Source organism: Triticum aestivum, chromosome 7A (assembly GCF_018294505.1).
Source record: "Triticum aestivum cultivar Chinese Spring chromosome 7A, IWGSC CS RefSeq v2.1, whole genome shotgun sequence".
Lineage (NCBI taxonomy): Eukaryota > Viridiplantae > Streptophyta > Magnoliopsida > Poales > Poaceae > Triticum > Triticum aestivum.
This window is the reverse complement of record NC_057812.1, coordinates 337700152-337772240: the sequence shown is the minus strand read 5'-3', so window position 1 is coordinate 337772240 and position 72089 is coordinate 337700152.

Sequence of the window (72089 nt, the reverse complement as noted above, 5' to 3'; positions counted from 1 at the left end):
GGAAGGGATGATGCAGCAAAGTAGCATAAGTATTTCCCTCAGTTTTTGAGAACCAAGTTATCAATCCTATAGGAGGCTACGCGCGAGTCCCTCACACCTGCACAAAACAAATAAATCCTCGCAACCAACGCGATAAGGGGTTGTCAATCCCTACACGGCCACTTACGAGAGTGAGGTCTGATAGATATGATAAGATAATATTTTTGGTATTTTTATGATAAAGATGCAAAGTAAAATAAAAGCAAAGGAAAAAAGCAAAGGAAATAACTAAGTATTGGAAGATTAATATGATGAAGATAGACCCAGGGGCCATAGGTTTCACTAGTGGCTTCTCTCAAGAGCATAGGTATTTTACGGTGGGTGAACAAATTATTGTTGAGGAATTGACAGAATTGAGCATAGTTATGAGAATATCTAGGTATGATCATGTATATAGGCATCACGTCTGAGACAAGTAGACCGACTCCTGCCTGCATCTACTACTATTACTCCACTCATCGACCGCTATCCAGCATGCATCTAGAGTATAAGTTCATGAAAACAGAGTAACGCCTTAAGCAAGATGACATGATGTAGAGGGATAAACTCATGCAATATGATGAAAACCCCATCTTGTTATCCTCGATGACAACAATACAATACGTGCCTTGCTGCCCCTACTGTCACTGGGAAAGGACACCGCAAGATTGAACCCAAAGCTAAGCACTTCTCCCATTGCAAGAAATATCAATCTAGTAGGCCAAACCAAACTGATAATTCGAAGAGACTTGCAAAGATAACCAATCATACATAAAATAATTCAGAGAAGATTCAAATATTGTTCATAGATAGACTTGATCATAAACCCACAATTCATCGATCTCAACAAACACACCGCAAAAAGAAGATTACATCAAACAAATCTCCACAAGTGAGGGGGAGAACATTGTATTTAGCTCCAAAAAGAGAGAAGAAGCCATCTAGCTAATAACTATGGACCCGTAGGTCTGAGGTAAACTACTCACACTTCATCGGAGGGGCTATGGTGATGATGTATACCCCATGATGGATACCCCCTCCGGCGGAGCTCTAGAACATGCCCCAAGATGGGATCTCATGGATACAGAAAGTTATGGCGGTGGAATTAGGGTTTTGGCTCCGTATCTGATCGTTTGGGGGTACGTAGGTATATAGGAGGAAGGAGTGCGGCGGTGGAGCAATAGGGGGCCCACGAGGGTGGAGGGCGCGCCTGGGGGGTAGGCGCGCCCCCTACCTCGTGGCCTCCTTCTTTGTTTCTTGACGCAGGGTCCAAGTCTCCTGGATCATGTTCGGTGAGAAAATTAAGTTCCCGAAGGTTTCATTTCGTTTGGACTCCGTTTGATATTCCTTTTCTTCGAAACCCTAAAATAGGCAAAAACATCAATTCTGGGCTGGGCCTCCGGTTAATAGGTTAGTCCCAAAAATAATATAAAAGTGGATAATAAAGCTCAATAATGTCCAAAACAGTAGATAATATAGCATGGAGCAATCAAAAATTATAGATACGTTGGAGACATATCAATGATAGAGATGAAACGATATTTGTTGTTGGCCAGTAGACGGCAAAGAGCCTAGACGGCACAAGTACCAGGTTAGGTCTGTTAAGGGGTTAACTGCGTGCTTAGCCGTCCGCTGGCTGACGGCAAAGAAAATTGCACATTTGTCGTCTGCCAGTGGACGGCATAGTAGCGAAATAGGCCAGCCCCCAGGTGCTCCCACGTGTCAAGCTATGCCGTCAGCTGGCAGGCGACAAAGGTTCAACGCTCTTTGCCATCTGCCAGCAGACGACAAAGTAACCAAATAGGCTAGCTAGTGCCCCAGGTTGCACAAGTAGCTACCACGTGGCAGCTTTGCCGGCTGCTAGCTGATGGCAACACACTTTGTCGTCTGCCGGCGGACGGCAAAGTGCCTGTATAGCCCCTATTTTTTCTATTTTTTGTTATATCTTTGCATTTTCAAAAGACATAAATTATATATATAGTTTTAACCTCAAACATAGCCCATGTATCCGTCATCTAGCAGTCCATCAACGCAACATAACACATAGGGTATTAAAACTCCAATACATACATAGTTTCACGGAGTTCATCAACATACATACATAGTTTCACGGAGTTATTCAACATACATTATTTATCAACACAAAATCAAAACAGAAACTAAAACTAGCATTCCATCAATCCAGCTTCCATGAAGTGAATCAAATCTGCAAAAATGGGAGTAAGCAAGTTAGAAGAAGAAGAAGAAGAGTAGAAGAAGAAGAAGAAGAAGAAGAAGAACAAGAAGAAGAAGAAGAAGAAGAAGAAGAAGAAGAAGAAGAAGAAGAAGAAGAAGAAGAAGAAGAAGAAGAAGAAGAAGAAGAAGAAGAAGAAGAAGAAGAAGAAGAAGAAGACAAAGACGAAGAAGAAGACGAAGAAGAAGAAGAAGAAGAAGAAGAAGAAGAAGAAGAAGAAGAAGTTTAGAAGAAGAAGAAGAAGAAGAATAAGAGAAGAAGAAGAAGGTTTTTACCCTTTTCCTTCTCATTCTTCTTCTTTTATTCTTTTATTCTTCTCTTTCTTCTTCTATTCTTTCTTTTTGTCCTCTTCCTTGTTTTTCTTCTTCTCATTCCTTATTTGTGTCATTTTAGATCTTACATAGGTAATTATGCAATTTTTTAGCTAACTAAGCTTATTATGTCAATTTGGAGGAAATTAAGGTAAGTATAGGTCATTTTTGTGCTAACATAAGTAATTATGCCATTTTTTAGCCAACATAAGTAAAATGGATCATTTTGGAGCTAACCTAGCTAAAATGGATCATATTGGAGCTAACATAGGTAAAATGGATCATATAGGAGGTAACCTAGGTAAACTTGCTCATTTTGGAGCTAACCTAGGTAAAATGGATCATATTTGAGCAAACCTAGGTAAAATCGGTCATTTTGGAGCTAACTTAACTAATTATGCCATTTTTGAGTTAACTATGCATATTATGCCATTTTTGACATAAGTAAGCTAAGTATAGGTATTTATTTAGCTAACCTAGGTAACTAAGCATATTAGAGCTAATTTAGGTAAGTATAGATCATTTTGGAGCTAAGTAAGCTAATTATGTCATTTTGTAGGAAGATTGGCTAAGTCTAGGTCATTATGGTAACCATTTTGGTGGAAATAAAGCTAAGTCTAGGTCTTTATGCATTTGGTAGGAAAAACACTAGAGAAATGTTACCGTCATCACGGAGGTGAAGGGCCGGTTGGGTTTATGCCAGTGTCAGACGGAGGTGAAGGGCCGGTGGTGGTCGGGGTTGCGGCACCATGAGACGGAGAAGGATCGGTCAATGCTTGTCGGGAGGTATGCTGCACCAATGATCATTTGCAATGTCTCTTTAGCATGATGCAACTGAGATGTGAATGCTAGTAACTAATGACCATTCAAATGAACCCACCGTGTCCGCTATAGCAATATGAGGCATCATCGGAGGGGTCTGACCATTTTTCTCGCACACGGTCTGCACATTTTGATTTCACGAGTCAGTGATATTAGTTAGAAATGAGACGAACATTACATGCATGATTTGGCTAATAAGAAGGAGAAACTTACCATGAGGAGCTCGTTTAGGGCCCGGTGAGACGCGTCGTTCCGGTTCCTCTCCTCCTCCAGCACCCTAGCCATCTTCTGCTCCAGCTTGGTCTCCCTCTCCTTGGCCTGCCTGTTTGCCTCCGCCAGAAGCTCCTAGGACCTAGCCTCGATGGTGAGGTCCACTGGCCGTGGTCGAGGCAGCATGTTAGGAAGAGACCTCGCGTGGCACTTCTTGATCTCTGGGAGACTACTAGGACAACGTATCAGTCCATCCCTAATGGCTACCGAGACATGCCTCCTCCCATCACCAGATATTATCACGAGCTCTATGTCAAAAGGACTCTGGCTCGGCTTGAAGTCACCCCCTTTCGTCACCTTCCCCCAGTCTCTGTACCTCACGAACTTGTTGTGGGAGGATATGTTGGTGAAGCTCTCTGGATGATTGAGATCATCCACAGAGAATGCATTGGCCTTCTTGAACGGGGCCATATGTCCCATGGCATAGAGGTCGTACAGCGGTGGCACTTCCTTCTTGTTGTGTCTCGATTGAAAGAGAGGAACAACATATTAGTTCAGGGCTGAAGCTAGCATGAAGAATGAAATTGCATGAATCGTTAAGGGCTGAAACCACATACCCAGTGATCCCCGTACTCAAACAGGTTGGAGCTCCATTGATGGTGTGGCACACCTAGCATTTTGGAACGCTTATCCCTGGCCTTGTTGTGTTTGGCTAGCCATTGGCGAGAGCACCACTCATCTCGGGAGCACATAAGTTTGACAAAGAGAAATTTCACCGCTACGCCTACGAATGAAATCAAGGAAACTAAGTACAAGGCCTTAAGAATAGTTAATTACCTTCATGTACTTCTCCTTACTCAGATACTTGAGGCGGCACTTCTTCTTGGGCTTCCTAATGTTATTCGAGGCGTAGTAGTCTCGAACAGCCTGCACCCAAGCCTCGTGCCGTAAGTTCTGAAGTAGGCACTTGCACTCGGCTTCGAGAACCCTAGCCGCCTCCACCTCGTGTTCCTCAGCAACCCTGTAGAAGGTATGCAATCGAACAAGACAACACTGATTAGTACAATCACTAGGCAATGTTGATTTTTAATTCTGTAAAGTAGAAATTACCCAAAACCGCCGCCTCACAATGTCGGCCACCGTCTCGCACACGACACCATCAACCCTCTCCTCTGGCGGGGTCGGGGCAGCCACGTATAGCTCCCAGCTCATTGCTAGCTATGGAGCCTGACCCTCACCGGGTAATATGACCCACCCCAGGAAGTGGTGCCGGACTAGAGTACCAAGGACTTGGTTGGGCCTGTGGACACCATCGGGTGTATCCAACCCCTGCAGTATGACAAGGCCAACACATTAGATATTAATTTGAAGAAACATGAAGAACAAAGGTTAAAACAGAGTAAATGCACTTACTTCTCCCTATTAGGCTGAATCAACCACCTCTGATCGCGGGTCGCCGGCACGGCCGGGAGCTTTGTACCACCATGCTGGTACACCATCTTGCCCTGCTCAACCAGCTCGCCAATGCTAAACCTATCGTCAGACCAGGTCTCCTCGCCATCAGCATGGCCACTAGTCTCCGGAGTCACCTGGGACGAAGACTCTGGGACCGGAGTCTCATGGGACCAAGACTCTGGGGCCCGAGTCTCCTGCGACAAAGGCTTGGCGACACGAGGCTCGTCAGCCCGAGGCTCGTGGACTGGAGTCCGAGATGGGTCCAAGTCTGACGGCTCCACCTGAGACGGAGCACCCCGGTGGTCCGTTGAATCAGCTTCGGGTGGAGGCGAGGAAGGCACAACAGCCTTCCTACCTCTCCCACCGCCACGTCCACCTCTAGATCCCCTCTTTGTCTTCCCCGACCTCTCTCGGCCGAAGAAGAAGGGCCCGCCGGTGTTGCCATACTATATACGAGCTCTCTACGAAGCTGCTGGGGTGGAATATAGCCACCCCTCCCAGCACGCGTTGAGGAAGAAGGAGGCTCGGAGCGCTCTCCACCCACGCCCGCCATCTGTCAACACCTGCAATGACAAAGAGTAAATGAAATTAGTACAACATAAACATAATAAAAAATTTGGTGGGTGAAAACAACACCTAAAAAATCCATCAAAAACCCTTTTCTGATATTGCAAGCTTTTGGAATATTTACAAGTATGCCATATTTGGTTATCTTGCCAAGTATCATCTCTTAGAGAACAAGATGACATCACCATCACACTAATTAACCTAACTAACCTAGAAACTAACCTAGAAGCTAACCTAACTAACCTAGTCTAAAGATAACTAACCTAGAAAATCTAACTAACCTAGAAAATCAAACTAACCTAACTAACCTAGAAAATCTAACTAACCTAGAAAATCAATGTCGGTATCAAAACCGGCGGATCTCGGGTAGGGGGTCCCGAACTGTGCGTCTAGGCCAGATGGTAACAGGAGGCAAGGGACACGAAGTTTTACCCAGGTTCGGGCCCTCTCGATGGAGGTAAAACCCTACATCCTGCTTGATTAATATTGATGATATGGGTAGTACAAGAGTAGATCTACCACGAGATCGGAGAGGCTAAACCCTAGAAGCTAGCCTATGGTATGATCGTTGTTGTGTATGTTGTCCTACGGACTAAAACCCTCCGGTTTATATAGACACCGGAGAGGGTTAGGGTTACACAAAGTCGGTTACAATGGTAGGAGATCTGCATATCCGTATCGCCAAGCTTTCCTTCCACGCCAAGGAAAGTCCCTTCCGGACACGGGACGAAGTCTTCAATCTTGTATCTTCATAGTCCAGGAGTCCGGCTGAAGGTATAGTCCGGCCATCCGGACACCCCCTAATCCAGGACTCCCTCAGTAGCCCCTGAACCAGGCTTCAATGCCGACGAGTCTGGCGCGCAGATTGTCTTCGGCATTGCAAGGCGGGTTCCTCCTCCAAGTACTTCATAGAAGATTTTGAACACAAAGATAGTGTCCGGCTCTGCAAAATAAGTTTCCACACATTGCCATAGAGAGAATAATATTTACACAAATCTAATCTGCTGACGTATTCCGTAGTGTGACACACCACGGCCAAGCCTTTATCCGGGTCGTTTCATTATCCCACCTCAGCGCGTCATGCGAGGCGGTTTCCTTGGCACGTCTTGTTAAAGCAGATATCATGTCCCCTTATTCCGGGATTCTCATCAATACGGGCGTGGGTAACCCATCCGCTTCTAGGACTCCTAGATTATAGGCAAGTCCAAACGGACATGGAGAGGGCGCTTGATATTCACCCTCTTTATAAAGGGACAAGGCTTTTATTTTTCCCTCCCGTGCTCAATCGAATCCTTCCCCCGCCCAAAGTTCAGGTCAGGTGCTCCGAACCTTCAGTCATGTCCGGATCTAGCCTTCAAGGCCGATGGGTGCCTTCCTCCATCATGGAAGAAGACATCAAAAAGTTGAGGGAGGCCAGATATCTGACCGCCGAGATTTTGCATCGGCTGCCTCGTCGAGGGCAGGCCGTCCCCACCCCCGAACCCAACAAGAATGTCGTGTTCATCTCCCACTTCCTCCGAGGTCTAGGCCTTGCTCTGGATCCTTTCGTTAGGGGTTTGATGTTTTATTATGGGCTAGACTTCCATGATCTAGCTCCGGACTCCTTTCTTCATATCACGACATTTATTTTCGTGTGTGAGGCCTTCCTCCGGGTTACCCCTCACTTTGGCCTATGGCTCAAGACCTTTGAAGTAAAGCCGAAGATGATCGAGGGGCAACATGCAGCGTGTGGAGGTGCCTCAATACACAAAATGACGAGAGCTCCGTGGCCTAAAGGTTCCATCCCAGAGGTGTCTGAATTGTGGCAACAGGAGTGGTTCTATATCACGGCTCCTAGAAGTGCTAAGTGGGCGGCCGCCCCTGTTTTCCGCTCGGGCCCTCCACCACAACTGATGTCATGGATCAGCAGAGGTTTGAGCTGGGGTCCAGCCAAGGACGTGCCTATACTGCAAAGCCGCATTCGAGATCTCTTCAATGGAGATTTCAGTTTGGTTGCGGTAATACAAGTTATGTTGGTTCGTCAAGTCCAGCCTTGCAAACGCCGGCCTCTTCGCCTATGGGAGTTCAATCCCGAGGGACCGTGTGTCATTCAAAATTTTCTCGGCCTGATGCACGAGGAGATGTACGAGTCATTCTTCGGACCTTAGGTGGAGTGTCCGGAAATCACCGAGGACGTGGGCCTGAGTAGTAACCGCGCCGCCGAACAGGTAAGGCATCTTCCGGCCGAACATACTATCTCTCCTTTGTTACGAAGTTATTTCTGAGAGTTTGCTTTTTGACCAGGACTGGCTAACAAAGGCGAAGTTGATTCGGTGTTCGGCCCCCCTCCCTGAGGGTTTGGAAAATCCGGTATTGGAAAAGATGCTCCAGACCGCACCTTGCCCGGAGCCCTTGAAGGAAGATACTATGGAGGATAATGTGGGCGGACGCGGGCCCCCAACGCTGCCCATTCTAACCGAGGGAGCGAGCGTCTCCATGAAGGAAGACGACCAGAAGAGGAAAAGGACTGCGCCCGGGGATTCGGAAGCCGAAGCTTCCAAACGGGAGAAGAAGTCTCCCACAGAGGGTCCTACCTTGGGGGGTGTTGTTGTCGCACAAAGTCCGCGGGGGGATCAATTCTCCCGCGAGTCGTAAGTGACCCGAAATACTTTAATAGTATAGATATGCCATATTTTTCTTCTGAGAAAATAACCACCGCATATATTTTTGCAGTTCGAGCCTTAGCCCTTCTCAAATGAGCTCGTCTTCGAGGGATCTTCTTCCAGACATGATGGAGAGTGAAACGCCTCCTCCGGACTCCTCTGCTCCAGAAGCGGGCGACCCTGAAGTGTCGTCGCGGAGGGCCTCTCCGAGTCCGGTGAGGCCAGAACATAATCCCATTGACCCCCGAAGCTCCCAGTGTCTGGCTCCCGAAGAGAGTAGACAAAAGAGTCTGGCACCGTTGAGTTTGCGATCGGATGTTCTGAGGGAGTTGTTGGGGCGAGCGGTCATCTCAGATGAACACCGTGTGCTGATGAATACGGTGATGGAGAGAATATCGTCCGCCGAAAGCGGATTGCATGAAGCTTTTATGAGTCTACTGACAGGCTTTGAGGTACGTAAAAGAATGTATGATAGTCCTGCACATGCTAGGTGTGCCCTGTGTAGATAGTAGCCCCTGAGACTCTGGTTGTCGTCGGAAATGACGACGAACAGAGGATCATATTCCTAGGTAATAACCATACTGCCTCTATGTGCAGGTGATGGAAGCTCCGGTGGCTAGCCGGACTAGCGAGTTTGCCCATTTAGAACGGCAGTTGGATGCGGCAGACGCCGACATCGAGCTTGTTAACAAAAGGCTTGACGAGGCACAGGGTAAGTGTCATTATCTGGTAAACGCCACATAGGAAGAGCAGCATGATGCCAGTATCTTTAATATGTTGTGACTGCAGATGGAGCTGCCATTGTTGAAGCCTTGCGGGCAGAACTTGCCCGAGCCAAGGAACAAGCGAGGTTGGCTAATGCGGCTGCTTTGAAGGCGGCCGAAGAGTTGCAAGCCGAGAAGGCCGTGCATGGCGAGAGCCAAGACAAGATGGCCAAGATGGCCATAGAATTAAAAGCCGCCGCCGACCGTTGCCGGGTTCTTGAAAAGGAAAACCAAGCGAAGGCATCGGACCTTGAGAAGGATGCTGCGACGAGAAAGGACCTCTGCTCTGCTATGAGGGCAAAGAAGGAGGAGCTGCGGGAAGCCGGGGATATTGTAGCTGGGAAATCCTTTATGTTGCGGAGGAAGTTCGGAGATCCACGGTATGCCCCTCTGGATTGGCTGTGGAGTTCAGAGGATGTATATATGGATTTGGCGGCGAGCACTGTCGATGCAGCCAAGTATTTCCAGGGTCAGACAGCCCATGAAGTAGACCAGCTGTTTTGGAGAAAATTCCATTCTCCCGAGCGTCCGCTTTCATTGACTGACCAATTAGCCGAATGGGCCAAACTAAATAGGTTGTCCGGACTCTCCATGACGCCTATTGTGGATCAGCTATGGCCGGAAAGGTCAAAACTGAACAGCTATTTCAGCTTGGTGCAGCAGTTCCTTGACGTGGTGCCACGCATTAATGCGATGAAGAGGTCGGCATGCATAGAGGGCGCACGGATGGCCTTTGCCCGTGTTAAAGCATACTGGGCGGTGATGGATGCTACCACTGTTGCAGCGTGGGATTCGGCCATAGGTCGAAGGGCTGCTGAGCACTACTTTGAAGAAGTTCTTGAGGGTGCTCATTTGATTGAGACCCAGTGCTCAAAAAATATTATGTTTGAGTGATATGTAATCTCATTGTAAGCGAAATGCTTTTATAAATTTTTATAAGGCTATTTTTATACTTTTGCCTGAAAGTAATATGATGCCTCCTGGGCGGCCGTTTATGTATACATGTGTATAACCTGAAAGATTGCAGCCGTCGGCTTCAACCCTCACGCTTATAATGCGGAGGTGCTCGCAAAAACACGCGTTCACACTTAACCCAACGTCTTGGTCCTATTAAGGAGGTGATAGCGGAGCGAGCGAGGCAACCGGACTATAATGCTTTAGCACTTTCACTTAGCCATAGGAGTTTGACAGTGGGGCTACTAAATAGCCCCTAGTTGCTCCGCACTTTCCCAATCCCGGGGTGCGTACATGCCTAGCCGGAAAATGGCCCTTCGCTATGGCGGAGGAATTCCAAATTCCAACAGGTCATCGAGTGGTTGACCAGTCTCACGCTATATCATGACAGTCAGTTTTCTGCTTTCTCTACTGAGGTGCTCGTCCGGATGAACCAGGGCACAATCACAGTAGTTCTCCTGGTGCTACCTTAGCCGGTAAAGCGGAACGTAAGGCACCAAAACACAGGAGCCGGGCAAACCCAACATTTGACCAAAGACAATGATTCAGACCTGATGCATATAAGGCCAAACTCGTGACGCCGAACACTCCCTAAGGTATTCGGTCTTAGTGGTATAAATCGGGCCTAAATAATGGCCTTTGTAAGAAGCCCCTTGTGTCCAGGTACATGCATTGTTCTGGCGTGGCCACATGCCAAGACATCAGCATCCTTCTCAACGGTGGATATGTATCAACAAGAGACAGTAAAAAAGGTTTACGCAGGGTCTTAATCTAAAAAGAATCCTTGGAGCAGGTCCCTGCTGCACGTCTGCGCCTGTGTCTCCGTTGTGCCGTATCCTGGACGGGTGTAGCACGATGATCGTCTGTAAAAAAAAGGAATTGCCACTTGTCTGCACGCGTTAAGCCCCTTGTCTTGACAAATAGGGGTGTGACCATTTATTCGGTATAAGTAGTGGCGCCGGACTCGATTAGTTGTGTCTGAGGTCTTGACGACCTATTGGATGCTTTCACTGGTCCGGGCGCCTTTAGTGTGCGGCTGCCAAGGCAGCCTCACTCTCTTCGGCACGCAGAGATCGCTTGATATTTCCGTGCACTGAAATGATGCCACTGGACCGGGCGTCTTGAGTGTGAGGGAGGCGTAGTGTGGTATTGCATTAAAGCGAGCGAAAGCTTCACGTCCGAGCAGTGCTTGATAGCCACTTTGAAACAGAGCAATGTGGAAGGTTAAATGCTCGCGACGGAAGTTATCGGGGGAGCCGAATATAACCTGTAGTAGGAGGGAGCCCGTACAACGAGCCCCTAGGCCTGGCGTTACTCCTTTAAAGGTAGTATTGCTATGGCGAATTTGTGTTGGGTCTAACCCCATCCCGCGGATTGTATCCTGATATATTAGGTTTAGGCTGCTGCCGCCGTCCATCAAGACTCGTGTGAAGTGATATCCGCCAATTACTGGGTCTAATACCAGGGCAGCCCATCCTGCGTGTCGGATACTTGCTGAGTAATCGCAATGGTCGAAAGTGGTCGGTTGAGATGACCAGTGGCAGGACTTCGCGGTGACAGGCACTTGGGTATATTTTCCTGGGAGTGTCGTGTTGTTTTTTCCCTTAATCACGTGTAACACGTTTACTGTTTTGACTTCTGGTGGAAATTTCTTTTGTTCCCCCGTGTCTTGCTTGGGAGTCTCGTCCTCGTCTTCACTTGGTGTATCCTCCCCCTTGTGTATGGCGTTGAGCTTGCCGGACTGCTTGAAGACCCAACATTCTCTGTGGGTATGATTACAGGTTTACCAGGGGTACTATGGATCTGACATACTTGGTCCAGAATTTTGTTGAGGCTGGACAGTTCATCCCTGGTGCCTTTAGGGGGCGGCTTTTGACCTGGCCGAGAGCTTTTGAATACGGCATTTACTGATGTGCCCTTCGTGCTGTCTTCTTTATTCCGGCATTTGTTATTGCTGTTGAGCCTTGATTTCCCATTTCCATCTCTAACTTCAGATGTACTGGGGTCGCTGGTGCTGCATCTGGCTAGCCAACTGTCCTCACCCGTGCAAAAGCGGGTCATGAGGTTTGTTAATACGTCCATCATTCTCGGCTTATTTTGGCCGAGGTGTCTGGCGAGCCATTCGTCGCGGAGGCTATGCTTGAAAGCTGCCAAGGCTTCGGCGTCCGGACAATCGACAATCTGGTTCTTTTTAGTAAGAAACCTGTTCCAAAGCTTTCAGGCTGACTCTCCGGGCTGTTGAGTTATATGACTCAAATCGTCCGCATCCGGAGGTCGGACATAAGTCCCTTGAAAATTTGCCCGAAAGGCGTCTTCGAGCTCTTCCCAACTTCCGATGGAGCTTTCGGGGAGGCCTTTGAGCCAGTGATGAGCTGGCCCTTTGAGCTTGAGGGGTAAGTACTTGATGGCGTGGAGATCATCTCCTCGAGCCATATGGATATGAAGGATGTAGTCCTCAATCCAGACCCCGGGGTCTGTGGTTCCGTCATATGCCTCTATGTTTACAGGCTTGAATCCCTCTAGAAATTCATGGTCCAGCACCTCATCGGTGAAACATAGGGGGTGTGCGGCACCCCTGTAGCTAGGTGTGCCGCATTGTTCAGATGTTTGTTGTGTTGCATTGTATGCTGGGGCGTGCTTGCGTGGTCCGTAGATGGATCTTGTTGCACTGTCCTTTGGGTGCGAGCCCTCGCATGGGTCACGTGTTGTGAGCGGTGTTGTATGCCGCTCTGTGTTGGTAGAGGGGTCGTCTATCCGACCAGGTGGCTGCTTTGATATTTGGTCGTGGGGGGTCTGAGGCCTCCTTGTCGAATTCGGGTAGCAGCTTCCGCTTTGGGTAGCTCTTGGAGGGGCGATTGTCGCCGTACCTTGCTGCTGTGTTGAGTATTTTACTCCATCTGATTTGGAGTGTGTCTTGCGTGGCCTTGAGCCTTTGCTTCTGCTTTTTAAGACTCCTCGCGGTGGCAACAAGCCTTTTACGGGCATTCTGCTGCTCCGGGTGCCTGTCTGGCGTTATGTCGTCCGGACCATTATCCTTGGTAGAATTTGTTTGTTTGGTTTGATTATCCAGATTGTCGTTGTCCGGCAGCGGTTCGCCCTGCTCTAGCGCTGGGTCTGTGTGATCGCTATTTCTGTCGAGGCAGGATTTGGGGCGGCGCTTGCGTCGCCGCTTTGACTACTTTTCGAGGGAACAAGCCTTCGGTGTGTCCTTCCGCTCCTCGTCGTCATCTTTTGGTGCGTCCACCATGTATACGTCATATGACGAGGTGGCGTTCCAGGGCCCAATAGGCGCTGGTTCTTCATCGTCTCCTTCATCAGCGTCCATACCGTCGATGTCTTCGGAGTCGAAGTCGAGCATGTCGGTTAAATCGTCGACAATGGCTACAAAGTGGATGGTGGGTGGGCTTTGAATTTCTTCATCGTCTGAATCCCAACCTTGCTGACCATAGTCCGGCCAAGGCTCTCCTGATAAAGAGAGAGACTTTAGTGTCTTCAGAATATCGCCGAAAGGCGAGTGCTGAAAGATGTCCGCGGCAGTAAACTCCATGATCGACGCCCAATCAGATTCGAGCGGCAGGGGCGCGGAGGGTTCGGAATCCGGAGAGGAGTCCGGCTCCTTGGAGTCACGAGTCTCGCAGAGTGTGGGGCTAGTGTTTGGCTCGATTGCCGTTGGGATCGCAGCCCCCGAGGCGGCGTCCAACCACCCATCCTAGATCGACGCAGTTGGCTCCGAATTAAGGGTCGAAGCTGATGCGGGTGCGGCCTCTAGGGCACTGTTCGGTGGCAGAGCTAGATCATGCTCGTCGTGACAGTGCGGTGCACTCGGCAGTGGCTCGAATCCGTCGAAGATCAAGTCTTCGCGGATGTCAGCCGTGTAGTTTAAACTTCCAAATCTGACCTGACGGCCAGGGGCGTAGCTTTCGATCTGCTCTAGATGGCCAAGTGAATTGGCCCGCAGTGCGAAGCCGCCAAAGACGAAGATCTGTCTGGGGAGGAAGGTCTCACCCTGGACTGCATCGCTATTGATGATCGTAGGAGCCATCGAGCCTGACGGCGACGACACAGAGGAACTCTCAATGAAAGCACCGATGTCGGTGTCAAAACCGGCGGATCTCGGGTAGGGGGTCCCGAATTGTGCGTCTAGGCTAGATGGTAAAAGGAGGCAAGGGACACGAAGTTTTACCCAGGTTCGGGACCTCTCGATGGAGGTAAAACCCTACGTCCTGCTTGATTAATATTGATGATATGGGTAGTACAAGAGTAGATCTACCATGAGATCGGAGAGGCTAAACCCTAGAAGCTAGCCTATGGTATGATCGTTGTTGTGTATGTTGTCCTACGGACTAAAACCCTCCGGTTTATATAGATACCGGAGAGGGTTAGGGTTACACAAAGTCGGTAACAATGGTAGGAGATCTGCATATCCGTATCGCCAAGCTTGCCTTCCATGCCAAGGAAAGTCCCTTCCGGACACGGGACGAAGTCTTCAATCTTGTATCTTCATAGTCCAGGAGTCCGGCTGAAGGTATAGTCCGGCCATCCGGACACCCCCTAATCCAGGACTCCCTCAATCAAACTAACCTAACTAACCTAGAAACTAACCTAGAAGCTAACCTAACTAACCTAGTCTAAAGATAACTAACCTAACTAACCTGGAAAATGTAACTAACCTAGAAAATCAAACTAACCTAACTAAGCTAGTCATCTTCTCCTCTTTCTCTTATTCTCCTCCTCCTCCTCCTCCTCCTCCTCCTCTTCTTCTTCTTCTTATTATTTTTCTTCTTCTTCTTCTTCTTCTTCTTCTTCTTCTTCTTCTTCTTCTTCTTCTTCTTCTTCTTCTTCTTCTTCTTCTTCTTCTTCTTCTTCTTCTTGTTCTTCCTCTTCCTCTTTTTCATCTTCTTCTTCCCCCTTTCTACTTATTATACTTTTCTTCTTCTTTTTCATCTTTTTTTCACTTCCTTTAATTATGACTATTTAACTAGAACCTAACACTAATGTAATATAATATAATTTAATCTAGCTAACTATATATCTAATATATCTATTATCTAAAATAGAAAAGAAAAAACAGAACTGCTCCTCCTCTTTTTCTTCTCCTCCTCCTCCTCCTCCTCCTCTTCTTCTTCTTCTTCTTCTCCTTCTTCTTCCCCCTTTCTACTTATTCTACTTTTCTTCTTCTTTTTTCATCTTTTTTCACTTCCTTTAATTATGACTATTTAACTCAAACGTAACACTAATCTAATATAAATATACCTAAACTAATTAAACATAAACCTAAACTAAAAAACCTAAACTTAAACTAATTAAACCTAAACTAACTAAACTAATAACCTAAACTAATTAAACTAAATAACCTAAACTAACTAAACTGAAAAAACTTAAACTAAATAACCTAAACTAAACAAAAAAAACAGGGGCAGGGGCTCACCGTGGGGGCGGCAACAGGTTGTGGAGGGGCAGCTACGGGGCAGCGGCGAGGCGGGGTGGCGGTGACGTAGGGTGGCGACAGGGCGGGGAGGGGCGGGGAGCGGTGGCGCTCCTCGGGGGGCGGTCGACCCGCGGCTGCGGCGGGAAGGCGGCGGCGGGGAGGGGGTGGGGAGGCAGAGAGGGGCGGTCACGGGGCGGGGAGGGGGCAGCGACCACACGGGGAGGCTGCGGCGGCGATGGCGCGGGGAGGGTGCGGTAGCGGCGGCACGGGGTGGCACGGGGGGAAGAAAGAGGAGAGAGACAGAGAGAGAGGGCGACAGTGGGGCGCGGCCGTTAAGCCATTTTTCAAGATTTGTCGTCCGCAAGCTCTTTGCCATCAGCAAGCGGACGACATACAAAACTTTGTCGTCCGCTAGCGGATGGCAAAGAGGGGCCCCATTAGGGGTTGACAGCCGGTGGGCCACCCTCCCGCTTTGCCATCCGCTAGCAGACGGCAAAGCTTCTATGCCGTCTGCTAGCAGACGGCAAAGATCTAGCTGATGACAAATAAGCTCTTTGTCGTTCGCTTGTTCTTTGTCGTCGGCTTTCTATAAGCTGACGGCAAAGACCTTCTTTGTCGTCGGCTTTCTATAAACTGATGGCAAAGACCTTCTTTGCCATCAGCTAGCAGACGGCAAAGGACAGGCTGACGGCAAAGTTCATGATTCCAGTAGTGATAGTCCATGTCACCAGTGTTGGGGAAGGGTAGTTGTATCAATCCTTTCCGATAACCATCATTTATTGCAGACTGTAACAGATTGACTGCGAGCACAAAGATCGGCGGGAATAGGGGATCCCCTTGTCGAACACCTCGACAACAATGAAATTGTCGGCCCAGAACCCCATTTAAGAGTATTGATGATCAGTTGATCACCCTGAGGAGAAAATGCAGTTGATCCAAGAAAGCCATTTGTCACTAAACCCCATGTGTTTCATAATGTTGATCATTGGTTCATGCTCGATGGTATCAAAGCTTTGGCAAAATCTACCTTTAGGAGGACAATTTTCCTTTTAGAAGCTTGACATTGGTGGATGTATTGGAACTACCAAGCTAGGCAGTCTTGGATCGATTTGCCCTTGATGAACCCATATTGGTTTCGGTCAATGATCTTTAGGATTACTTTTAACAGCCTGTTGGCAAGGAGTTTGGTGATGAGCTTGAGGCAACAGTTAAGTAGATTGATTGGTCTATAATCATTAACCGTTGTCGGAGATCTATTCTTTGGTATGAGGGTAATGAGACCATCATTAATGCTTTGTAAGTTAAGTTTGCCTTCATAGAATTGATCGCACAACATGTAGAAATCCGTTTTGATGATGGGCTACCAGGCTTTTAGGAAGGCTGCACTACATCCATCGGGGCCTAGAGCTCGGTCCGCGGGCATTTCTTGTATGACTTGTCAATTTCCTCAGTGGTGAAGGGCGTGGTAAGGTGATCAAGGTTCACATTGGGGAGAATCAAGTTTGGTAGGTCAAATTTCATGGTAGTAGGAGTAGAGGTGCCCAATCTCTCTGTGTATGCCTGAAATAGGAGGGCCTCTTTGCCCGTATGATCATCCACAAAAAGTCAATTTGTGGTTTGAAGGTTGGTGATATTATTTTTTTGATATCTCTAAGTGGCAACAGCCTTAAAAAAGTTTGTGTTCTCCTCCCCGAACTTGATCCAACATATGGTACAACGTTTGTTCCAATATTGCTTTTGTTAGTCTAGCAATCTCAAAAGATGTTTCTTCAAGATCTTTCGGAAGTTGCTCTCTGGGGTCGTCAATGGCCTGAGGTTTTCTAGTTCATCAATGTGTTCCAAAGCTTGGTTAGAGTTCTCAATTGTGATGGTTAGTTTTGAGATGGTTTTACTCCAAGCTTTTAGCACCTGCCACAAGGCCTTGAATTTTTTGCATAGAATTGTGGCAGCGTTGGTGGCTCGGACAGGCTTATTCCAAATGTTCCTTACTAGATACATGAATTCTGGGTGGAGTAGCCAATAGGACTCAAATCGAAAGAGTTTTGCCCGAGGTATTTTTGTTTCAATGCTAACCACACAAGGGGTATGATTAGAGACCGGTTTGCATAAAGGTTTAACGAGGGTATTGGGGTATGTATGTGTCCAGTTGAGTGAAGTGAGAAACCAGTCGAGCTATTCGAGGAGGGGGTCTTGTTGCATGTTACTCCAAGTGTAGGCCCTGTCCTTTATTGGCAATTCAATAAGATTGTGTTTTCTGATGATGTCATTGAAAGTGGCCATGTCATTGAGGTCACCCCCTGGCTTGTTATGGTTTTCTGGGCCGTGAATGTAATTGAAATCACTGAGTAGGAGGCAATCCTCAAGAGGTTGTATGTCAAGATCATAAAGCCAGTTGGTGTAGTTGTCACGTTCAGGGCTAGTACAAGGACCATATATGTTAAAAAGAGTCCAATATTGGGCCGAGAGGGTGCTGGTAAAACAGATAACTAGCACAAATTCTTCGCACAAGATTACGTCACTAGAGAAAATGGAGCTGTTCCAAATAGTGAGAATGCCACCTGAGGCCCCCCTCGAGGGGACAAAAGCAAACTTATCAAATCTTTTAGGACAACAGTTCTTAATAAAAGCAAGGTCGATAAATGATTTTTTTTGTTTCCTGAAGGCAAACTATAGATCAACCACTAGTAGAAATAGCATTTGACGGAGCTAAGAGTTTTTTATCTGAATTGAGCCCACGAACGTTCCAGCACAAGACGTTCCAATTACGCAAAAGAGGCATGAAGCTGAAGTAAATCAAGCCGAGGAAGATGGTCCCTCGTCCACTGGAACCACATACGCAGGTGCATCTTCAAGCTGGGTTGCCTCATGGCCATCAGAGAGCAAAGCACCTTCAGGCAATTCTTGTGGAGTGATAGCACAATGATTAACACCAATGTCCTGCAAGGTGAGAATTGGAGTTGGAGGCGGTATCTCTGTTCCACTAGAAGAGGAGCTACGCGCCGTGGAGGGGATCAGCCTTGGTTTGAGCTTGGATGCAGTGGGCCCCGTATCTGAAAGTGATGGAACTCTGAAACCATCATATCTGGTTGATCTTGTACTACGATGAACTTCGTGGTCAGAAGAGGAGTGTGGGCCTTGGAATGGCGGCCACGAGTAGCAAGAGGCCCATTATTTGCAGAGGGCACCTCGGCCAAGACAAGTTCAGAAGCAGGCTCATTTGGGCGAGCCAGGGTATAGCTGAGCCCATCATTTGAATTGTTCAAAGGTGCTAGAGATAGGCTATCAGCAGCAGGTATCTCCATCGAAGGAGTAAGTCCATGGTCGTGCTCCATGATATGAAAATCCTTCGAGACCTCACCTGCCTAGTTTTGGGTAGCAGATAGCACCACTAGGGAAACAATACCATGGTCCTCCACCATGATGTTATTATCTGGCAGGATCTCACCTTCCTCCGGCTCTTTATCAGGCAATTCAGTGATGGTGACTGAAGTAGCAGCAGGAGTACGAGCAATGATGCAAGAGGAAAAATGGATCGTGACAGCCTCGGTTTCACTAGCTATCTCCAGGCATATAGCCTGGGTAGCCATTTGAACAGAGATAGGAGGTAGCCAATAGCCCTCACTCTAGGGACCAAAAGATGCAACAACATTGAGGATAGCCCTTGAGAGATGAGTAGTGACGATGTTTCTGGGGATAGCGCCATTGACAAGAACATTAGCAAGGTCAGTGCCTTCAACAGAGACGCTTACTTGCATTGTTGACGCTGAAACAACAACATGAACTGAGATGTTGGAACGCCTGATTGGTGGGACTAGTAGAACATTGCTTAACTGAGTATAGTGACCCTAGATCGAAGAGCCAAGAGTGCTAGATATGGAGCTTGAATCGTTCTAGGGCGAGTTCAGACTGTCAATGCAGTTATGTTCAGGTAAAATGCCATCCTGCACCCGTAGACCCTAATACGTCTCCGTCGTATCTACTTTTCCAAACACTTTTGCCCTTGTTTTGGACTCTAACTTGTATGATTTGAATGGAACTAACCCGGACTGACGCTGTTTTCAGCAGAATTGCCATGATGTTGTTTTATGTGCAGAAAACAAAAGTTCTCGGAATGACCTGAAACTCCACGGAATATCTTACAATAAATAATAAAAAATCATCGCCAAACATGAAGACTAGGGGCCCACACCCTTGCCATGAGGGTGGGGGGCGCCCTCCCCCCCCCCCCAGGGTGCGCCCCCCTACCTCATGGGCCCCCTGGAGACCTCCCGACTCCAACTCCAACTCTATATAACTGCCTTCGGGGAGAAAAAAATAGGAGAGAAGAAATCATCGCGTTTTACGATATGGAGCCGCACGCCAAGCCCTAAAACCTCTCGAGAGGGATGATCTGGAGTCCGTTCGGGGCTCCGGAGAGGGGGATTCGTCACTGTCGTCATCATCAACCATCCTCCATCACCAATTTCATGATGCTCACCGCCATGCGTGAGTAATTCCATCGTAGGCTTGCTGGTCGGTGATGGGTTGGATGAGATTTATCATGTAATCGAGTTAGTTTATTTAGGGTTTGATCCCTAGTTTCCACTATGTTCTGAGATTGATGTTGCTGTGACTTTGCTATGCTTAATGCTTGTCACTAGGGCCCGAGTGCCATGATTTCAGATCTGAACCTATTATGTTTCATCAATATATGAGTGTTCTTGATCCTGCCTTGCAAGTCTATAGTCACCTATTATGTGTTATGATCCGTTAACCCCGGAGTGACAATAATCGGGATACTTACCGGTGATGACCGTAGTTTGAGGGGTTCATGTATTCACTATGTGCTAATGCTTTGTTCCGGTTCTCTATTAAAAGGAGGCCTTAATATCCCTTAGTTTCCATTAGGACCCCACTGCCACGGGAAGGTAGCACAAAAGATGTCATGCAAGTTCTTTTCCATAAGCATGTATGACTATATTCGGAATACATGCCTACATTACATTGACGAATTGAAGCTAGTTCTGTGTCAGCCTATGTTATGACTGTTACATGATGAACCGCATCCAGCATAATTATCCATCACTGATCCAATGCCTACGAGCTTTCCATATACTGGTTTACGCTTATTTACTTTCCCGTTGCTATTGTTACAATCACTACAAAATACCAAAAACATTACTTTGCTTTCGTTACTCGTTTGTTACCGTTACCATCACTATCATAGTACTTTGCTACTAAAAACTTTGCTGCAGATACTAAGTTTCCAGGTGTGGTTGAATTGACAACTCAGCTGCTAATACTTGAGAATATTCTTTGGCTCCCCTTGTGTCGAATCAATAAATTTGGGTTGAATACTCTACCCTCGAAAGTTGTTCCGATCCCCTATACTTGTAGGTTATCAAGACTAATTTCTGGCGCCGTTGCTGGGGAGCATAGCTATATTCTTTGAGTCACTTGGGATTTATATCTGCTGGACACTATGAAGAACTTGAAAGACGCTAAGACAACAATTTATCCCTCAACTACGAGGGGAGGTAAGGAACTGTCATCTAGCTCTACACTTGATTCACCTTCTGTTATGAGTAAGCTTGCGACACCTAAACCTGCTTCTGCTATTCGCTCTGATATGTCGCATGTTATTGATGATGCTACTTCTGCTATACATGATACCTATGATGAAACTACTTCTATGCTTGATATTACTGTGCCACTTGGTGATTTTCTTGAGGAACGACTTGCTAGGGCTAGAGAGATTGAAAATATTGAATCTGATTATGAAGATGAAAGTGATGATGAAGAATCACTTGTTATTCCTGAGGGTTATTTATTTTATCAAGAAGCTTCTTTAGCTATTTTAGCTTGCAAAGATAGATATGAACTCAAAAGGTTATTAGCCAAATGGATTAAGCAATCTCTAAATGCTAGGATGAGACCTGACCCTGCTTTTGCTACTTCACCTATCTGTGTTGCTAATAAGGATTATGAATTCTCTGTTGATCCTGATATAATTACTTTGGTTGAATCTGATCCTTTTCATGTCTATGAATCTGAAACTATTGTGGCACATCTTACTAAATTAAATGATATAGCTACCCTGTTCACTAATGATGAGAGATCTCGCTACTTTTATATCCTTAAAATATTTCCGTTCTCATTAAAGGGTGATGCTAAGATATGGTTTAATTCTCTTGATCCTGGTTGTGTGCCTAGTCCCCAGGATATGATTTACTACTTCTCTGCTAAATATTTCCCTGCTCATAAGAAACAAGTTGCTTTAAAGGAAATATACAACTTTGTGCAAATTAAAGAAGAGAGTCTCCCACAAGCTTGGGGAGGCTTCTCAAGTTACTTAATGCTTTGCCTGATCATCCTCTTAAGAAAAATGAAATACATGATATCTTTTATAATGGACTAACCGATACTTCCAGAGATTACCTGGATAGTTGTGTTGGTTCTCTTTTCAAGGAAAGAACACTGGATGAAGCTGAAATCTTATTGAATAATATGTTGACAAATAAAAATAATTGGGCACCTCCTGAGCCAGCTCCTGCTCCAATTAATGATCCTATTCCTAAACCAACTATGAAGAAGAGAGGTGTCCTATTTCTCAGTCCCGAAGATATGCAAGAGGCAAAGAAATCTATGAAAGAAAAAGGTATTAAAGCTGAAGATGTTAAGAATTTACCTCCTATTGAAGAAATACATGGTCCTAATTTACCGCCTATTGAAGAAGCATATGATCTTAATCCTTTATTTATTGAAGAACCTCCAGACCCCGATAACTCGACACAGGTAGTAAAGGTAAATTCTCTCTATAGATATGATAAAGCTAAAATCCCTCCTGCTAAAATTGCTAGTCAATGCTTGGATGAGTTTGATAATTTTATGTTTAAGCAAGAAGACTTCAATGCTTATTTTGGTAGACAATTAAAACAAGATGCTGATATGATTAAATACTTGGGTGATTATATGGCTAATATTAGAGGTGAACTTAAAATTGTTAGCAAACATGCTTCTATGGTTACCACTCAAGTAGAACAAGTACTTAAGGCTCAAAAGGAATTGCTCAATGAGATGAATAGTAAGAAAAATGATTATGCTGTTAAAGTGGATACTAGAACTGGCAGAATGACTCAGGAACCTCTGTATCCTGAAGGCCACCCTAAGAGAATTGAGCAAGATTCTCAGAGAAATAAAATTGATGCACCTAGTTCTTCTAAAAGGAAGAAAAAGAAAAATGATAGAACTGTGCAAACTTCTAGTGAACCTATTGTTGAACCACCTGATAATCCAAATGGTATATCTATGTATGATGTTGAAACACAATCTAGTAATGAACATGAACCTAATGAAAATGTTAATGATGATGTTCATAATGATACTCAACCTAGTAATGATAATGATGTAGAAATTGAACCTGTTGTTGATCTTGATAACCCACAATCAAAGAATCAACGTTATGATAAAAAATACTTTGTTGCTAGGAAACATGGTAAAGAAAGAGAACCATGGGTTCAGAAACCCATGCATTTTCCTCCCAAACCATCCAAGAAAAAGGATGATGAGGATTTTGAGCGCTTTGCTGAAATGATTAGACCTATCTTTTTGCGTATGCGATTGACTGATATGCTCAAAATAAATCCTTATGCTAAGTACATGAAAGATATTATTACAAATAAAAGAAAGATATCGGAAGCTGAACTTTCCACCATGCTTGCTAATTATACTTTTAACGGTGGAATACCAAAGAAACTTGGAGATCCAGGAGTACCTACTATACCATGGTCCATTAAAAAAAACTACGTTAAAACTGCTTTATGTGATCTTGGAGCCGGTGTTAATGTTATGCCTCTCTCTTTATATCGTAGACTTGACTTGAATAAGTTGACACCTACTGAAATATCTTTGCAAATGGCTGATAAATCAACTGCTATACCTGTCGGTATTTGTGAGGACGTGCCTGTTGTGGTTGCAAACGTTACTATTTTAACAGACTTTGTTATTCTTGATATTCCCGAGGACGATAGTATGTCTATTATTCTTGGAAGACCTTTTCTTAATACTGCAGGGGTTGTTATTGATTGCAACAAAGGCAATGTCACTTTTCATGTTAATGGTAATGAGCATACGGTACATTTTCCGTGGAAACAACCTCAAGTTCATAGTATCAATTCTATCGGAAAAATTCCATCGATTATATTTGGAGGTTTTGAATTTCCTCTTCCTACTGTCAAGAAGAAATATAATATACTTAGAATTGGGGATGTGCATATCCCCGTTGAGGTAACCTAGTGTTATTCGAAATTTCTCCGGTTTCATGTTAATCGCAATGAGTTTGTTAGCAAGACTTGATCAACCTTGTTTGTGGATTCCTTTTGATGAGCATGAGATGGATGAAACTAGAAGCACAACCTTCTGTACCCTCTCTATACTTTCTGTTATTTAGTTGAAATAAAGTAAAAATAAATAATTTTCTGTTTGTTATCTGATTATCCGTGCAATATAAAAATACCTCGAAAATAAAAGTTCTCCAAATGCCCTGAAAATTCAATATGATTTTTTATAGAATATTTGAGGATTTATGGTACAAAGAACACACCAGGGGGGGCAACCACCTTGCCACGAGGGTGGAGGGCGCGCCCCCTGCCTCGTGGGCCCATGGTGGTCCTCCTCCACTTATTCCTGCACCCATCTTCTTCTTCTTCCTCCCACAAACATGAAAACCAACTCAAGCACGAGTTCCAGCCCTCTTTGCTACCATTTTCGATATCCTTGCTCAAAGCACTTCTCACAAAACTGCTTGGGGAGATTGTTCCTTGGTATGTGACTCCTCCATTGGTCCAATTAGTTTTTGTTCTAGTGCTTTATTCATTGCAAATTTTTGCTGCTTAGGTGACCCTGTTCTTGAGCTTGCATGTCAAATTTATATGGTCAAAAGTAGTATTGATGCATGATATAGGCTCTAGGCACTTGTAGGAGTGGTTGCTATCAATATTATTGAGTTTGGTTTACTTTTATTTTGAAGTTACTAAAAAAATTCAGAATTTTTCAGAGGAAGAAATATGCTTAGGAAATGTTCCAAGGTGGTTCTTCAAGGAAGCAAGGGCCCAGGCTTGCAATGCGTGATGCTGATGAAGAACCACCAAGAGACGCTCCAGTGCGTCCTTGTGAGTTGCCTTCTGAAAATTTTATGGATCGAGCGGAAATTAAAGAAGAATTTAACGCATATTTGCGTAATGCCAGTCTTGAGGACTTTGAGGCAGACAAATGCCCCCAGTATCATGATCTCACAAGCTCTTTTGTGAGGAGGTTTGAGTATTCATCTTCGCGTAATTCTCCTTCAGTCGTGTTTGATCTTTATGACAAATCTTATACCATGGGCTTAGAGGATTTCACTTTTGCTTGCAAACTTCCACAATGGGGCAGTGTTAGGGATCCCCCTAAATCTGAATTTAGAAACTTTCTTGCTAGTATAACTGTAGGGGAATCTAGAGATATAACGCAAGCTACCATAGGGAGCATTCACTTTCCTGCTATACATTATTTTGCTCTCTTCATAGGTAGGTGCATAAATGTTAAGGATGAAGCATGTCGCATGTGTGTCCCTGACCTTAGCATTCTCAGGAGTGCTGTGTCAGGAGACCAATCTTATCATATGGGAGCCATTGTAGCTCGTAGGTTGCATCATAATAGATATAATGGAGATTTCTTTGGAGGAATTTATGCAGCCCGCTTAGCAAAATTTCTTCAGATAGACGTTCGTGAAGGAGACATGGAGTTGCCTCCTGCTTATTTAGATTTTGATTCTATGGTTTCTCACCATTTTGTCGAGAGGAACGAATCGCCTCTCCAGTACCGACTAATCTTTGACAGACGCCGTGTTGTCCGTATTACTCTCTCTACTCCTGCTTTCTTTGATTATCAGGCAAGAGGAGGATATACTATTACCAGAGAGGAGGGAGATGAGTAAGAGAGGAGAGTGGAGGCCGCTCGTCGCCACACTGCAGCTCAGGAGGCGATAGCCGCTGCATCGCAGTATGCCCCCAACTATTATTATGGATATCAGCCAGGCCAGCCATAGACCAACTTAGGCCAAAAGCCTAAGCTTGGGGGAGTACGTATTTCTAACCGACATTACATTTATGTTCACGCACAGTCATTGCTAGATGTCGGTGTTCATACTTTTTCATTGTATCATCCATGCTAGTTTATTTCCTTTTATGCTTTCTTCTTGTGTGTTTGATAAACCTTAAGAAAAAACCAAAAAAAATACTTGTAGCTTTTAATTAATTTACTTTCCATGCTTGTAGTAGTAATTAAAAAGAAAACCCAAAAATATTTCCTGCTCTTCTTTTTCTTGTTGAGAGCTTTCCCGTGTAAATAGTTTTATTTCTTTTCTTTCTTTGGGGGTCGATAGGAGAAGACCATGATTAAATTGTTGAAGTGGCTCATATATGCTTTATTGTTGATTTAACCAAGAGCCCATATTGCTTTGTCTTCTCCTGTTTATTGAATGCTCACAGATTCCAGCTTAGTCCAATGCATGTGCACTCTTATTATTGTTCACATCGTTCGGTCGTGCAAGTGAAAGGCAATTATGATGATATATGATGGACTGACTGAGATGAGAAAAGCTGGTACGAACTCGACCTCTTTTGTTTTTGTAAATATGATGAGTTCATCGTTCTTGATTCAGCTTGTTATGAATAAACATGTTCGCAATGACAATTAGAGATCATAGTTGATTGTTCCATGCTTGATTAGCTATGAGTTATAATGGTTTACCTTGCGTGCCAACATGCTATTAAAATGGTTATGATGTGGTATGATAGGGTGGTATCCTCCTCTAAATGATTTAAGTGACTTGACTTGGCACATGTTCACGCATGTAGTTGAAACAAATCAACATAGCCTTCACGATATTTATGTTCATGGTGGATTATATCCTACTCATGCTTGCATCCAATGTTTATTAATTTTAATGCATGTACATGGTTGTTGTCTCTCTCTAGTTGGTCGCTTCCCAGTCTTTTGCTAGCCTTCACCAGTACTAAGCGGGAATACTGCTTGTGCATCCAAACTCCTTAAACCCCAAAGTTATTCCAGATGAGTCCACTATACCTTCATATGCGGTATCTACCTGCCGTTCCAAGTAAATTTGTATGTGCCAAACTCTAAACCTTCAAATAATCATCCTGTTTTGTATGCTCGAATAGCTCATGTATCAACTAGGGCTGCCTGTATCTTCCATGTTAGGCGGGTTATTCTCAAGAGGAGTGGACTCCGCTCCTCACTCACGAGAAAATGGCTGGTCACCGGGATGCCCAGTCCCATGCTTTATGCAAACTAAATCAAAATAATTGCAAAACAAAACTCCCCCTGGGACCTGATGTATGTTGGAGGCACTCATTGTTTCGAGCAAGCCATGGATTGATGTTTGTTGGTGGAGGGGAGTATAAACTTTACCATTCTGTTTGGGAACAGCCTATAATGTGTGTAGCATGGAATATATCGCCATCTCTTGGTTGTTATGTTGACAATGAAAGTATACCGCTCAAAATATTATTCACCTCTATTTCAAAACCAAGCTCTGGCACCTCTACAAATCCCTGCTTCCCTCTGCGAAGGGCCTATCTATTTACTTTTATGCTGAGTCATCATCCTCTTATTAAAAAGCACCAGTTGGAGAGCACCTCTGTCATTTGCATTCATTATTGTTAGTTTACATTGGGTGTGATTATGATTGGATCTCTGTTACCATGAATTACAATGTCTAGTCAGTCCTTGGTCTTTAAAGGTGCTCTGCATTTATGTTTTGCGTTCTCAGAAAGGGCTAGCGAGATACCATCTTATTATATCATATTAGGACTATTTTGAGAAAGTGTTGTCATTCGAGATTTATTATTATGGCTTGCTAGTTGATTATGCTATTGATATGGGTAATAATGAGACTTGAGAATTATTGCAAATATGGTTAGTTATAATCTTTTCTGAAAACTTGAATGCTAGCTTGACATATTTTCTGAATACTTTCCCGTTGCTATTGTTACAATCACTACAAAATACCAAAAACATTACTTTTCTTTCGTTACTCTTTTGTTACCGTTACCATCACTATCACAGTACTTTGCTACTAAACACTTTGCTGGAGATACTAAGTTTCCAGGTGTGGTTGAATTGACAACTCAGCTGCTAATACTTGAGAATATTCTTTGGCTCCCCTTGTGTTGAATCAATAAATTTGGGTTGAATACTCTACCCTTGAAAGCTATTGCGATCCCCTATACTTGTGGGTTATCAGACCCTAAGCCGCCAGCCAGGCCTGGAAGTTAACTAGCCCAGCCGACATCTGAGGGAAAGGGGGTTCAGGCCATGCATACCACTGAGTGTGATGATCTTCATCATGCTGCTCTGCATTTTGTGGCGCCTGATCATTCCCAACTCCATTCTAGATGAGTCGGTTCTGAAGTTTTTGCTGGTAAAGTTGCTCCACAGTCATTCCTTCTCCAAACATAGGGTGGGGGATCCTACTGGCCGGAGGCGACTCCTCATCCGTAGTCGGCACCTCAAGATCATGTGTGTTCCAGTCAGCACCTCTCAAGATATACACATCAATAGTCCAGCAATCACGGTCTCTGCCAAGCTGATGGACAACAATGCTCTTTGGAATCAAGCGCATATGAATAACCTGGACTTTAATCAAAACCACCCTACGATCTAAATAAGGATTGTTCCAAGAGACAAGCCTACCATAATCATCAACCGATCTCTGCAGATAAAACTCAGTCTGATAATCATCGGGAAATCCAATGTACATGAGCCATACTTGATGTCCATAAGTGTTCTTCCTCATGTTCAAAGCAGCGTTATAGCGTACAAATGAGATCACTGTGTCCTCATCACCTAACTGGAAAGTAGTGTTGACAATTGTATCGCGCACAAAGGAGTTGGCGAACGCAAACATACCATTGCCAAGCGGATGATCCAAAGCTTCAGTGTTGTGCAGTCTAGCCTCGTGAAGCAGACCTTCAATGGTTTCCCTGAGCCCTTCGCAAAGATGCAAGTGGACGAATCTTCTCGCCTCTACAATGGCGAGAAAGCTATTGTTGAGCGGTGGGATGGGGTTAACCGCCATGTCTGCCCGAACCTTCCGATCTGGGGGCACTGGTTTGACAGACTAGCTAGCGGGGAGAAACGGGATGTGATTCATCGGGTAGTTGGCCATGGTGGTGGTAGTGGGTGCAGATGGAGGCGATTGAGGGGTGGAGGTGACAGGAGCTTGATGAAGGAGCTCAGCGGTCTGGGGAAGCAAGGGGGGCGAATGCGAGGCATCAAGGGCAATGGGGTGTAGTTTGGGTTTCCATTGCCACCGCTGGGCCCAATGGTGCCTCCAACAGGACTGCACCATGTGTCCGTAGTGTCCACATGTCGCGTTTCAAATGGGAGAGTGTGGGCAGCCATTGGACCGGTCATAGGGGCCAGTCCCTTCAATTAATTGGGAAGTGGTGATTTGATTCCGCTCAGTATTTGAATTAACAAGGCATTGAGAATCTTTGGCTATTATGAGCTTACACAAAGCTGGATACCGCAAATAGGAAGGGCGATTAAAACATTTATGACTCGGAGCAGAGCAAATGAGGCATATAATACTAGACTGACAATTAGTTTTGTGGTGTCCCTATTGTAAGCATTTGGCACAAAGAGTGCCCCAAAATTTGGTAAGATCAGAAATTTCTGTGACATCGTATCCTGCTCGAGATAATACCATTTGTCGGCATTTAGAAAGCACTAGGGGCCAACTATGGTGAGTCGGGGAGTACCTTAGTGCCGAGGATAGGAAACATTGTGGTGTTGTCGGATAATCAGCATTAAGATGGAATTGAAATTTTCCAATCACAATTATATGCTCAATAGGACTTGTGTGATCATGGCATTGAATGCTTTATTCTCCCTGCAGGCCCGAGGAATCCAGGATTGTAGTCCTAGGAATGGGCTGATTCTGTCTGACAGTTTGAATATTCGACGAACAAGAAGCTTCGTCACTGTTCTTGTTAGTGAAATCCATGGAAGCAATAGGGATTAAACCAAATTTACTGAGCTGTTTCGACGAGGAATGATCCTGGATGGCACTCCTGGCTAGGAGAAATGTGTTGACTCGGACAGCCATTGGGGTACGGGCTGCAATGATATCAATAACTTCATCCGCATGCCACCTAGAATCAAAATTCTTGAACCCATTGAAACGACCATTGAACAAATGAAAATGATAGATAGAATATGGCCAAATGTGATCCTTGAGTCCATGAATGTAGTGTCCCACTTTGTTGCCAGCCATGGAGAATCGAAAATATCGATCATTGATTCGAGAAACCTTGAAACCATGTGGATGGCCACCAATACAGCATTGCAATGCAATACTCACTGACTCTTCAGATAGAGGAAAATAGGCCGAGGAAAAGGAAACATCCAAGAAAAATTCCTTGGTGGAACACGAGGGCGAAAAATGAATAGTTTCTCCAAAACAGTGACACACCTCGTCGGCCATAACAAGGCTGGGGTTGAAGTCCCAATGTAGAAGGCCTTCCATGGTAGATTCTAGCTAGATCCATTGTGAGGGGAGAGGTGGGAGGTGGGAGGAGGAGGGGAGAGCTCCATTTTTGTTCAACACCAAGATAAATCAAGGCGGGAAGATACAACGTATGCGGGGAGCGATGTTTGACCTCATTCAGGGCATACCCCATTACCCGTGACAGGGAGGGAGGATGATGCGACCGTATCTACTACGGTGACAACGGATCCCTTCATCGCATCTTCAGGAACAATCTTTTCCCTCACACTGGGAACTTGTATATGGTTCATTCGTTCCTCGTGGATATGTTATTGTTTTGTCGGCATGAGAAGGAGAACAACACAAGAGATTCCTTGGATATTTTTGATGTCATGTGGTCAGAGCTCCTCTCTGCCATCACTAAGCGCAAGTGCCAATCTATGCCCCTACCTGATGTTGCTCATTGAGAAGGCATGGGCGCACACTTATCCCGGTGTCTTGCTGGAGACCAGTGAGTTGGTCTCTCACGAGATTAAGCATCTGAGACAAAAGGAGCACCAGGCACTCCTATTCCAGAGACTGAGATTCCTTCTGAAGCTGATGAGGCTGAGGCTGATAATGATGAGGACTATGAGCTGAGGGAGTCCTGGACTAAGGAGTCCTCGGGTGTCTGGGCTATTCGATATGGGCCGGACTGATGGGCCATGAAGATACAAGGCAGAAGACCTTCCCCCGTGTCCGGATGGGACTCTCCTTTGCATGGATGGCAAGCCTAGTGTCCGGATGTATAATTTCCTTTCTCTGTAAATCGACTCTGTACAACCCTAGGTCCCTCCAGTGCCTATATAAACCGAACGGTTTTAGTCCGTAGAGGCTATCAAAAATCATATAGGGTATACATCTAGGGTTTAGCTATTATGATCTCGAGGTAGATCAACTCTTGTAACCCCTATACTCATCAAATACAATCAAGCAGGATATAGGGTTTTACCTCCATCAAGAGGGCCTGAACCTGGGTAAACATTGTGTCTCCCTTGTCTCCTACAACCTTCGATCCTTAGACGCATAGTTCGGGACCCCCTACCCGAGATCGGCCGGTTTTGACACCGACATTGGTGCTTTCATTGAGAGTTCCACTGTGTCGTCGACGGTGGGATTGATGGCTCGCCTCGTCATTAACGACAACATCACCTCTAAAGAGACCCTTGCTCGGGACAACTCCTCTAGCTCGGTGGTTTCACCATGGGCGCCCGAACTTTAACTCGAAGGTAGAGAATCATAGAAGACGAGTACTTTAACTCGTCCGTGAGATGGGATCAAAGAAGAACTATATGGTCGGAACCGCGATTGCAAAAGACCAAATCACGGATACAGGATCAAATTATACCAAGGGAATCATTATTGTTACAAGAAGCTTCCATGATAAGATCTACATCATTTCCATGGGCATGAACACAAAGTTCAAGGTCGACTCTCATTTCTCCAATGCATAAACTTTCATTCACTTCTCGTTTTCGACGAAGTTGTAGTGTTGAAATTTTATCTGACAGAGCACCAGTAGAGTATAACCCGCATAACCTTCAAGTTCGCACAGGTTAGGGAAGGCATAGGTTTAACCCATAGGGGCATCTTAGGAACATATAACACAACCTTCAAGAGGAAAAATCACCAGCTCGAAATCATAGCATGGTCGGCAAAATCAGGGAACAGGATTTACCAAATGGCATTATGTATCAAGGAAATAACTTCTTGAGGTTTTTGTATACGAAGGACACTGTCGGATGATAATTCAACAAAGGATCTAACAGTCCATAATGGAGCTGATGTGAGCATTGGCACACAACCAGTGGAAGAAACAATGCAAAGGCATTAAATTATAGAAACAACTGACTAAACCAAAGCTCAGGTGCAAAGGAATTATGATTTCCAATTCATGGGATTAGAATAAAATGCTCTGATTAAGGATGGATAAGTTGAGTAGACTTAGGGGTACAATCGATGGCGATTTGATTGATCGAGATCCAGCTCATGTTTAAAACGACATCTGAGCCAGAAGGATGAATTCTAGGATCTGGTTGAGGATTGCGAGCACTCGCAACTTATTGAATCAATGGACTCAAAATGATAGTGATAAAGGATACCAATAAGATTACTATACTTATGGGATTAACCATAATGCAAGCAAGCAAGAATTTTGAGAGCAATAGGCTGCTGAGGATTTTTGAAAGATCGGGTGGTATTTCAAAGACTTTTCTGAAATACTTGAATCAACTGGGGATGAGCGGATACTCGATAAGTGCGAGAAATTATCCGTATGGGTATTCATGCGGCAAAGAACTGCAAGGCAATAGGCACAAAGTATTCTCGAAACAATAGAGAGAATTTCGGGGTATCTTGTAATAACAATATCAACTGGGAATAAAAGTAAGAGCGACAGGTGTATGTATTTATCCATAGGGATATTTTGGTGGTAGGGAATTGCAAAAGTAATAGACACAAAGTCTCGAGAGAACATTGGAGAGTATCTTCGGAATCCTTCGGTGCACTAAGTAATCATCTGGAGTAAGGGGCTCTCTGGGTGGAAGTAGTTACGAGAACCTAGAATCGGCATTAGTAAAATCATTTAACCCGAATAGAAGAGAGATCAGAGTCCCAGAGTATTGGTCGAGGAATAAAAGATCCTAATTTCACCCAAATGGCGATGTGGGTCTATAAGACACACATCCATGTTAGTAAAAGTTTTGTAGTGACTAGACTCAACTTCGGCCAAGGAGTTTGGCAGGGGGATTCCTACAGGCAGTCGGCTCTGATACCAACTTGTGACGCCCCCGATTTGACCGTACACTAATCATACACACAAATGTGTATGATCAAGATCAAGGCACACGGGAAGATATCACAACACAACTCTAGATAGAAATAAAATAATACAAGCTTTATATTACAAGCCAGGGGCCTCGAAGGCTTGAATACAAAATCTCGAAAACTAATGAGTCAGCAGAAGCAACAATATCTGAGTGTAGACATAAGTTAAAGAAGGTGCCATAAGATGGCTAGCACAAACTGGGGAAACAGACCGAAAGAGGCGCGGGCCTCCTGCCTGGGATCCTCCTAACTACTCCAAGTCGTCGGCGGCCTGCACGTAGTAGTAGACACCCTCGATGTAGTAAGAGTCATCATCAACGGTGGTGTCTGGCTCCGGGGCTCCAACTTCTAGTTGTGGCATCCGAGAAGAAAGGAAAAGGGAGAAAAGGGGGAGCAAAGCAACCGTGAGTACTCATCCAAAGTACTCGCAAGCAAGGATCTATACTACATATGCATTGGTATCAATGAAATGGGTAGTATCTATGGACTGAACTGCAGAATGCCAGAATAAGAGGGGGATAGCTAGTCCTATCGAAGACTACACTTCTGGCAGCCTCCATCTTGAAGCATATAGAAGAGAGTAGATGGTAAGTTCACCAAGTATCATCGCATTGCATAATCCTACCCGGCGATCCTCTCCTCGTCACCCTGTGAGAGAGCGACCATGGGGTTGTATATGGCACTTGAAAGGGTGTGTTTTATTAAGTATCCGGTTCTAGTTGTCATAAGGTCGGAATACAACTCCGGGTCGTCCTTTTACCGAGGGACACGGCTATTCGAATAGATAAACTTCCATAAAGGGGTGCATGATACGTCTCCAATGTATCTATAATTTTTTATTGTTCCATGTTATTATATTATCTGTTTTGGATGTTTATGGGCTTTATTAAACACTTTTATATTATTTTTGGGACTAACCTATTAACCCAGAGCCCAGTGCCAGTTTCTGTTTTTTCCTTGTTTTAGAGTATCGCAGAAAAGGAAAATCAAACGGAGTCCAATTGACTTGAAACTTCACGGAACTTATTTTTGGACCAGAAGAAGCCCACGGAGTATCGGAGATGGACCAGGAGAGTCCCGGGCTGCCCACGAGGGTGGGGGTGTGCCCACCCCCCTGGGCACACCCCTACCTCGTGGACAGCCCAGAGGTCCACCGACGTACTTCTTCCTCCTATATATATACCCATATACCCTAAAAACATCGAGGAGCACAATAGACCGGGAGTTCCACCGCCAGAAGCCTCCGTAGCCACCGAAAGCCAATCTAGACCCGTTACGGCACCCTGCCGGAGGGGGAATCCCTCTCCGGTGGCCATCTTCATCATCCGGGTGCTCTCCATGACAAGGAGGGAGTAGTTCTCCCTCGGGGCTGAGGGTATGTACCAGTAGCTATGTGTTTGATCTCTCTCTCTCTCTCTCGTGTTCTTGAGGTGGTACGATCTTGATGTATTGCCAGCTTTGCTATTATAGTTGGATCTTATGATCTTTCTCCCCCTCTACTCTCTTGTAATGAATTGAGTTTTCCCTTTGAAGTTATCTTGTTGGATTGAGACTTTAAGGATTTGAGAACACTTGATGTAAGTCTTGCGTGGGATAACCGTGGTAACAATGGGTTATTCTATTGATTCACTTGATGTATGTTTTGGTGATCAACTTGCGGGTTCCGCCCATGAACCTATGCATAGGGGTTGGCACACGTTTTCGTCTTGACTCTCCGGTAGAATCTTTGGGGAACTCTATGAAGTTCTATGTGTTGGTTGAATAGATGAATCTGAGATTGTGTGATGCATATCGTATAATCATACCACAGATACTTGAGGTGACATTGGAGTATCTAGGTGACATTAGGGTTTTGGTTGATTTGTGTCTTAAGGTGTTATTCTAGTACGAACTCTAGGGCTGTTTGTGACACTTATAGGAATAGCCCAACGGATTGATTGGAAAGAATAACTTTGAGGTGGTTTCGTACCCTACCATAATCTCTTCGTTTGTTCTCCGCTATTAGTGACTTTAGAGTGACTCTTTGTTGCATGTTGAGGGATAGTTATGTGATCCAATTATGTTATTATTGTTGAGAGAACTTGCACTAGTGAAAGTATGAACCCTAGGCCTTGTTTCAACGCATTGCAATACCGTTCGTGCTCACTTTTATCATTAGTTACCTTACTGTTTTTATATTTTCAGATTACAAAAACATTTATCTACCATCCATATACCACTTGTATCACCATCTCTTCGCCGAACTAGTGCACCTATACAATTTACCATTGTATTGGGTGTGTTGGGGACACAAGAGACTCTTTGTTATTTGGTTGCAGGGTTGCTTGAGAAAGACCATCTTCATCCTACGCCTCCTATGGATTGATAAACCTTAGGTCATCCACTTGAGGGAAATTTGCTACTATCCTACAAACCTCTACACTTGGAGGCCCAACAACGTCTACAAGAAGAAGGTTGTGTAGTAGACATCAGTGCACCACATTACCCAACACGCTCGATCCCTCTGGTCGGGCACACTTTACTGGGTCATACCCAGCCTTGGAAGATCAACACGTTGCAGCCCTACCTAGGCTCAATAGAGAGGTCAGCACGCTGGTCTAAATCCTAAGCGCGCAGGGGTCTGCGCCCATCGCCCGTTGCACACCTGCACATTGCGTACGCGGCCAGTGAGCAGACCTAGCAACCTCCATTTACAAAGGAAGTTGCATTATGTGGTCCAACCCGGCGTGTGTCGCTCAGTCGCTAACGTCAAGAAGGCTTCAACCGATACCACGATGTCGAGTGCCCATAACTGTTCCCGCGTAGTTGGTTAGTGCATATAGGCCAGTGGCCGGACTCAGATCAAATATCCAGGTCTCGGTAAGCGTGTTATTTTGAAGTAACCGCGGACGCCGACCAGGGACCAGGCCCACCTGTCTCCTAGGTGGTCGCAAGCTGCCCTGTCGCTCTGCCACAAATTAACCATCAGGGGGCTGCCGAGAACCCAGGCCCACCAGTACCTAGGTGGAACCACCTGCCCCTTTAGTCCCCATCTCCGAATCATCAACATAAGTTTGTAATAGTATAGTATATACCCGTGATCACCTCCCAAGTGATCACGACCCAGTAGTGTAGCATGGAAGACGGACAAGAGTGTAGGGCCACTGATGTAATACTAGCAACCTATACTAAGCATTAGGATAGCAGGTAAAGGTATCAACAATTGTAGCAACAATGATAGGCTATGCAGCAGTATAGGATCAAACCGATGAAACAGTAACACTACTCTAATGCAAGCAGTAGAGGGAAAGAGTAGGCGATATCAGGATGAACAAGGGGGGTTGGCTTGCCTGGAAGCTCTGTCGAGAAGGAGTGGTCACCAACACCGTAGTCAATCACAGGGGCATCATCGGACTCAAGGTCTACCAGAGAGAAGAGGGGGAAGAAACAGTAAATACAGAGCAAACAGAGGTACCACTAAGTATGACAAGACGAAAAGCAAAACTAGGGTCGCCCTAACGTAGTGCTCACGATATAGGTGAAGGGGGAATTCAACTAGGAATGTTTTCCCGATTCCGGACATGTGTTAGATAGATGACCGGAGGGGGAATGTTGCAGGTTCGCTATGCTAGGGACGTGTGGTGGACGAACGGACTACGTATTCAGATTCGTCTTATTTTTCTAATCATTTTCATATATAAATTATTTTCATCCGAGTTAGTATGAATTAGTTATGATTTTTAGAAGTTTATACAATTTTCTGAAATTGTTTAATACGAGTTTGACTAATTCAAATTGTCTGGTCAAATAGAGAAGCAATTTTCTGAAATTGCTTAATACGAGTTTGACTGACTCAAGTTGTCTGGTCAAATAGAGAAGGGGTGGCCCACATGTCATAGGCTATCCCTAAACAAATAAATAAATCTAACTTATTTAAATGGGGGCTCTACATGTCATCTACTACTAGACTCACTTAGCACTAGTTTAATCCTAAACTACACTAAACAAGATCCAGCTCATACACACACCTGCGCACACACGACCGAGTACAGGGGCCTTGGCGGCCATGCCCAAGAAGCAGTAGCAGCAGCAATACGCAGTAGCTAGAGCAGTACAAAGCAGTAGTAGTGCAAAGTAGTCAAGTAGCAGGGCAGTGCAAGGAGCAGCAGCTAAGTAGCAGCAGCAGGAGGAAGTAGCAGCGACAAGCAAGTAGTAGCAGCAGCAGTATGCGGGAGCAGCAGCAGGTAGAGCAGCGCGCAGCCACTACTTGAGCCCGCTGGGCACGGCCGAGGTGCCGAGTACGCAAGGGTAGGGGCGCACGAGGTCACGCGTGGGTGCGCAGGGAGTGGCTAGGGCGCGCGAGCACGGCCACGGGGACTCGGTCATAGCCAGAGGCCACGAGTGAGCGCACGCATACACAAGAGCTCGGGACACAGCATACAACAACGTAACGAGGCACGGATCGAAGGGGGAAAAGGGTGGAATCGGCCGTGGAGCTCACCACGAAGCTCATAGATGTGGATTGGATGCGCGGGGTCGATCGGATGCGACGAGCTCGGCGACAAGAGACGACGGCCGTGGTGGAAAATCAGCTCGATCTCGAGCGTACAGTGCGGCTCCCGTCGAACGGATGCACGGGGCTGATGGAGTCGTCGACGAGGAAGTCCCTGGACGACCTCCCGATCACCGAGGAGGCCAGTGGCCGCAGGGACGGCGATGGCGTGCCGACGGCATCTTGGGCACGAGGTCCAGAGGAGAAGCACGAGAGGGAGAGGGGAAATTTCGGCGGCTAGGGTTTCGGTGGTCGAGAAGGGGGTCTTGTGGACGTTAGGGCATCGCTGGATGGTCGACACGAGACCGGGGCACCATGGGATGGCCGCCACGATCCCGTGCCTATCTCCTGTAGCCAGAGGAGGTAGACAAGTGGGCGATATGGGTTGGGCCTTCCATTTTGCTATATGGGCCTCAATGCTCAGTAGATTAGGTCCTTCTCTTTTCTTTGTTTCTTGATACTGTTTTATTTACTTCACATGTTTTATATTTTAAATAGTTGCCAAAAGAATGTTGTTATTTATGAAAAGTGACACATAAATATTGTGTATTATTAGGAGCTAGCACACAAAGTTTGGAGGAAGTTTGGAGTTATGTAAATAATGGTTTATTTTGAAAAGGTCATTTTATTTGTTGTTGGACCATTTGCTAATTTCCTAGGAATTATTTGGTGATTCAAATGATGTTTGTTGCAACATGAAAATGATCATGGGGAATTATAGAATAATTTGAACATTTTAGTTTTATTGTTTGAGAAGTTTTAAATTTCACATATTATTTGAGTTTGAAATCAGGTGGAGTTTCAAATGAGAAATTGATCAAAGTAACTAAGCACAGTTTTGGCAAAATTATTAGCTTGACCTCAAGGATTACTGTAGCTTAATTATCCGGGCATTACAAAACTCGACATTGTATTCGGCACGCCGGAAAACTATAGGTCCAAAGAGTTGCTCTTCCACGTGGCACCTTTCCATAGCGGATATCACGCCCTATTAGGGCGAGAAGCATTCATCCACTTTCAAGTTATACCCCATTACGGGTACATGAAGCTCAAAATGCCAGGGCCAAACGGAGTTATCACAATCACAAGTGATCCGGATATAGCACTCCGCGCCGAAAACAAAATCGCATCCCTAGCCCTCGAGGCGCTATCTGAGGCCCTCGCGGCCGAGGAACTGACTACTCTACGCTCTATAGTGGACAAGGATTATGTAATCCTCGACAAGAGGCCCAAATCCACTTCCTTGAAATCAGCAGACGAAATAGTCAAATTTCAAGTACACCCGACGGATCCTAATAAAATTGCAGCCATTGGAGCACAGTTGGATCAAATGATCGATGCCACCTTAAGAGCGTTTTTGCGTGAAAATTGGGACATCTTTGCGTGGCATCCTTCGGATATGCCAAGAAACCCAGCAGACTAGACGAACACAGCCTCAATATAATAAAAGGCTTTGAACCAGTCAAGCAAATGATGCGGCGATTTTCTGAACCCAAGCGACAAGCCATGGGGGAAGAGCTAGCCAAACTACTTGAAGCATGATTCATTAGAGAGATCAAGCACCCGTACTGGCTAGCAAACCTGGTCATGGTGCCAAAGAAGGATAAATCATGGCGCCTTTGTGTCGATTTCAAAGACCTGAACAAGGCTTGCCCTAAGGACCCCTTCCTACTGCCCCGCATTGACCAAATCGTTGATGTAACTGCAGGACACGATTCACTATGCTTCCTCGATGCATACTCCGGATACCATCACCCCATATGGGCCTTTCTGCTTCAACACTATACCTTTCGGACTCAAAAACGTCGGCGCCACCTACCAACGCATGATTCAAACATGCCTAGAAAAACCAATTGGCAAATACACTGGAGCCATATCTAGATGATGTAGTCATCAAAACCAAACATGTCGAATCATTGGTGGATGAATTGCGCCTCACATTCGACAATCTCCGAACATACGACATGCGGCTCAATCTGGAAAAATGCATTTTCGGCGTTCCGGCCGGAAACCTACTCGGGTTCATTGTCTCCATTAGAGGAATCGAAGCAAATCCAGCCAAAATCCAAGCCTCCTCACAATTGGTAACACCAATAGACCTAAAGCAGATCCAAAAATTAGCTGGGTGTGTGGCAGCCTTGAGCCGCTTTATCTCTAGATAGGGAGAAAAGGCACTACCACTTTATCGCCTGCTACGACATACCAATCACTTCGAGTGGACGGATGCGGCAACGGTCGGGTTGGAAGAAATAAAAACTCTTTTAGCAAATAACCCAATCCTTGCCGCACCAAATGTCAGCAAACCTATGCTACTATACATATCAGCAACTCACCAGGTAGTGAGCGTTGTGCTTCTTGTCTAGCGAGAGGAAGAGGGACACAAATTCCCACTCCAAAATCCAGTATACTATGTACCGGCGGTCGTTACACCATGCAAATTCCGATACCCGCATTATCAAAAGATAGCGTATGCGGTCTTCATGGCATCTCGGAAGTTGTGGGACTACTTTCAAGAGTGCTCGATCACGGTGGCCTCTGAGGTGCCACTTAATGACATCATAAACAATCGAGACACCACCTTCCGCATTGCCAAGTGAGCTATCGAGCTCCTACCATTTGAAATAACATACAAGCCACGCCGAGCTATTAAATCTTAAGTGTTGGCAGACTTTGTGGCCGAATGGACAGAAGCCGAACTCCCTAAAGAGTAAAGAGTACAACACATACTCCAACTAGGTGATGTACTTCGACGGCTCCAAAATGTTAGTTAGATTGGGAGCCGGTGTCATCCTAACATCCCCTACAGGGTACATAGTCCTTTATGTATTACAAATCATGTATACATACTCCAATAACGCAGCTGAATATGAAGCACTCCTGCATGGACTCCGGATGGCCATTTCTATGGGCATACCACGCCTTGAGGTGCGTGGGGATTTGAACCTCGCGATATCTCAAATAAATGGTGAATTCGACACAAAATACCCAAAGATGGCGGCCTACCGCAACGCCGTACTTAGAATATCACTACAAAAAAAGACACATCCGTGACATTTTGGGCCAAATGATAATTTATTTTGTCATACTTATGACACTTCTATGACGATAATTGTGACAAAACCTGGTATCATCATAGATGTGGTGGACTCCTACTTCTATGACAAAAAATCATGACAGAAAATGGGCTTTTCGTCCTGGGAAGGCCGGAGATGCAGCTGCATGACATTCCTTGGGCCGTCCATGACGGAAAAAACCGTGGTAGAAGCGAGGGCGAGGAAAATATCGGGGAGTTCCCGGTTACGGTGGGTGGTCGGGAGCTGAGCGAGGCGCGTTTCTCTCGTATGTACGTGCGTGTGTGTGAGGCGTTGGGCTCTAACTGAACCCAAGCGATTGCGCTGCAGGCTACGCGTTACTGAACCCGATCGAACGGTCGATCCCTTGCTGTTAACTGAACCCCGAGTGATTCCTTCACTACTGCTGCTAACTGAAGCCGATCGATGCTGCCTTTGGATGAACAGCGAGCGTTGTTCGGGGGGTTGGATGAACAGTTCTCGATGGGGGGTTGGATTAATAGGACCCCGTGGTAGTAGAGGCCGTTGCCGCTGGATGAACAGTACCCCGATCGATCGAGCCGGTGGATGAATAGGACCCCATGGAGGGCTGGATGAACAGGACCCCATGGAAGGCTGGATGAACAGGATGACCCCATGGAGGGCTGGTAGAACAGTAGCCCGTGGAGGGCTGGATGAACAGTAGCCCATGGAGGGGTGGTTGAACAGGACCCCGTGGAGAGGGTTGGTTGAACAGTAGCTGATGGAGGAGCGCGCGGTGGAGCCTGGATGAACAGGAGCCTATGGATGAACAGTCACAGGTGGAGGCTGGAGGAGGTTGACGGTGGATGAACAGTATCCCATGGAGGCTAGAGGAGGTCGATGGTGGAGATGAACAGTATCCCGTGGAGTCCCATTTTGCGGTACGCCACACCCCTCCCGATGAACAGGACCCCCGTTTCGACCGCAGAGCTCCAACACAAGTGCGTTTCCTCCGTTTTGCGGTACGCCACACCCCTCCCGATGAACAGGACCCCGTTTCCACCGTAGGAGGTCCATTTCCTCCGTTTTGTGGTATGCCAAACCCCTCCCAATGAACAGGATCATGTTTCGACCGTGGCCGGTCGAACACAAGGCCGTTTCCTCCGTTCTGCGGTACACCAGGCCTCATTTCCATCGATTGTTCGATCCAAGCCGGTTGGCTCCCGATGAACACGACGATGCATTCCATTCCGAGCCAGACGGTTACCTCCCCATGAACTCGACAACAGCACAGTTTCTCCGTTCCAACCCAGCCATGTACACGAGCCCTGGCCGTACGTATGCGCGAGTAGGCATTCGAGACCGCGCCCATATGTACGTACATGGCCGTATTTTCTTTATTGCACCCTGCCGTTGTACGTATGTGTACAGGCTATGTACGCGCCTCTACTACAACATGTGTGCGCCTCTACATCGACCAGTATGTACGTACACGTTCGTGACCAGAATGACAACGCTACGTACGCTTCGACCATGTGGGTCCCGACTGTCAGGCACTTCCTTCCGTGTGAAGATGTAGATGGTGGGTCGCAGCAGTCAGGGGGCGAATCATTTTTTTGCCCGTAATATGGACGCACTTCCTTGCGTGCGAAGATATAGCTAGTGGGTCCCAGCAGTCAGGGGGGAAACGTTTTTTTCGCAAAATAAGGTGGCCTGTCCGGTGGGTCCCTGCTGTTAGGTGGAGGAATCATTATTTTCTGCGTAATAAGGAGGCACTTCCTTGCTACAGCCATGGACCCAGCTGTCAGCCTCTCCACATACAGTACTCTTCCGATGGAAGTCGTTCATTGACCACATTGACCACGCCGCGCCGAGAGCACCAAGCCGGTGGACGACGGTGAGGCCTAGGAAGGGGACGACGCGGAGCTGGGGAAGACGCGGCAGTGGATGCCCATGCGGAGAGGATTACGAGAGTTCACTGGTTCGGCTGTGGTGTGAGGCTGCCGTTGTCGCAGGGCCTAGCCAGCGGTGGGAGTAGTAGGGGCAGTGAGGCCTCCGTGGCACCACAACCGGCCACGGGAGGCAGGAGCAGGCGGCACGGCCGGTGCTGCTTTGGGCGGCTGGAGCAAGAAGACCAGAGGTTGAAGAAGCACTACGGGTTGGATGGACATCATACGGTCCTAGAGCTAGAATCGTTCATATTGACTAAGTTGAGAAAGCCCTCCGTCCCCATCAACTTAGTAGGCCCACATGTCAGCCTCCCACTATGCTGGGTCCCAGCTAGCAGGGGTATTCATTTTTTTGTGCGTAATAAGGAGGCACTTCCTTGCGTGCGAAGATATAGCTAGTGGGTCTGACCTGTCAGTGGGGGGGGGCGTTTTTTCGCGAAATACAGAGGCCCTTCCAGTGGATCCCAGATGTCAGGTGGAGGAATCATTATTTTGCGCGTAATAAGGAGGCATTTCCTTGTGTGCGGTCGTGGACCCAGCTCTTGGCCTCTCCACGTACAGCCACGTCCGATGGATGTCGCTTGTTGACCATGTTGACCACGGCACGCCGAGAGCACCAGGGTGGTGGACGACGGTGAGGCCTAGGAAGGGAACGACATGGAGTCGGGGAAGACACGGCAGTGGTTGCCCACATGGTGGGGTGTACGAGGGTTTACTGGTCCAGCTGCCATCACCAGAAAATAACATGAGGTGTGGGTGAGTAGAGGAATGGCCTGGCCAGCAATGGAGTAGGGTGGGGCAGTGCGGCCTATGCGGCAGCACAACCGGCCACAGGAGGCGGGAGTAGTCAGTCCCACCGGCGCTGGTTTGGTCGGCTAAAGCAAGAAGATCAGATATTGAAGAAGCAGCACGACCGCTGGATTAACATCCAACGGTCACTGCTGCTAGAATCGTTTGTGGACTAAGTTGACAAAGCCTTTCGTACATGTCAACCTAGTAGACCCACAAGTCATCCTCCAAATCTGTCCCAAACAGCATATAGCCCAAAATTTCTAGCCAGATTCAAATTAATTTAAAAACTAAACATACCTTAATTTAAATCCAATGAAATTTTACCCGCACAAAAACAATGAAATTTAAAATATCAAAATCCGAAATAAAAAAGTATTTTGGAACTAATTGCCTGTTTGCTATATTTTTTTTTCATTTTACAACCCATTTCCTATTACTTATAGCCCATTTTCTGGGTAAAATGCATCCCTCGTCTTGAAAGATTTCCAGCCCAGCAGGGCATAGAAAAACAAGTAGGCCTACGTTGGTTATTCTGCAAAAAACAAAATAGATGGGCTAGCCTATTTCAGAGAGGAAATAACAAACTGGGTTGGTCATGTGCAAGAAGGCCACAGCTCCCGAACAACCCAGTTGATACCCTTCTCCGTCACAAAAAAAACAAAATTACTGCGCCGCTGCTGGGTCCCTACTGTCATCCTCACCATGTACAGTCATATCCTTATTCCTCTTGGTTGTCGACCATGTTCACAACACTGGAGGGCAGCGCCGCAGCGAGCGAACCAAGGCGGAGGACGATGGTGAGGCCTCAGACGGGAACGAATAGGGGCCTGGGAAGATGCGCAGAGTTTTAGGGTGCAATGTGGCTATGATGCGTGCGCAGCAGCACATCCAGCCGTGGGAGGCGGGAGCAGGCGGTCCCGCCGGCGCTGGTTTGGCTTTGATAGCTGGAGGAAGAAGAGACTGAAGAAACACGACAGACGTTGAATTAATCCAATAGTCAAGGTTGGCACAATCTTTTGTTGACTAAGCTGACACCAAGTAGCATACTTTTTTATATATAGGAATAAAAGAAAATCTAGGCTCGTTCGCCTGATAACATTCCTGAAATTGCGACCATTCGATCTTGCGTCGCAACTAAAACTATGAGGAAAATGCGTTCGTCTGCCGTCCTCCTCCCAGGGAATGTTCGCCGCATAAGTGACTAGCACCCTTGGTTTTCAACCGAGAGGTCTTGGGTTCGAGTCCCAAGAACTCTCAATTTTGTCATCCTTCCTTCCTCGAAAAAAAAGAAAGAAAATCAAAGACTTGAGAAGGCATACAGAACAAGCTAGTGTACCGGTAAAGAGACATTGCTGAGTTTTTTAAAAAAATAGAGACGTGCTCATGTAGCTGGTTCGAATCCAAACCTAGACTATGACTATATATGGTGCTATGCTACTCTGCAAGTAATGAAACTGACATATCCAACTTTCGTTTCTCCTCTTCTCTACTTACTCTGCCTAGCATCAGAAGCTCTGGCCACAGCAACCATGTCTGCTGGCTGCTCGTCCACCTGCTCTTCAGCAGGCAACAACCAGATATGCGCCAAGTCGCCACCCGTACCATCTGTCGGTGTCAAAACCGGCAGATCTCCGATAGGGGGTCCCGAACTGTGTGTCTAAGGTCGATGGTAACAGGAGACGGGGGACACAATGTTTACCCAGGTTCTGGCCCTCTCTATGGAGGTAATACCCTACTTCCTGCTTGATTGATCTTGATGAATATGAGTATTACAAGAGTTGATCCACCACGAGATCGTAATGGCTAAACCCTAAAAGTCTAGCCTGTCTAACTATGATTATGAGGATCTATCTATGGACCTAGCCCTTTGGTTTATATAGACACGGGAGGTACCTAGGGTTACGTAAGGTCGGTTACAAAGAAAGGAATCTTCATATTTGGTCACCAAGCTTGCCTTCCACGCCAAGGAGAGTCCCATCCGGGCACGTGTAGAGTCTTCGGTCTTTGTATCTTCACAACCCTTCAGTCCGGCCCATGCCTAATAGGTCGGACGCCCGAGAACCCCTTAGTCCAGGACTCCCTCAGTAGCCCCCGAACCAGACTTCAATGACGAGGTGTCCAACAAACAGATAGTCTTCGGCATTGCAAGGCGTGTTCCTCCTCCGATGACTTCAAAGTGATGTATTCGGCTTTCCGTTTAATGTCGTACCCCTCGCCTTCTGTGCCTTCCCGACTTTAGCTTCCATGTGTCGAGTGAATACAAGAGGTTGGGGTATTTTTACACATACCACCCTGACCATACCAGAAAGGTGCCTATTTAAAGAGAATAGATCTCAGATCCATTCCAAACCTCTCGGAAAAAACCCTCAGTGCTCACTGAGTAGAACAACCCCAACATGGCTAGCGCTCCCAGCTCTTCCTGAAAAGGGTGATTGGGAGAGATGTTTCGTATCTCACAGTCAGCTGGTGAAGCTGCAAAAACAGGGCTTTCTTCCTCCCGCGGATTTAGTCCCCATACGAGCAGGGCTGACGTCCTTCAATGGCGGGGTTCAGGCAGAGAACTTCCCCAATCCTTCCAGGGGGAACGAGTATGCTTTGTTCCCTTCTTGTTAAGAGGCGTCGGATTTCCAGTCCATTCCTTCCTCCGAGGACTGTCGGAGTATTATGGCCTCCAACTGCACAGTCTCACTCCCGCCTCCATCCTGCACATCGCGGTCTACGTCGCTCTATGTGAGCTATTCCTAGGCTACGAGGTCCATTTTGATTTATGGAGAAGACTGTTCTGCCTCGTCCCTCGTAATCAAGGAGGGTCAATATTCGAAGTGGGGGGAGCCGAAGTGTGGAGTATCGCCGGGACCAGATACCTATCCGGCACACCGAAGAAGGCTTCCGAAGAGTGGCCTTCCGAATGGTTCTATATCGATGACGTAGCTCTTCCCTACCCAGTCCGAATGGGCCTCCCCGAATTTTCCAGCTCCCCGTTGAAGAAACACCATAGATGTCATCCTCGGAGCCTCGAGGAGGAGGATAGTGCAGAATTTAGTCAGTTGATGGGCAAGATTAAGATGCTTGCCCAGTCCGGATTGTCAATAGTCGAGGTAATGGCAATCTCCATAGTGCGGGGGGTCCAACCACTCCAATATAGAGGGCTTCCCATGTGGCACTATAATGGGGAAGACAATGCCTCACGCTGCGATTGGAAGGGCCCAAAGACCCCCGCCGCTTTGGCCAAAATATTGGCCGAACTGTATAAAGGGGAGAAGGAGGAGTTCACCCGTCTCCAATGTCGAGAAGGATTTTCCATGTATAATCCTCCAAGCTGGGTAAGCTCTGACCCCACCATTTTACTCCTCTCCCCGAATTATCTTTGATGGACAGTATGATATCCACATAACAGGAATGGCGAAGGGCTATCGAAGGGATCCATAACCCCGCCCCTCAGTCGAAGAGTCACAACCGGGATCTTGACCCAAGATTTGAAGAAGATCCGGACATATTTGTGGAGCTTGAGGATGGAATATTCTATCAAACGAGCTACGATGGTACAGAAGTACCTATCATTGCCGATTACCCTGGCCTCCTTCCTGCTTCACATGTAAGAACTTTAAAAGGCACTTTCTTCGAAAGAGTTCCCTTACTATGCCTCACCCACCACACTATTTCGCGTTTCAAAGGGGAGGCGCTCGGCATCACAATGTGCGCCAGAAGCATCTCCGAGGAGAGAGATGCCCGTGTCGAGCACATCTTCGAAGAGGAAGGCAAATGATAATACGGCAGAACCCTCACCAAAGAGATAAAGTTTTCCCTTTGAACACCCACGATGCGGCTATATCTCCCACGTGTCGGAGCACGACTTAGAGGCATAGCCGCATAGTAGGCATGTCGCAAGAGGGGTAATCTTTACACATCCCATGTACTGAATAAGAAAGGGATAAAGAGTTGGCTTACAATCGCCAGTCCACACAATACATAAATATAGCATTACATCATCCAAAATACAATCAGGGTCCGACTACGGAACCAAGTAAAGAAAGACAACCCCTAATGCATGGATCCCCGATCACCCCGACTGGGCTCCACTACTGATCAACTGGAAACGAAACAAGAATACGATCAAGATCTTCATCGAGCTCCTCCTTGAGCTCGGTTGCGTCACCTGCACGGTTATCATCGGCACCTGAAACTGTTTGAAGTAATCTGTGAGTCACGGGGACTCAACAATCTCACACCCTCGCGATCGAGACTATTTAAGCTTATGGGTAAGGAAAAAGTAGTGAGGTGGAGCTGTAGCAAGCACTAAGCATATATGGTGGCTAACTTACGCAAATGAGAGCGAGAAGAGAAGCGAAGCACGGTCGTGAACTAGAAGTGATCAAGAAGTGATCTAGAAACTACTTACGTTCAAGCATAACACAATAACCGTGTTCACTTCCCGGACTCTGCCGAGAAGAGACCATCACGGCTACACATGCGGTTGATGCATTTTAATTAAGTTAAGTGTCAAGTTCTCTACAACCGGATATTAACAAATTCCCATCTGCCCATAACCGCGGGCACGGCTTTTGAAAGTTCAAAACCCTGCAGGGGTGTCCCAACTTAGCCCATCACAAGCTCTCACGGTCAACGAAGGATATTCCTTCTCCCAGGAAGACCCGATCAGACTCGGAATCCCGGTTACAAGACATTTCGACAATGGTAAAACAAGACCAGCAAAGCCACCCGAATGTGCCGACAAATCCCGATAGGAGCTGCACATATCTCGTTCTCAGGGCACACCAGATGGGCAAGACGTCGGGTTGGCATAAACCCTGGTTGCCTAGGGGACGCCGGACATCGCCTAGTTCGGACCAACACTTAGAGAAGCACTGGCCCGGGGGGGTTAAAATAAAGATGACCCTTGGGTTGGCCGACCCAAGGGAAGGGTAATAGGTTGTTAGGAAAATGTAAAACCAAGGTTGGGCCTTGCTGGAGGAGTTTTATTCAAAGCAAACTGTCAAGGGGTTCCCATAACACCCAACCGTGTAAGGAACGCAAAATCAAGGAACATAACATCGGTATGACGAAAACTAGGGCGGCAAGAGTGGAACAAAACACCAGGCATAAGGCCGAGCCTTCCACCCTTTACCAAGTGTATAGATGCATTAATTTAAATAAGAGATATTGTGATATCCCAACAATATCCATGTTCCAACAAGGAACAAACTCCATCTTCACCTGCAACTAGCAACACTATACGAGGGGCTGAGCAAAGCGGTAATATAGCCAAACAACAGTTTGCTAGGAAAGGTGGGTTAGAGGCTTGTCATATAGCAAGTGCTAGGTATCGCAGCATAGCAATAGAGCGAACAACTAGCAAGCAAAGATAGAAGTGATTTCGAGGGTATGATCATCTTGCCTGCAAAGTTCTCGGAGTTAACGAAAGCTTGATCCTCGAAAATGTACTCAACAGGTTCCTCGATCACGGACTCATCTCCCGGCTCTACCCAAGGCAAGAACACAAGCAAAGGAAACCTCAATCAACCACGGTGCAATGCGCAAGCAACATGATGCAAAACATGGCATGATAAGCGGGATGTGATATGCAATGCATATGCGAGCTCCAGAAGGAAAAGATTGAACCAGGCATCAACTTGGCAAACCAAGTGCTCCGCTGGAAAGATGAGTTGATTTCAGTCGAAATTGATATAAAGATCACTGGAATCGGATGCACGGTTTGCAAATGGCAAGCAAAACAAGAATGGCACAATTCTTCGATTAACAGCACGATGTCATCTAAAATGCAACAAGCAACTAAGCTACTGCACTCTAACATAACACCAAAGCACATGGCAGTGATCTACTCAAGATGCTTGACAAAAGATGAACACAGAACTACGGCTAAACCACACAAGAGCAGGTTCAAACAAGCATGGCAAAAGTGCAAAAGATATCAGCATCCCTGACTTAGTGAAGATACTAACATGTCAGGATTTAACATCAGGAAGCAATGTTTAGAGCAAGATAACAACATGCTACAGGAACAGAACATAGCAAACAAAGGCATGGCATGAATCTACTCAAAGCATATAACAAAAGTCCCTTACTGACCATAAGCCAAAAGGGCACCGAAAATATGATGGCACCCATGTAAACATATCAAGTTTCGTTAACAGATTCAGACTTTGCAGAAAACTGGACATGGCAAAAACAGAGTTATGAAGGCATGTTTGCGAGCTTGATGCACTCAACGCAAGGCATTGCATGACAAACTAAGCATACTACCAGCAAAAAGACATGATCAAGAAGCTAACCATGGCAAGAACAATCTCATAGCATACATGGATCAACTACGACAACCTTGGCAAAATTGATTAACACATAAACAATCTGCCAGGAACATTTTATATCAAAAGTAGAGCAAGATTGAGTCATGCTAACGCACTCCATAAATGTAAACAGGGACATGGATGGATAGAGCATAACCATATGTCAAAATCATCCTTACTGAACATACTCAAAAGAAGCATGGATCTCTCTGTAGCAACATGAACACATGGCATAAAAATAACAACAGAGCAAAGACTTAGTGAAATTCTAAGTCTCTGAAATCAGCAATATCACGAGAGCTACTTTGCATGATTGTGCTAGTCACCACATTGATCACAAAAATACATGGCATACACCCATGTAAAGATGGCATGGCATAGCCCAAAATACATGTAGATCTCATAGCCATATGCTGCACACAATAATCATGGCAAAATGACAAATGCTCATACTCTACTAAGAAATAGGAACTAACATTTTATAGCACTCTTGCATCAACAATTTGGGCATCAAGATGGACTCAAACAAGCATGGCACAATGGAACAAAATGAAGAGCGCATCATGAAGAACATTTTGATATATAGCACGCACAAAATGGAGCATCACACAGGAAGTTATGGCATGATGAACATGGCTATAAAATAATCACAGGAAAGGACAGTGGAAATTAGTCCTCCGAGGAGTTGGACGAGGCGAAGCAGGATGGAACAATCCGGGACGAGGGAGCGCATTTGGATGGAGGGCGTGGTGGATCTCGTCCACTCTCCGGGATCTCGCTAGAGCTCTCGCTGGAGTGGAGGAAGACGGCGGCCGGAGACGCGGGGGCTCGCCGAAGTTGCGAGGGAGCTGCGGAACGGGAAGATCCGGGCATGGGGACCCCGGATCCAGCCACAGCTCGGGCGGAGGAGCTCTGACGCCAGCAGGGCTGGCGAGCTCGAGGCCATGGCGGGGCGGCGCACCTGGGCTCGATCGCCGGTGAAACTCCGGCACGGGCGGCGCACGAGGACGAAGGCGGAGGACGCGGGCGGAAGCGAGGTGCGGGCATGGTGTGTGGGCGGCGGCGTGCGTGCGGGGCAGCGCCGGCTTCGGGTGGCGGCGCGCGGGCGATGCTGGACGCTGGCGGGGAGTGGGGTGGCGGCGCAGGCGCGAGGCGGCGGTGGCGCACGGCGGGCGGCGGGGCGCGGGCGCGCGCGGGCCGGGCTTGCACGGGCCCCGGATGGGCTCCACGGGCCGCGATGGCGGTGGAACAGCCGCGTGTCGATGTGGCGTGATCCGATTGGACGAGGGGGAGGAGGCGGACACTTTCGGCGGCGGAGTGGACATGTCCGGCGCGCGGAGGAGGAAGATCTAGGGTTTGCACCGCAAAATTTCGGAGGGAGACACAAATATATAGGTAGAGGGAGCTAGGAAAGTCCAAATGGAGTGTGGTTTTCGGCCACGCGATCGTGATCGAACGGCCGAGAGGATGGAGGGGGTTTGGATGGGTTTGGGCCACTTTGGAGGGGTGTTGGGCTGCAACACACACGAGGCCTTTACGGTTCCCCGGTTAGCCGTTGGAGTATCAAACGGACTCCAAATGGCACGAAACTTGACAGGCGGTCTACTGGTGGTGTACAAAGGCCGCTTGGCAAATCTCGTTCCATTGCGAGAAATTTTAACACCCGCTCATGAAAAGAGGCAAAAGGAGGGCGCCGGAGGATGTCGGAGCGCCGGATTGCAAAACGGACAACGGGGAAAATGCTCGGATGCATGAGACGAACACGTATGCAAATGCGATGCACATGATGACATGATATGAAATGCATGACACGCAAACAAAAAGACAAGGCAACAACATCGAATAACTAGAAGACACCCGGCGCAACGATCTCAGGGCGTTACAATTATACAACTTTCATATACTTTTGGCAACTTTTTATACTATTTTTGGGACTAACATATTAATCCAGTGCCCAGTGTCAGTTCCTATTTGTTGCATGTTTTATGTTTCTAAGAAACCCCATATCAAACCGAATCCAAACGGGATAAAAACGGACAGAGAATATTTTTGGAATATTTGGAAAATATGGGAAGAAGAATTCACGCGAGATGGTTCCTGAGGGGGCACGAGGCAGGGGGGCACCCCACCCCCCTGGGCGCGCCCCTGACCCTCGTGGGGCCCCCGTAAGGCGGTTAATGCTATTCTTTTGCCGCAAGAAAGCTAATTTTCAAGAAAAAAACTCGGCTAAGGTTTCAGTCCAATTGGAGTTACGGATCTCCATATATATACGAAACGGTAAAAGGGCAGCTAGGGAGAACGTAGAAACAAAGAGAGACAGAGAGACAGGTCCAATATCGGAGGGGCTCTCGCCCCTCCCATGCCATGGAGTCCAAGGACCAGAGGGGAAACCCTTCTCCCATCTAGGGAGGAGGTTAAGGAAGAAGAAGAAGAAGAAGAAGGGGCCCCCTCTCCCCTTCTCTTCCGGAGGCGCCGGAACACCGCCAGGGGCCATCATCATCACCACAATCTACACCAACACCTCCGCCATCTTCACCAACATCTCCATCACCTTCCCCCCTCTACCTACAGTGGTCCACTCTCCCGCAACCCATTGTACCCTCTACTTGAACATGGTGCTTTATGCTTCATATTATTATCCAATGATGTGTTGCCATCCTATGATGTCTGAGTAGATTTTCGTTGTCCTATCGGTGGTTGATGAATTGCTATGATTGATTTAATTTGCTTGTGGTTATGTTGCTGTCCTTTGGTTCCCATAATATGAGCGCGCACGTGGATCACACCATAGGGTTAGTTGTATTTTGATAGGATTATGTATTGGAGGGCAAGAGTGACAGAAGCTTCAACCTAGCATAGAAATTGATGCATACGGGATTGAAGGGGGACCAATATATCTTAATGCTATGGTTAGGTTTTACCTTAATGAACGTTAGTAGTTGCGGATGCTTGCTAATAGTTCCAATCATAATTGCATAGAATTCCAAGTCAGGGATGACATGCTAGCAGTGGCTTCTCCCACATAAAACTTGCTATCGGTCTAGTAAAGTAGTCAATTGCTTAGGGACAATTTCGCAATGCCTACCACCACTTTTCCACACTAGCTATATTTACTTTATTGCTTCTTTATCTAAACAGCCCCTAGTTTTTATTTACGTCCTCTTTATTATCTTGCAAACCTATCCAAAAACACCTACAAAGTACTTCTAGTTTCATACTTGTTCTAGGTAAAGCGAACGTTAAGCATGCGTAGAGTTGTATCGGTGGTCGATAGAACTTGAGGGAATATTTGTTCTACCTTTAGCTCCTCGTTGGGTTCGACACTCTTAGTTATCAAAAGAGGCTACAATTGATCCCCTATACTTGTGGGTTATCAAGACCTTTTTCTGGCGCCATTGCCGGGGAGCATTAGCGTGGCGTGAATATTCTCTTGAGTGCTTGTTTGCTTTATCACTAAGTAGTTTTTATTTGGTGCTCTTATTTTCTATCTTTAGTTATGGGTAGGAAACGCAAAATACCAAAAAATTAGTTGTACCTACTAAACCAATGGTTGAAGAACCACTCAAAATCTATCACACTCCTGAAGCTTTTTAGTTGGATCATCTTCGATCCCTATGTGCTCGTGCTGAAACCCCAACTAGCTTAGTTGAGGTCAAATCCTTAGATGAGCATGCTTGTTATGTGCGACACCGTATATCTGAAAAAGGGAAACATTTACTGGATCAAATTCATCGTTTGCAATGCTATGCCTGGAATTTATGTGAAATATATGATGTTACTTGTTGCTCTGAAAAGAAACACCTTCCCTACCAAACGACTTTATTGATAATGGAATCGTATCTTCGTATGCTAATGGTGTTTATAATTACTATGATGTTCAACAAATTGAAGAATTTGTTGCTTTTAAGGGTGCTTATGAAATTGCTTCTTTGATTGAAACGTATGATGCTACTCTTTACAAATCTGAAAAAATTTCCATGCTTGAATATTGTTATGATAATTATGCTTCTAATGCCTATGTTAGACCATATATCAAGATCTCCTCCGATGTCCAAGAAGAGACTAATATTTTGCAGGAGTCTATGGAAGAAGAAATTGATGAAACTGTGAGCTCATTGGATGAAAAAGATGATGAGGAGAGCGAAGAACAAAAGGAGGAAGAGCGGATTAGCTACCCGTGCCCACCTTCTAATGAGAGTAACTCTTCAACTCATACATTGTTTAATTTCCCTTCGTGCTTACCGAAGGATGATTGCTATGATGATTGTTATGATCCCGTTGATTCTCTTGAAATATCCCTTTTTGATGATGCTTGCTATGCTTGTGGCCAAGATGCAATATAAATTATGCTCATGGAGATGAACTTGCTATAGTTCCTTACGTTAAACATGAAATTGTTGCTATTGCACCCATGCATGATAGTCCTATTATCTTTTTGAATTCTCCCGACTACACTATATCGGAGAAGTTTGCACTTATTAAGGATTATATTGATGGGTTGCGTTTTACTATTACACATGATGATTTTGATGAATATAATATGCATGTTCTTGATGCTCCTACTTGCAATTATTATGAGAGAGGAACTATATCTCCACCTCTCTATGTTTCCAATACGATAAAATTGCAAGCAATTGTTTATACTATGCATTGGCCTTTACTATGTGTGCATGAATTGTTCTTTTATGACATGACGATGCATAGGAAGAGAGTTAGACTTCGTCATTTCTTGATTTATGTTACTTTGTGCTCACTACTAAATGCCAAATCATTGCTAATTAAAATTGTCTTTGATATACCTTGGGATCCAGGTGGATCCATTACTTGAGCACTATATGCCTAGCTTAATGGCTTTAAAGAAAGTGTTGCCAGGGAGACAACCCGGAAGTTTTAGAGAGTCATTTATTTATTTTGTGTGCTTTCATAAAGTTTAAAAATAAAAATAATGTGCCAAGGTTTGCCTTTAGGATGTTTACAATGCTTGTTGGTTTGTGCGGTGCAGGACAGAAACTTTGGCTGTAGTGCGCGATTTTACATTTTTTTACTGGAACGTCAAATGGTTCTGATTACTTTTGCATTGTCTTTCTCTAAAAAAATATTTTTCCTAATTTTGGCAGAATTTTTCAAGTATCAGAACTATGGTGAATGTTCAGATTATTACAGATTGTCCTGTTTTAGACAGATTCTGTTTTTGATGCATAGTTTGCTTGTTTTGATGAAACTATCGATTTATATCAGTGGATTAAGCCATGAAAAATTTATATTACAGTAGCTACAATGCCAAAACAAAATATGAATTGGTTTTCCACAGTACTTAGAGTAGTGATTTGCTTTATTATACTAACGGATCTTACCGAGTTTTCTATTGAAGTTTTGTGTGGATGAAGTGTTCGATGATCGAGAAGGTCTCGATATGAGGAAAAGGAGGACAGGCAAGAGCTCAAGCTTGGGGATTCCCAAGGCACTCCAAGTAAATATTAAAGGAGACTCAAGCGTATAAGCTTGGGGATGCCCCGGAAGGCATCCCCTCTTTCTTCAACAAGTATCAGTATGTTTTCGGATTCGTTTCGTTCATGCGATATGTGCAATCTTGGAGCGTCTTTTGCAGTTAGTTTTCACTTTTCTTTTATGCACCATGCTGGTATTAGATAGTCCTTGGTTGATTTATAGAATGCTCTTTGCACTTCACTTATATATTTTGAGTATGGCTTTATAGAATGCTTCATGTGCTTCACTTATATCATTTGAAGTTTGGATTGCATGTTTCTCTTTACATAGAAAACTACCATTTGTAGAATGCTCTTTTTCTTCACTTATATTTGTTAGAGTGTGGGCATATCTTTTGTAGAAAGAATTAAACTCTCTTGCTTCACTTATATCTATTTAGAGAGATGACAGGAACTGGTCATTCACATGGTTAGTCATAAAATCCTACATAAAACTTGTAGATCACTAAATATGATATGTATACGAAATGGTAAAAGGGCAACCAGGGAGAACGCAGAAATAGAGAGAGACAGAGAGACAGATCCAATCTCGGAGGGGCTCTCACCCCTCCCATGCCATGGAGGCCAAGGACCATAGGGGAAACCCTTCTCCCATCTAGGGAGGGGGTCAAGGAAGAAGAAGAAGAAGGGGCCCCCTCTCCCCTTCTCTTCCGGTGGCGCTGGAACGCCGCCGGGGGCCATCATCATCACCGCAATCCACACCAACACCTCCGCCATCTTCACCAACATCTCCATCACCTTCCCCCATCTATCTACAGCGGTCCACTCTCCCGCAACCCGTTGTACCCTCTACATGAACATGGTGCTTTATGCTTCATATTATTATCCAATGATGTGTTGCCATCCTATGATGTCTGAGTAGATTTCCGTTGTTCTATCGGTGGTTGATGAATTGCTATGATTGATTTAATTTGCTTGTGGTTATGTTGTTGTCCTTTGGTGCCCATCATATGAGCGCGTGCGTGGATCACACCATAGGGTTAGTTGTATGTTGATAGGACTATGTATTGGAGGGCAAGAGTGACAGAAGCTTCAACCTAGCATAGAAATTGATGCATACGGGATTGAAGGGGGACCAATATATCTTAATGCTATGGTTGGGTTTTACCTTAATGAACGTTAGTAGTTGCGGATGCTTGCTAATAGTTCCAATCATAATTGCATAGAATTCCAAGTCAGGGATGACATGCTAGCAGTGGCTTCTCCCACATAAAACTTGCTATCGGTCTAGTAAAGTAGTCAATTGCTTATGGACAATTTTGCAACGCCTACCACCACTTTTCCACACTTGCTATATTTACTTTATTGATTCTTTATCTAAACAGCCCCTAGTTTTTATTTATGTGCTCTTTATTATCTTGCAAACCTATCCAAAAACACCTACAAAGTACTTCTAGTTTCATACTTGTTCTAGGTAAAGCGAACGTTAAGCGTGCGTAGAGTTGTATCGGTGGTCGATAGAACTTGAGGGAATATTTGTTCTACCTTTAGTTCCTCGTTGGGTTAGACACTCTTACTTATCGAAAGAGGCTACAATTGATCCCCTATACTTGTGGGTTATCAATCCACTAGTCAGGTTCCGGACCCTGCCCTGAGGACGGGCGCTGACACGGGAGTGGCACCGAACTGTCCTTCCAAAGAGGGTTCGGATGATATGTCCGTCACGAACTCTGAGGTGGAGAGTGCCATGAATCATCGTTGTTGGTGGGCCGCACTTCGTGACCCAGGATTTTCAAAGGAGGCATTTGATGCCTTGAGCTCGGCCGATGCGTACATCCGAGCTGCTCGGGATGGTCTTGCCAGAGCCACGGACCAGCATATAAAAGATATGCGGGTAAGTGTTGGCTTAATAATCATACACCAGTAGCCCCTGAGACTTAAAGAAGTTGATACAGCTGATTTAATGATCATTGTATAACCAGGTGCTTACGGAGAAGAACAGCCTGCTATCTCAGGAGCTAGAAAAGTATCAGACCCAGCTAATTGCTGCCAATGCCGAACTGGAGAAATCCAAGAAGGTGTCTCCTGGTAATGTTCCCCTCCAGCGATAAAACATAGTGGTATACCAATAATGCTAACACGGTTGCTCACCTCTTAATAGGATCATTAGATCAACTGCAAGTGAAACTGAATGTTGCTCAAGGCGGAGAACGAGAAGCCAAAAAACTGCTAGCTGCGGGCGAGTGTGTGCTAACAAAAGTTGTGATGGAGAAAAACAAGCTCCAGGATTCCAATACCCAACTGGGTGAGGAACTGAAAGATATACGGGCCCAGCTGGAGGACTCCGTAAACGAGAATAAAAGGCTGTGGGGTGGCATATTTAGTAGTGGTCGAACTTGCCTTCGAATAATTCAGAGATAGAGGGGACTGATAAAGTTATTGTTGCAGGTATGCTGACCGGTCGTCCCGAAGAGGAGATGTTCGGATCCTCTAGCAATCTGCTACAAGAGTTGTCGCAAGTGCACGAGCAGGCTCGATAGGCAATGCGAAGTGTGGCCAAGGCCTTATGGCCATCTACCTCCCCTTCGGGAAAGATGGAGGAGCTTATACAGCTATTCAAGGGAGCGCGGCAGCGCTTTAGATTGTGGAAGATATCGGCCTGCCGGGAAGGTGCACGAGAGGCCCGGCCCATGGTGAAAACATGATATACCAAGCTTGATCCGAATCATATGGCTCGGGTCGGACCTCTAGGGTCAGATGGAAAAGAAGTTCCTGTTAGTTTTGTATATGACCAAGTCAAAGTAGCCGCCAAGTATTCCCAGCACGATTGTAAGTTAGACAACCTGCTGGACGGTATAGAGGAGGAAATTTTTGAGTCCAAGTGACTATATACTTTCCTTGATATATGTAGCTCTAGCTGGATTGTAAAAACGATTGTCATGGTAGACCTTTTCGCTTCGACCTCTGGACCCGAAGGTGCGGAGTGTTTCCGAATACCTGAGCGGTAAAATAGACCGGGGTATGCGTGGAAACTAGGCGTAGGGGTCATAGTTGCTTGAACAGACAAGTTGTATCCGACTAGTTATGTTATATTACATTATGATTGTAAGAAACATCTTCCAGAGATAATAGTTCCGTTAAGGGTTCCTTTCTCTGGGTGTGCATGCGTGAAAATGCATGTCCGAACTGTGATTGGGAAAAAATCGCAGTATACGTAACATCTGGGGGTTCCCCATGGGATGAATGCAAAAACATCTTTAATCCACTGACCGATTATTCCCTTAAGAACGCTAGCTTTCGGCTTCACCCAGTCTGAGGTACACATCTGGATGACCCGGCAGTAACAATTGCAGAGGTGCTCCCTTTATGCCCTAGCCGAACTAACGGGAATGTAGGGCATAAGCACAGGAGCCAGGCAACCCAGCTTGGCCAAAACTTAAGTCATATCGATGCATATAATGGTGAAGAAAAGGTTCATATGGGAAAAACGCATATGTGATGAGCTTGATTCTCGGAAAATAAGAATAAGCTTCTATCCGGGAAGCCCCCAAGTATGATAGATGTACATGTTCGAGGGTGTGTACGTCACAGGTGCATGGTTTAGTCGTGCAAAAGCTTTAAGGCTTTAGAAAAACAAAAAGAAGAATGTAAAGAGAAGAAAAAAATAAAGAAAACAACAAGGGGAAGGAGACGAACGAATAGTTTGGCGCTAGGCAAAGAATCTTCGTAGTCTGGCCATGTTCCAAGGGTTCGGCTCTGGGCGATTGTCTGATGCAGCCCGCAGGCGGTACGCTCCTTGATACGTCTCCAACATATCTATAATTTTTGATTATTCCATGCTATTATATTATTGGTTTTGGATGTTAATGGGCTTTATTTTACACTTTTATATTATTTTTGGACTAAACTATTAACCGGAGGCCTAGCCCAAATTGCTGTTTTTTTGCCTATTTCAGTGTTCCGCGGAAAAGGAATATCAAATGGAGTCCAAACGGAATGAAACCCTCGGGAGCGTGATTTTTGGAACAAACGTGATCCACAGGACTTGGAGTGGACGTCAAGCAACCAACGAGGTGGCCACGAGGCAGGGGGCACGCCTACCCCCTGGGCGTGCCCTCCCCCCTCGTGGGCCACTTGTGGCTCAACCGACCTACTTCTTCCTCATATATAGTTCACATGCCTCGAAAACATCTAGGAGCACCACGAAACCCTATTTCCACCGCCGCAACCTTATGTACCCAAGAGATCCCATCTTGGGGCCTTTTCCGGAGCTCCGCCAGAGGGGGAATTGATCACGGAGGGCCTCTACATCAACTCCATGGCCCCTCCGATGATGTGTGAGTAGTTTATTTCAGACCTTCGGGTCCATAGTTATTAGCTAGATGGATTCTTCTCTCTCTTTGGATCTCAATACAAAGTTCTCCTCGATTCTCTTGGAGATCTATTCAATGTAATCTTCTTTTGCGTTGTTTTTGTCGAGATCCGATGAATTGTGGGTTTATGATCAAGATTATCTATGAACAATATTTGAATCTTCTCTGAATTCTTTTATGTATGATTGGTTATCTTTGCAAGTCTCTTCGAATTATCAGTTTGGTTTGGCCTACTAGATTGATCTTTCTTGCAATGGGAGAAGTGCTTAGCTTTGGGTTCAATCTTGCGGTGCTCGATCCTAGTGATAGAAAGGGAACCAACACGTATTGTATTGTTGCCATCGAGGATAAAACGATGGGGTTTATATGATATTGCATGAGTTTATCCCTCTACACCATGTCATCTTCCTTAAATCATTACTCTGTTCTTATGAACTTAATACTCTAGATGCATGCTGGATAGCGGTCGATGTGTGGAGTAATAGTAGTAGATGCAGGCAGGAGTCGGTCTACTTGTCACGGACGTGATGCCTATATACATGATCATACCTTGATATTCTCATAACTATGCTCAATTCTATCAATTGCTCAATAGTAATTTGTTCACCCATCGTAATACTTATGCTATCTTGAGAGAAGCCACTAGTGAAACCTATGGCCCCCAGGTCTATTTTCCATCTTACAAGTTTCCAATCTATTTTATTTTGCAATCTTTACTTTCAATTTATATCATAAAAATACCAAAAATATTTATCTTATTATTATTATCTCTATCAGATCTCACTCTTGCAAGTGGTCGTGAAGGGATTGACAACCCTTTATCGCGTTGGTTGCGAGGTTCTTATTTGTTTGTGTAGGTACAAGGTGACTCACGTGTGGTCTCCTACTGGATTGATACCTTGGTTCTCAAAAACTGAGGGAAATACTTACGCTGCTTTGTTGCATCACCATTTCCTCTTCAAGGGAAAACCAACGCATGCTCAAGAGGTAGCAAGAAGGATTTCTGGCTCCGTTGCCGGGGAGTCTACGCACAAGTCAAGACATACCAAGTACCCATCACAAACTCTTATCCCTCGCATTACATTATTTGCCATTTGCCACTCGCTTTCCTCTCCCCCACTTCACCCTTGCCATTTTATTTGCCTCTTTTCCATTTGCCCTTCTTCTCGTATGTATATTTGTTTGTGTTTCCATGTGCCTTATATTTGCTTGCATCTTTGCTTGCTAAAAATCTATTGATATGGATCCACTTAAAGTGTTCTACTTGGATCATCTTCGATCCTTATGCGCTCGTGCTGAAACCCCAACTAGCCTAGTTGATGAGAAATCTTTAGATGAGCAAGCTCATTTTGTGTGTCACCATTTGTCTGAAAAAGGGAGACTCTTATGGGATCAAATAAACAGATTGCTATGTTATGTTTGGAATCTTTGTGGAATTTGTGATCTTACTTGTTGCTCTAAGAACCCTAAGAAACACCTCCCCTGCCTATTTGAGTTTAATGATAATGAAATCTTATCTTCTTATGCAAAGGGTGTTTATAGTTACTACGATATCGAACAAATTGAGGAATTTGTTGCTTTTAAGGGTGCTTATGAAGTTGCTTCTTTGATTGAAAAGTATGATATTACTCTCTATGAATCTAAAAATTTTGACATACTTAAATATTGCTATGAAAACTATGCTCATAATGTCTATGTCAAAGAATTTATCGAAAGAATGACCATTGCTTCGGAAGAACATAATGATATGCATGAATCTATAGATAATTATGATTCTGATGATTTGATTGAAATATCCCTTGATGAACATGATGCTTGCTATTCTTGTGGCCATGATGCCAATATTTATGAAGATGAGTTTGTTATAGTTCCTTATGTTAAACATGAGATCGTTGCTATTGCACCCATACTTGATAGTTCATTCGATGAAAATCATGATTGCAATGATGTTATTATAAATTCTCTTAATGTCAATTGTGTTAATGATATTCAAAACCTCAAACTTAGGGATGCTAGTTTTGCTATGTCCACTACTTGTTGCAATGATCATGATTGGGGTGATTCTTCTTTTGATCTTGAAAATTTATTTAAGTCCCGTGATGAATATGAGATTGATTATAATGTTTGCAGTAATATCGAAAGTGGGTTTGGAAGAGTGTCAACTTTAGATCCCACATATTTGGAGAATGTTCAATCTTATGAAGATTTTGATAAAAGTGGGTTTGGAGAGGTCATGACTTTAGTTAATGTTAATCCCACTATTTTGGAAGAGTGTCAACTTTGCATACATGTGGACCGTGTTAAAAATATGTTTTGTGATAGCTATATTGTTGAATTTGCTTATGATCCTACATGTAATTATTATGAGAGAGGAAAATATGGTTGTATAAATTTTCATGATACTAAATTACCTCTCGTTATGTTGAGATTGCTATTGTTTCTTTCCTCTTCCATGCATATGCTACTTTTTGCTTGCCTTGATAATTTGTTTGCCTACAAAATGCCTATGCATAGGAAGTATGTTATACTTAAGTGTGTTTGTCACATGTTTTATGATGCTCTATTTGTGCTTCAATTCTTGTCTTTCATGTGAGCATCATCGAAATTATCAATGCCTAGCTAGGGGCGTTAAACGATAGCGCTTGTTGGGAGGCAACCAAATTTTATTTTTGTTTCTTGCTTTTTTATTATGTTTAGTAATAAATAATTTATCTAGACTCTGTTTTGGTTGTGTTTTTTGTGTTTAATTAGTGTTTGTGGCAAGTGGAACCGTTGGGAAGACTTGGGAAAGTCTTTTTGATCTTGCTGTAAAAAACAGAAACTTTAGTGCTCACGAGAATTGCTTCCATTTTTTATTGGAGAGTTCTACTTAGTTAACTATTTTTGAAGATGGTTAATAGAGAAATTCCTCACGTCCAGCAATTTATTTTAGAATTTTTGGGGTTCCAGAAGTATTCGAAACCTACATATTACTACAGACTGTTCTGTTTTTGACAGATTCTGTTTTTCGAGTGTTGTTTGCTTATTTTGATGAATTTATGGCTAGTAATAGAGTTTATGAACCGTAGAAAAGTTGGAATACAGTAGGTTTAACACCAATATAAATAAAGAATGAGTTCATTACAGTACCTTGAAGTGGTGGTTTGTTTTCTTTTACTAACGGAGCTCATGAAGATTTTCTTTTAAGTTTACACATCTTTTGGTAGAGACACACATGAATTGGAATTTATTAGAATACTCTAAGTGCTTCACTTATATATTTTGAGTTGGATAATTTTTGCTCTAGTGCTTCGCTTATATCTATTAGAGCACGGCAGTGGTTTTATTTTATAGAAATAATTGATCTATCATGCTTCACTTATATCATTTTGAGAGTCCTTTAGAACAGCATGGTAATTCACTTTGGTTATAAATTTTAAATGCTAAGAGGAGTTGGATGCTTGATAGATGGTTTTGAGATATAAAGGTGGTAATATTAGAGGTGTGCTAGTTGAGTAATTGTGAAATTGATGAATACTTGTGTTGAAGTTGGCAAGTCCCGTAGCATGCATGTATGGTAAACGTTATGTGATAAATTTGAAGCATGGGGTGTTCTTTGATTGCTTTCCTTATGAGTGGCGGTCGGGGACAAGCGATAGTCTTTTCCTACCAATCTATCCCCCTAGGAGCATGTGCGTAGTGCTTGGTTTTGATGACTTGTAGATTTTTGCAATAAGTATGTGAGTTATTTATGACTAATTTTTAGTCCATGGATTATACGCACTCTCACCCTTCCATCAATTCTAGCCTCTTCGGTACCGTACATTGCCCTTTCTCACCTTGAGAGTTGGTGCAAACTTTGCCAGTGCATCCAAACCCCGTGGTATGATACGCTCTATCACACATAAGCCTCCTTATATCTTCCTCAAAACAGCCACCATACCTACCTATTATGGCATTTCCATAGCCATTCCAAGATATATTGCCATGCAACTTTCCACCGTTCCAATTATTATGACACGCATCATCATTGTCATATTGCTTTGCATGATCATGTAGTTGACATCGTATTTGTGGCAAGGCCACCATGCTTAATTTTTCATACATGTCACTCTTGATTCATCGCAATCCCGGTACACCGCTGGAGGCATTCACATAGAGTCATATTTTGTTCTAAGTATTGAGTTGTAATTCTTGAGTTGTAAGTAATAAGAAGTGTGATGATCATCATTATTAGAGCATCGTCCCAGTGAGGAAAGGATGATGGAGACTATGATTCCCCCACAAGTCGGGATGAGACTCCGGACGAAAAAAAAGAGGCCAAAAGAAAAAAAGCCCAAATAAAAAAATAAAAAAATGATGAGAGAAAAAGAGAGAAGGGACAATGTTACTATACTTTTTCCACACTTGTGCTTCAAAGTAGCACCATGATCTTCATGATAGAGAGTCTCCTATGTTGTCACTTTCATAAACTAGTGGGAATTTTTCATTATAGAACTTGGCTTGTATATTCCAATGATGGGCTTCCTCAAATTCCCTTGGTCTTCGTGAGCGAGTTGGATGCACACCCACTTAGTTTCTTTGATGAGCTTTCGTATATTTATAGCTCTAGTGCATCCGTTGCATGGCAATCCCTACTCCTTGCATTGACATCAATCGGTGGGCATCTCCATAGACCATTGATTAGCCGCGTTAATGTGAGACTTTCTCCCTTTTTGTCTTCTCGCACAACCTCAATCATCATATTCTATTCCACCTATAGTGATATGTCCATGGCTCGTGCTCATATATTGCATAAAAGTTGAAAAAGTTTGAAAAGGCTAAGTATGAAACAATTGCTTGGCTTGTCATCGGGGTTGTGCGTGATGAGAGAATTTTGTGTGACGAAAATGAAGCATGGCCAAACTATATGACTTTGTAGGGATAAGTTTTCTTTGGCTATGGTATTTTGATTAGACATAATCGCTTGATTAGCATACTTGGAGTATTACTATTTTTATGTCAACAATAAACTTTTATCTTGATTCTTTCGGATCTGAGCATTCATGCCACAATAGAGAAAAATACATTAAAGAATATTCTAGAAAGCATTCCACATCAAAAATTCTATTTTTATCATTTACCTACTCCAGGACGAGCGGGAATTAAGCTTGGGGATGTTCATACGTCTCCAACGTATCTATAATTTTTTATTGTTCCATGCTATTATATTATCTGCTTTGGATGTTAATGGGCTTTATTTTACACTTTTATATTATTTTTGGGACTAACCTATTAACCGGAGGCCCAGCCCAAATTGTTGTTTTTTTGCCTATTTCAGTGTTTCGCAGAAAAGGAATATCAAACGGAGTCCAAACGGAATGAAACCTTCAGGAGCATGATTTTTGGAACAAACATGATCCAGAGGACTTGGAGTGGACGTCAAGCAACCAACGAGGTGGCCACGAGGCAGGGGGCGTGCCTACCCCCCTGGGCGCGCCCTCCCCCTCGTGGGCCCCTCATGGCTCAACCAACCTACTTCTTCCTCCTATATATGTTCACATACCCTGAAAACATCCAGGAGCGCCATGAAACCCTATTTCCACCGCCGCAACCTTCCATACCCAAGAGATACCATCTTGGGGCCTTTTCCGGAGCTCCGTCGGAGGGGGCATTGATCACGGAGGTCCTCTACATCAACTGCATGGCCCCTCCGATGATGTGTGAGTAGTTTATTTTAGACCTTCAGTTCCATAGTTATTAGCTAGACGACTTCTTCTCTCTCTTTGGATCTCAATACAAAGTTCTCCTCGATTCTCTTGGAGATCTATTCGATGTAATCTTCTTTTGCGGTGTGTTTGTCGATATCGGATAAATTGTGGGTTTATGATCAAGATTATCTATGAACAATATTTGAATCCTCTCTGAATTCTTTTATGATGACTGGTTATCTTTGCAAGTCTCTTTGAATTATTAGTTTGGTTTGGCCTACTAGATTAATCTTTCTTGCAATGGGAGAAGTGCTTAGCTTTGGGTTCAATCTTGCGTTGCTCGATCCCAGTGACAGTAGGGGAAACGACACGTATTGTATTGTTGCCATCGAGGATTATATCATATTGCATGAGTTTATCCATCTACATCATGTCATCTTGCTTAAAGTGTTACTCCGTTCTTATAACTTAATACTCTAGATGCATGTTGGATAGAGGTCGATATGTGGAGTAATAGTAGTAGATGCAGGCAGGAGTCGGTCTACTTGTCATGGACGTGATGCCTATATACATGATCATACCTAGATATTCTCATAACTATGCTCAATTCTATCAATTTATCGACAGTAGTTTTTTCACCCACCGTAATACTTATGCTATCTTGAGAGAAGCCACTAGTGAAACCTATGGCCCCCGGGTCTATTTTTCACCTTACAAGTTTCCAATCTATTTTATTTTGCAATCTTTACTTTCAATTTATATCATAAAAATACCAAAAATATTTATCTTATTATTGTTATCTCTATCAGATCTCACTCTTGCAAGTGGCCGTGAAGGGATTGACAACCCCTTTATCGTGTTGGTTGCGAGGTTCTTATTTGTTTGTGTAGGTACGAGGTGACTCGCCCGTGGTCTCCTACTGGATTGATACCTTGGTTCTCAAAAACTGAGGGAAATACTTGCGTTGCTTTGCTGCGTCACCCTTTCCTCTTCAAGGGAAAACCAACGCATTCTCAAGAGGTAGCACTCCTTCTGTGAGAACTTCGTCAATGATGAAGGGACCCTCACACTTGTGCTTGAGTTTGTCCTTTTTCTTCTCCGGCAAGCGTAGAACGAGTTCGCCAACATTGTAAGTCTTGGCCCATACTTCTCAGCTTTGGTATCTGTAGGCCTGTTGTTGATAAAATGCAGAACGGGACTTTGCAACATTGCGCTCCCACTCCAAGGCATCTAGGTTGTCCTACCGATCAAGCTTGGCCTCTCTTTCTTCATACATGCGCACTCGAGGTGAGTCATGGATAATACTGCAGGGTAACATAGCCTCTGCGCCATACACCATGAAGAAAGGTGTATATACAGTTGTACGATTGGGCGTGGTCCGCAGCCCCCAGAGTACAGAGTCAAGCTCCTCAACCCAGTGCTTGTCTGATTCTCTCAAAGACCGCACCAGTCTGGGTTTGATGCCGCTCATAATAAGACCATTGTCCCGTTCGACTTGACCGTTTGTTTGCGGTTGATAGACAAAGGAGTAATCGAGCTTAATGCCCAGATTAGCACACCAAGTTTTCACCTCATCGGCTATGAAATTGGAGCCGTTACGGTGATGATGCTGTGTGGAACACCATAATGGTGCACCACACCAGATATGAATTCTATCACTAGCCCCATCTCGGCCATTTTAACTGGTTTGGCCTCTATCCACTTAGTGAATTTATCCACCATGACCAGCAGATACTTTATCTTATGGCTTCCTCCTTTAATGGGTCCGACCATATCGAGCCCCCAGACCGCGAAAGGCCAAGTGACGGGGATTGTTTGTAGAGCGGTGGGGGGCATGTGGCTTTGGTTGGCGAATAGCTGGCATCCGACGCAATGTTGGACAAGGTCCTGTGCATCTGCTCGGGCTGTAGGCCAGTAAAAACCTATGTGGAAGGCCTTTCTAACAAGGGCCCGAGCTGCGGCGTGGTGACCGCCGAGTCCAGCATGAATTTCAGCCACGAGTTGCCGGCCCTCTTCCTCAGAGATACATCTTTGAAGAACTCCGGTAGCGCTTTTCTTGTAGAGCTCTCCGTCATGAACCTTGTAGGCCTTTGAGCACCGGACAATGATGTGAGCTTCATTCTGATCCTCCAGGAGTTCTCTCCTATTAAGGTAGGCCAAGAAGGGTTCGGTCCATGGGGCAATAACTGCCATGATGAGATGGGCCGACGGTGTTATTTCGGTGGCTGAGCCCCCGATAAAATCGTTGTGTTCAGAATCTGGGGTTGTGTTCGGATCCAGACTGGTATTGCTGCTCCCCCCCTTGCCATACCACTGATGGCTTGAAAATCCTTTCCATAAAAATGTTGGGTGGGATGGGGTCGCGCTTAGCGCCGATGCGAGCAACGACGACCACCGCTTGATTACTTTCTCGAGCCACACGATGAAACTCGAGCCCCTCGAACCGAGCCAACATTTTTAGGACGGCGTTGCGTTAAGCTGCCATCTTCGGATCTTTGGCATCAAAATCTCCATTTATTTGAGATATTGCGAGGTTTGAGTCCCCACGCACTTCCAGACATTGTGTGCCCATGGAGACAGCCATCCGGAGACCATGCAATAAGGCCTCGTATTCGGCTGCGTTATTGGAGTCTATGTACAATATTTGGAGCACGTACTGGACTACGTCTCCAGTGGGGGACGTTAAAACGACGCCCGCTCCTAATCCTGCCAGCATTTTGGAACCATTGAAATACATAACCCAGTTGGAATATGTGACGTACTCTTTAGGGAGTTCGGCCTCTGTCCATTCGGCGACGAAGTACGCCAGTACTTGGGATTTGATGGCTTGATGCGGTTTGTATGTTATGTCAAATGGAAGGAGCTCAATGGCCCATTTGGCTATCTGGCCCGTAGCATCGCGGTTGTTTATTATGTCATTGAGTGGTACTTCGGAGGTTACCGTGATAGAACATTCTTCGAAGTAGTATCATAGCTTCCGGGATGCCATGAAGACCGCGTATGCTATCTTTTGGTAATGAGGGTACTGGGATTTGCATGGTGTGAGGATAGTGGATATGTAGTATACGGGCTTCTGAAGCGGGAATTTGTGTCCGTCCTGCTCTCGCTCAACGACGAGCACAGCGCTAACCACCTGGTGTGTTGCCGATATGTATAATAACATGGGTTCGCTGACGTCCGGCGCAGCCAGGATTGGGTTGCTCGCAACAAGGGTTTTTATTTCTTCTAGTCCGGATGTTGCCGCATCCGTCCACTCGAAGTGATCGGTGTGCCAGAGGAGGCGATACAGTGGCAATGCCTTCTCTCCCAATCTGGAGATAAAGCGTCTTAGAGCTTCCACGCATCCTGCGAGTTTTTTGGACCTGTTTAAGGTCCATTGGCGTAGCCAATTGTGACAAAGCTTGGATTTTGGTTGGATTTGCTTCAATTCCTCTATTGGAAACGATGAAGCCTAGCAGCTTTCCAGCAGGGATGCTAAAAACACACTTTTTCGGATTGAGCTTGATGTCATATGCATGGAGGTTGTCGAATGTGAGATGTAAATCGTCTATCAGTGAACCGACGTGCCTAGTTTTAATGACGACGTCGTCCACGTATGCTTTGACTGCCTTGCCGATCGGTTTCTCCAGGCATGTCTGAATCATGCGTTGGTAAGTGGCCCCAGCGTTTTTGAGCCCGAAGGGCATGGTGTTGAAGCAGAATGGCCCATATGGGGTAATGAATGTCGTTGCGGCTTGATCGGACTCCTTCATTTTGATTTGATGGTCTATGGAATATGCGTTGAGGAAGCACAGTGAGTCGTGTCCTGCGGTGGCGTCAATGATCTGGTCGATGCGGGGGAGGGGGAAGGGATCCTTAGGGCAGGCCTTATTGAGGTCTTTGAAATCGACGCACAGGCGCCGGGATTTATCCTTCTTTGGTACCATCACCAAGTTTGCTAGCCAGTCCAGGTGTTTTATTTCTCTAATGAATCCGGCCTCGATTAGCTTGGCTAGCTCCTCCCCCATAGCTTGACGTTTGGGTTCGGAAAAGTGTCGTAGTGTTTGCTTGACCGGTTTACATCCCTTCAATATATTGAGTTTGTGTTCGGCCAATCTGCGTGGGATTCCTGGCATATCCGAGGGGTGCCAGGCGAATATATCCCAGTTCTCGCACAGAAAATCTCGTAGCGCAGTGTCGACCATTGGGTCTAGTTGTGCCCCAATAGATGTTGTCTTCTTGGGGTCCGTTGGATGGACTTGGCATTTGACTATTTCTTCTGATGGTTTGAAGGAGGTGGATTTGGGTCGTTTGTCCAGGATTACATCGTCCCTATCCACAGTGGAGCGTAATGCGGTTAATTCTTCGGTCGCTAGGGCTTCGGATAATGCGTCAAGGGCCAGGGATGCGGTTTTATTTTCGGCGCGGAGTGCTATGTCTGGATCAGTGGTGAGAGTGATTATGCCATTGGGCCCAGGCATCTTGAGCTTCATATACCCGTAGTGAGGTATAGCTTGGAAGCGTGCAAATGCATCTCGCCCTAATAGGGTGTGATACCCATTGTTGAAAGGGGCCACTTGGAAGGTTAATTCCTCGGTCCGATAGTTCTCTGGTGTGCCGAATACCACGTCGAGCATGATTTTTCCCACGCATCGTGCCTCCCGACTAGGAATAATTCCTTGGAAGGTCGTGCTACTTTGCTCGATGTGGCTCCTGTCTATTTCCATTTTACTGAGTGTAACCTCGTAAATGAGGTTTAGTCCGCTGCCGCCGTCCATGAGAACCTTGGTGAGCCGGAAGTCGTCCACGATCGGACTGAGGATCAAGGCGGCTGGTGTCTGGACTGTCCTGAATTTTGGTTCATCATCGACATTGAAAGTTATGGCCGTGTCGTTCCAAGGGTTTGTTGCTATGATTTAACAGACTTCGGCGAGGTTGCGGAGTGCCCTTTTGCGCTTATTATTTGAAGCGAAAGTTTCAAAGACCGTCAATACTCTGGGATCATCGTCTTCTGGGGGATATTGCTCTGGGCTGTTTTTGGTGAGGATATCCTCGCCGCTCTTGGCCACCTGCCGGAGTATCCAACATGCTCTAAGGTTGTGGGTTGATACAGTATCCGGTGTTGCGTGTAACTTGCATGGTCCATCGAGCCATCCCTCCAGAACGGTTCAGTGTCCCGTAACGGGCTTATATTTCTTTACCATTGGCCCGGGCGTGCCATGAGGGTGTGTCCTTTTCACCTAAACGAGGGGTTGGCTGGAAACTGGTGGTTCCCAACGAGCTGCCTGAGTTTTCCAGGTGCTTTCCATTGTGCAGTACATGCATACTATGGTTGCCAAGTCTGCGAAGCGTGAGATGCGATGACGGTTGATGGCGTTGAGGATTCCTTCATTTGTGCTATTGTTGCGGAACACTGAAATCGCATCTTCATTGCGACAATCTTCAATCTTATCTTTGACAAGGAGGAATCTGGCCCATAAGTGGTGGATCATTTCCTGAGACTGTTGTTGAATGCCCATGAGAGCGCTTATATCTGGGTGGGCGGGTGGTTTAAAATCCAAACCCTAACCCAGTTTAGGATCCGGAGTTTGAAGAACATCCGAGCTTAGTAGTTCGGGCTCTGGGATGTCAACTGGTTTTTTGGGCATCTCGTCCAATTCTATGTTCGGAAGACAAGGCATGTCCTTCTGCGGGTAGGTGTCCGGCTCTTCAAGCTCGAAGATCCAAACGTGGTTCGTCCTCAATATAGAGGAAAAGTTGTCGACTTGCTCCACCACTACCGCTATTTGATGGGTGATGTCGGCGTTCTGGGAATGGGGGTCCCCAGACTTGCCTGCCTGCGGCCTGCGGCGTGGCTCAAGGGGGGGCCCAGCACGGCCCATCTTCATCAACACAAACCCAAGACCCTCACGAGGGGCCAAGCCTCGCGGGGCGGACGACACGAAGCTTCCTCGGGCATGGCCTCATCAGGCTGGCTCGCGAGGAGGCAGAGAGATCAAGGCGGGGTACCTCACGAGGTGCCCGTGACGCAAGCCATGACGACCAAGGGCGCCAGGCAGGTGCCAGCCCGCGCAGTGTCCTCCTTTCCTCTTTGGTGCAAAGGGGGCAAGCGCAGCCGCGGAGTACCAAGGCATCAGGCAAAGGTTGCCATTTCGGTGCAACGAGACCAAGACCAGGAAGACTGCAAGACGGAGGTCATCGTGGAGCCCAAGACGGGTCACCACCAGTGCTTTGTGCAGGCGAAGACTACTTTTGTCAGGGTAGCGAGTACTAGCTGTCCCCCTTCAAATTAGCCCGCCATTGTTGGCTCCCTTCCTGCTCGATATTTGGGAAGAGGACCAGGGCCTCTATAAATAGGACCAGCCACCCACAGAAGAAAGGGGTTCGGAGGGGTTAAGAGGACAGGTTCGATAGGAGTTGAATCAGAGAAAGACAATCAGAGAGAGAGAGAGAAGGGTGACTGAACTCCTCCCAGCAGTTCATCGCCCCAGCCAAGAACAGACCCTCGCGAGGCTGTTCTTCCTTGTATCATTCATTATCATTAGCCCAAGAGGCAATCCACCACACCACACACTGGAGTCGGGTATTACACCACAACGGTGGCCCGAACTAGTATAAACCATGTGTCTCTTGTGTTGTTCTTTCCATAGCTTAGATCTTAGTGAGGCGGAGGGGTGCAGGAAGGTAGGAAGCGAAATCTCCGCGCGCACCCCAGTGTTCGAACCTCAAGGGTCTGCCGGAACCCGAAATCCGACATTTGGCGCACCAGGTAGGGGTGCGCCGGAATTCGTCTTCCACCACCCCGTTCTCCTCCGACCATCGCACCCATGTCTGACGCTCGTCGGGTCCGCGCCGAGCGCCGGGCCGCTCTCGCTTCCCGCGTCGCCCAGACGGCTCCTGTCGGCGGGCGTCCTCACCGTTCCCCGTCACCTGCCGTCAACGCCGCCATCGGCCCGGCGGGGGATGAGCAGCAAGCATCGTCTCAGCATCCGTTTGTGCGGCAAGACGGCCGCACCGCAACTCCCTCGCTCCCCCTAGCTGGTTCTTCGTCCCGCGCGCTCCGCGCACCCATGGAGGCTCGAGCTGCGCTCATCGCGGCAAACGAGCTCCTGCGCTACCGCCCCGTCGACGACGTCTACGAAGAATGGCTCGACCGCGTCGCCGAGCTCGTCCGCACCGCAGGGGGCTCTCCTGCGCCGTCCGTTCCGCTGCA